General features: G+C 49.8%; 3 protein-coding genes and 1 long non-coding RNA gene across 4 annotated transcripts; 1 reads left to right on the top strand and 3 right to left on the bottom strand.

The window, feature by feature from the left end:
* Positions 1-200: 200 nt before the first annotated feature.
* Positions 201-3,484, bottom strand: HOXC11 (homeobox C11). Its single transcript, XM_055584646.1, has 2 exons — positions 2,803-3,484; positions 201-1,529 (listed from the first exon to the last, which is right to left on the bottom strand). The coding sequence occupies exons 1-2, from the start codon at positions 3,482-3,484 to the stop codon at positions 1,297-1,299; spliced, it is 915 nt and encodes a 304-aa protein (XP_055440621.1). The 3' UTR covers positions 201-1,296.
* Positions 3,485-14,573: 11,089 nt separating this feature from the next.
* On the top strand, positions 14,574-23,883 carry LOC129641748 (uncharacterized). The gene is made up of 3 exons (XR_008709412.1): positions 14,574-14,856; positions 22,898-23,035; positions 23,328-23,883. It is a non-coding gene; the product is annotated as an uncharacterized LOC129641748 (long non-coding RNA).
* HOXC12 (homeobox C12) lies at positions 20,139-21,723 on the bottom strand. Its single transcript, XM_055566383.1, has 2 exons — positions 21,117-21,723; positions 20,139-20,377 (listed from the first exon to the last, which is right to left on the bottom strand). Exons 1-2 carry the CDS (start codon positions 21,721-21,723, stop codon positions 20,139-20,141), a joined length of 846 nt encoding a protein of 281 aa, XP_055422358.1.
* A 6,286-nt stretch (positions 23,884-30,169) lies between the features above and the next one.
* On the bottom strand, positions 30,170-37,646 carry HOXC13 (homeobox C13). Its single transcript, XM_055566382.1, has 2 exons — positions 36,911-37,646; positions 30,170-31,497 (listed from the first exon to the last, which is right to left on the bottom strand). The coding sequence occupies exons 1-2, from the start codon at positions 37,644-37,646 to the stop codon at positions 31,241-31,243; spliced, it is 993 nt and encodes a 330-aa protein (XP_055422357.1). The 3' UTR covers positions 30,170-31,240.
* Between the last annotated feature and the right edge of the window lie 23,302 nt (positions 37,647-60,948).

Here is a 60,948-nt window from a genome sequence, read left to right as displayed (position 1 = left end):
AAAGCATTGCTGGGCATTTGGACGAGGCTTGAGCAGTGAGAAAGGACAGCTTTGAGACTCACTGTGGAAAGTTCTCAGCCTGAGAGCTGGAGGAAGCTACTGCCACACTCCTGCCCCTGCCCGTGGAAAGGAGGGAGCAGGCCCGCTAGCTCTGGCCTACTTCACCTTCACACGCTCTGCCCGCCTGCCTCCTCCTCCGCCTGGAGAGCACTGAGGGTTTTAAGAGGAGAGGGGCTAATAAAAGGATCAAATAAAATCATAATATTGAACAGAATGAAATATCTTTATTTGCCACCAAAAAAAAAAAAAGTCACAGCAATCCCTCTGGGACAGGGAGTGAGCCGGATGGGGATTGCACATGTACACACACTCACGCACATGGAGATGGGTGATTCCAATCTCATTCCAGGCCAGTCCTCCCCACACCCCCTCAGGGTAGAAAGAAATGCTTGTGAAATTTATTTACAAAAAATTCAGGCCCCAGCATAAGGGAGGCGCCCAATCCCATCTCCCTATTGCCTCTTCCACCCTAATCTTTTTTATTTTTTTCCTTAACAACAACAAAAAAGGAGGTAACAAATGCATAGACTATAGCTATAAATTCATGGAGTGGGGCACGGCTAGGAAAAAGATTAGGAAACCTCAAAGCACCAGTTAAGAAATTTCGAAAGAGGGTTCTACACCTTCAAGGGGAGAACAGCTAGGCTCGGGTGGGGCCTGGGCGTAGACGGAGGTAGGACACGAGTTTGCACACCTAACACCAGGTCAAAGGAAGAGAAATTTCACAGCAAGGCGGGGTCACATTTAGCTGCCCCCTACCAATGGAGCTAGGTGGGGTAGGGATGGGGAGCCGGGGAAGTCTCCCCTCGCAGACCCGGTGTCCTAGCAGATCTTGTCACTTGGGCAAGGGAAGGCTTTTAGTTCAAGGATTGTTCAGTTCAGACGCCCACTACTCTCGCCCCTCCCCCACCCAATTCGAGCAGCAAGACATGGTCGCGAGGTGTGTTTTCTTTTAAATAAAGAATCTTGGCCTCGGCGCCAACGGTGTCCACTCGCCGTGGGTCAGACACTTTCCTTCATCCCCCATTCCAGGCCCTGTCCCTGTCCCACATGGAGTCAGACCAAGGTGAAGGAGGTTGTCCAGAAAGACGTGCGGGAAACGGCAGTGGGGGCCAGCCCTGGCCACAGTCCAGTTTTCCACCCGCGGAAAGTAGGCGAGTTAGAAAATAAAAAATAAAAATAAAATAAAATAATTTCCCCCTTTCCCCCCTCCCCTCAAAAGGGCCCAGTCTGCGGTTACAGCAGAGGATTTCCCGAGAAATACTGCAGCCGGTCTCTGCTTAGTTTTTTTTCTTTCATCCTTCTGTTCTGAAACCAAATTTTCACTTGTCGGTCCGTCAGGTTCAGCATCCGAGACAGCTGCAGCCGCTTCTCTTTGTTGATATACACGTTGAAGAAAAACTCTCGCTCCAGTTCCCGGATCTGGAATTTCGAATAAGGGCAGCGCTTCTTGCGGGTGCGGGGGGCGTCTGGAGGGGAGGGGAGGGGGCAAGTGCGAGGAGAGGGGGAGAGAGACACGTGAGACCCTGGCGACCCCAGCCCCCCGGAGCGCTCGGCGGGCCCCTCTGCCGGCCCCACCGCCGGGCAGCCCTCCCACCAGGCCGGCCGGCTCTCCTCCCGCAGGCGCGGCGCTGGGCCGAGCCGCGACCCCCAGCCTGGGCGGCAAGCGCGTCCCACGTCCCGGGCCACCGCGGGGGCCCGTGCCCCCTCCCCTGCGGCGAGGGCCGTGGCTGTGGCGGGGTCTTCGGGAGATGCGCGCCAGCCGCGGCCAAGTGCGTCCCCAAGGCCCCCCGCCCGCTCAGCCGCGCTCCTCTGCTCTCCGGGTGGCTCTGAAAAACCACCCCTATTCCCCACCCCCAGAAAAGTGGGGGGACCGCGGAGAACAGGCGCAAAGAAGTGCGATCCGGCGAGAGTCACTGGGATGCGGGGAGGAAGCAAGAGAGCAGGCACCAGAGACACCCGAGAGCCGCTTCCGGGGGCCCTGGCGCCCCGGGACGCCCGGCGGGCCGCTCCTTCCCCGAGGCCGGGCCAGGCCGGCGCAGAGGCCGTGGGCCGCAGGGAAACGCCAAGCCCCAGGCCTGGAGCAGAGGGGAGCCCTGAGACCGCCTCGCCCCCACCCCCTGTCGCCGCTGACCCTCGGGTCGCTCCGAGCCCTGCTCAGGGACCCGCCAACACAGAGTTTGAACATTTCAAAAAATAGTTTTTTCAAAGAAGCAGAGCGGCCCTGGCTGGACTCCCCGGGCTCCGGCTCTGCTCCAATGCCTCTCTCCTCCACCACTCCCCCTCTCGGAGTTTCTCCCTGTCTTTCCCTTGCCCTCCCCTTTCTCCCCCTCCACCCCTCCCCTCCCTCCCACCCCCAACCCCGGCCGCCGGGCTCCCCATCCTTCCTTAAATGCTCCTCTAAGTTCACGATCAAAGTTAATATTGCCCGCGATGGTGGCGCTTTTAAAAATTTCACAGACCGAAGGAGATAACGGAGAGGGGGGTTCACCCGGCTTTTCCAAAGAGCCCTTTTCCCTCCCTCCCCACCCCTTCTCCATCGTAAAAAGTCGAGTCGTTGGGAGAGAGGGCTTTGTAGGTTATAATAAAATCCTTTGAATGCTTATAAAACTCCACATAAAATTGGACTGACCCAAAACAAGAGGCCGTCCCCGCTCCCCTCGCCTCCCCCCTACCCTCGCTCGCCCTCCCTCCCTAGCTCCCTCCCTCCTGCCCGCCTGTTTCCCGGCCGCTGCTACCTACTGGGGGCGGCTCCCTTGGCCGGCTCCTTGGCCGCCGAGTGGGCTGAACCGGACGAGCTGGGATTCGTGTTCTCCTCTTCGGCCTCGGCCTCGGCCCCCGCCTCAGCCCGGGACGCCAGTCCCGAGGCCGGGGGCGCCTCAGGCTCCCCTTTGGCCTCACCCTTGCCCGGGCAGGGGGGCTCGGCGGGCGGGTCGCTGCCGCCGCAGTAGGCGTTGTCGAAGAAGCGGTCAAAGGCTTGGGGCAGGACACTGTTCTTGTTGACTGAGGAGTAGAAGCCGGCGGGGGCGGCGTGCGGGGCGCTGGGGTGGTGGTGGCCGCCGTAGGAGCCTTCGTTTTTCATGAGGATCTCGGTGACGGTGGAAGGAGGCAGGCACTCCCGGTGCATGAGCTCGTCGGCCGCCGCATAGCAGGAGGAGTAGCTGTTCCGGGGGTGCCACTTGCCGGAGGGCTCCAGGCCGTAGGAGACCTCTCGGACCGGGGGCACTTGGGCCGGGTAGGGATAGGAGATCTGACGAGAGGGGGCCTGGGGCAGGAAGGAGGAGACCGTGGAGAACTCGGGCACGTAGTAAGTGCAACTGGGCAGATAGAGGTTGGAGGCGCAGCTCCCTCGCTCGCCGAAATCGGCGCCCCTCTCCTTGCGCGACGGCGAGCAGAAGTTGCCCAGGTTGACCGAGTTAAACATCGTTCTCTTCTGCCGGCTCCAGATGGAGGTTTTGGACCAGGTCTAGCGAGGGGGGAAAATTTGGGAAGGCGAGATGACGCGTTATCCGTCTTAGTCTCTCTCCCCGAGCACGTGATCCAAAGTAGATATTGTCATATATCAGTTCGGAGCACTTCGCAGTCGTAGGAGGGGTTCTCTCTTAGGTAAGATGGGGACGTTCAGGCGATTGGTTTGCAAACACCGCAGAAACATTATGAAAATCAATTGCAGATTTGTATTCGTTTTGCTCTTGACACTCCCCTCCTCTCCATTCCACAGAGCGAGCAAAGGAGGAGAGAGAGAGAGGGTTGGGGTGGGGTGGGCAGTGGGATGGGCGGGGGCGGTGGCTAGGAGGGGGTAATTGTATTTTTTTCTAGCTGCTGCTCTTTTTTTTTTTTCCCCAGGATTGGGAGAAGGAGGAGGGTTCTCACATATGGGGGGTCTTGCCTTCTCCCTGTGATCAGCCCAAGACAGAGGTGGGGATGAGGACCTCTTTCTCCGCTGCCTGATTCCTCCAGAGACATGAATCTTTCCCCCCAGCTCTCAGGGACTTTTACCCCACCAACCCGAAGAGAGTCAGTGCCTGTTTACAAGAGTTTGAAGAAGTCGATTCTTTTCCTAGCCCTGGCTGGGTATCCAGGCTCGTTTTCCCCTTTGGAGGGACTCCCTGGAAGGGTATCTGAAGTTTCCCAAAGGTGAGGCGGCCCAGCAACCAGCCAGTGTCCCAACTTTGTCTGGCTTGCTGTGCTGCCAGCGGCTAGGGACTCAGATTGGTCATAAACAGTGGTAAGCAGTGAGCCAGCCGCCCAGCCGGTGCCTGGCGAAGTCTGGGAAAAACCTTCTCTAATGTTGTGTTAAATATTTAGTATGAGAGAGTGGCCCTGGGTGAATATTTCATGCCTGCCTTTATTGTCAATCAATGCGCAGAAAGCTGCATCCACAGTGGCTTTTTAAATTTCAACCCCCAAGAAAAAGGTTGCAATGAGAGTCCTACGTCTTCTCTGTTGGGGACCCTTTGGATTGGGTGCTCAGTGTCAGCTTCTGCGCAGTAAAGAAGCCCAGTGTTGGGTCTAGGTAGGATATGATGGGGGATCTGGGTTTGGGGGTGATATCCTTGAATGATTTGGGTGGACAGTATAGATCTCTGGGACAGACCAGCAGGGCAGTGGAAGGGAATTGAGGACCCTGGCAGGCTGCCCAGGGCCAGGGGCCACTCCCTAGTGGAAACCCCCAGCCCCATTTACCCCCTCCCAAGGGGTTGCAGCCAGACCTTGGTGGGTGCCTCTTTCCTGTTTCTCAGCCCTGCCCTGCCCTCCTCCACATCTGCCAGCCTCCTAGATGGCTGTGACCCAAGGGGTGGACTCAGTGGTTCTGCCCTTCCTTGCCTGCCTCCCTTCCCTCTGGGCACCACAGGACACATCTGGATAGTTGAAAATCGGTTTATTGATGGGTTCTGGACTGGGTACCAGAGCAACCGCCCATGAGCAGAAACCAACCGTGCATCTAAAGAGGAGCCAGCAGAGTATGATCTATTCTGTTCTGTGGGTCCGAGGGTTGGAGGAGGGAGGAGCTGAAGCCCCCAAGGACTTAGTCCATGCACTCTTAGGAAAAGCCAGAAATGGCCCAAACTTTCTTTTAACCCCTAACTCATGGTTAAACTTGGTTTCCACTTAAAAAATATTATTTGTATTTGATTTTTCTTGATGAGTTACAGAGGCCCCCAATACCAGAGAGGGAAGGTACCAAAAAAAAAAAAGATACCTTGACTCCAAATACAACACCTCCAAAGTCATTCTTTCCCAACGCTTCTGCCTCTTCAAATCTACTTTAGTGCAACACCTGGGTTGGGACAGCCTTGACCATGGGTCCTGTTCTTGGGGTGGCTCTGGCATACCCAAGGGTAGGCCTCTGGGCTCCCTTTACCCATTCTTGGCTGGGCACTGCTTCCCGAGCCCTCCTTTAGTTCTGGCCAGATCTTAACTAAGGGCAAAGGGGAGCTAGACTGGAGTTTTGCTAAAGAGTAAGCTGCAAGAAAAAAAAAATCTGTTGCTTTTCCTCTTTCCTCTACCCCTTTTTATAGGGTGAACTGGGGCCAGCGTTTTTAATTATAATGATGGGGAACTATGGGCTATGGCTTTTATGGGGTTCGTGCTCTCCTCATTAAACTCGAATTTATTGGAGGCAAAATGCTCCCCAAACAGTGATAGGAACTGGCAAGAAGGAGGTGAGAGGTACCCCTATCCCTTGCAGAGGTGTGGATGACGGCTCAGAGTCAGCCCGGGCTTTCCCCACTTCCCCCCAGGGCTGTGCTTCCTCCCCCAACCTGGCCTCCAGGGCGCTGTGGGGCCCAAGCCCCCAAGGCACCGCAGGGGCCGACAGTGGGGAGGGGGTGCACTTCCTGTGAGGAGACAGCTGTGGGCCTGAGCACTTGAATTTGACCACCAAAGTTTATTCCAGGGCCACCATAAAAGTGAGCCAGGCGGCTGCAAGGAGCTGCTGGCGGCTCGATTTCCTTGAAACAAAAAGAAAGGCAAGAAAGAATGTCAAAGGAGTCGATGTTCAGGAAACTGTGAGGTCTTCCAACAGAGGCTTCTGAATATTAATATTCGTCTCCCTAAAAGTAAGGCACAAAGTTCAAAAAAATGTTTTTTCTAGTTTTGGTCTGACTTTTAATTTTTCAACAGCTTAGAAAAAGTCCCAACAACAGGAGGTTGCTACTGGGGTCAAGGGGAGAAGGCCGTGGTGCCTGAAGTCAGGAAGATATTGGTGAGCAAAAGTGCCCAAGGCATGGGCGAGCGGCCTCCCTGCCCAGTCCTAAGTCCAGGCCACCCTGAAGCATAGGCTAGCCACCTGCCCTGGCCTGCATCCCTGGGCATCAGTGCTTTCCCTGAAGTGAGACCCCAGATCACTTCCCAAGAGCCTTGGGCAGCCTCACTCCTCAGAGTGGAGGTGGCTGGCTTTCCCCTCATCTCATGGGTGCCTGTAGCCTCTCCTACTGGAGACCCAGATTTCACCTGAAATCCTCCTCAGCGGGGCCATCCTGCCAGCCCCACTGAGGCTCTGGTTGGCCTCAGTCAGCACTGTCTGCCTGCATGGCGGCTAGCAGACGGCTGCGGTCTGGGTAGCTGCCTCGGTACTCTGGCCAGGGCTGCGACAGATACTAGCACCCTTCCCTTCCACACGCAGACACCAGAAGCGGCTTCAGAAGGGCAGTATCTTCGGATCCCAGCGCAGCACCCCCCACCCAGTACTGGGCCCCCTTGCAGCTTGTCCACCTCCTGCTGAGGCTCAGGAGAGTGTGGATTGTGGTCGGGAAAGGGGCCCACTCCCACAGATCAAGAACTGGGAGGAAACCTCAGGTTGGAGCAAGGGGGCCCTTAGAGCTCTCAAGTCTGTAAGATCAGTCTCTGTAGAGTCAATAAAAAGATAAGCAATCAGCACAGGGACTCCCTCCGCGGGTCTGAGGCTGCCGGGCAGGCAACGGTTGCATCCTTTTGGGCACAGCTCTCTCCGTTAGAGCAATGCCACTGATTTTAATAATCCTTTTAGTGTGCTTGGGGATTTTCAGGCCAGCAGTTTATCCTGCATCCCTGGACACCTCACACCTCCAGCCAGGGAACTAGAAAGGAAAGGGACTGCCAGTTCCCAATCCTCATCTCTCCTCAACCCAAGCCCAAGGTCCTAACTCAGGTCACCTAAGAGGACATGCTGCTCCGAGGTTCCTGTGGCCTCTGGAGAGGATGAGGGGAGGAAAAAGGGCAGCCCCTCAGCCCCCGCAGCCCCACCCTCTTTCCTCCGCGGAGGGATTGTCCTGGGAGGCTAGCAACGCGACCCCATTTCTCCCCATAAAAGTCCCATTTTACGAGCCAGTTTCACTGGCCCCCTCACCAAATGCTCTAAAATGAAGGAAATGTCTTAAAAGCAGTCTGGAAACGGAGTCACAACCACTGGACCTTGGTCTCCAAATTCAGCTGCAGCAGCACACACACACAAAATGCCTTTTCTAAGCAGGATTGCCCTGCCCGGCCACCCGCCACCAGGATCTCCGACCTCGCGGCGGAGCGGAGGCCGGGTTGGCAGAAGCCGCCATTCCCTCGCTTTAGCGCCTACTTAGGCTCGGACCCAGTCCGCGCAGATCAAAGTGAGCTCGCGGCATTTTTATGAGATCAACTTCAGTGGCTCTTTACTTGTAATCAGACGCCTGGGTAGAAAATGCAAAAGGGGACAGCCCATCAATCCAAAAAGGAAAGGGAGAGAGAGAGAGAAGGCGTGGGGTGAAAAAATTCAGGTGACACGTAGCAAGAAGATTTGGGTCACCCACAAAAAAGACCCTTTGCCTGCAGCAAGAATGGTTTGAGGGTCTGTCCCAGCCTCCAGGCCCTGCCATTTCTGCCTGATTTCAGGAGCCAGGAAGCCTGACTTGCCTGTGTTCTGAAGCCTGATCCAAAAGCTTCCACACTGTGGACCTGCCATGGGGGCCGAGTGCGGCCGCTTGCATTCCCTTGACCGGGCCTGGAAGTCGCCTTCTGCTCTAGATTCAAAGTATGTCCCATTTTGCTGCTCCCCTTTCAGCGGTCTCCGTGGTTCTTCTGTCACTACAGCCAGAAGTTGAGTTACAGGAAGATTCGCCAGAGATTTATCGCCTGGCCCCAAACTTGGAGAGCCTTGTTGTCATAAACAGCCATCTATTGTCTAGACTTTTATCTCCGGGTATGGATCATGCATTATTGAAGCTCAGGAGACTCAGGGCTGACTATGTGGGGTGTGTGTGCAGCCCCCCTGCCCAGTAGGGGCTCCTGGTGGGTAGGTTTAGCAGGGGACGCAAATGTGCATGTGCCTTGGGAGCTGGGCAGGTTCACCTGAGTGTCCCAGGGGGGGAGCTGGAAATAGGGAAGGACTGCCTGTGCCTGGGAACATTCTGGTACATGTACTTGTGTGTTGGGTGAGAATTTGTCACGGTATGCTTTGTTTCTGGGGCATTTTAAGTGTTCCTGTCTGGGATTTTGCGGGTTTTATTAACCTGCATCCGCTTGGCCTGTTTATGTCTCTTCGAAGCAGATCATCTGGTGTTTTTCAATTTGGGGCCCATTGTGTGTGTGTGTGTGTGTGTGTGTGTTTAGCTTCTCCGAGAAAAAGGGTTTGGGTGATACCTTTCCAGTTCTTTTCCCTCAGATTCCTGCACCCACCCGAAATCACACCTCAACCTCTGCCTTCACCACAGCATCTGGCCCTGCTCCACTCACTGCCAGTCCCTTGTCTCCCCAGTGGCTACCAATTTTCTGTGGCAGGCACAAAATACATTTTTGCAGGATAAGGTCTGGCTATCTCTGTCTTTCCCACATTAGGGAAAAGTCCCAGCTCCTAATAAACTCCCTCCCTTCCTAGGGCTCCCTTTCCCCAGGCTGAGAGAAACCTCAGAAAGGGCTTCCCCAGTCCATTCGGTCCTTTAAAAGTACTCTCCACAGAACTCTAGAGAGTGCCAGAGAGGGCCTGCCGCTCCTTCCCTGGGGCTTCCTGGCTTCAAATGTCCTTACCCTGGCCACCCCCTCAGCCCCCAGAGCCCAGGCAGTAGGAGGTTTGCCCAGATTAAATGTCCATAGGAGAGACACTTATCACCTTAGAGCTGAGGGTCAGAGGCTGTTTTTGAAAGCCAGGCTCCTTTAACACCAGCAGAAATAATCAAATCCTCCCCCTTTGTTTTTCATTATCAGAACACAGGGTGGGAGGGCTGCCGGAGGCGGAGGCCTGGGAGCTCCCTGACCACCCTCACTGCTCCTGGCTGCTCCCACCTGGACCCCAGGCCCCACTTCAGGTTCCAGAGAGCCCTTAGGTGCCCTCAACCAGGTAGGTCAAGTGGGAGGGGGCTGATCCCAGGCGCTGATTTTTCAGTTAAGAAGGGTGTAGGTGACAACCAGAAGGGATTTGTGGGGCATCAGGTTTAACCAGAAGGCCGCCATCAGGGCGTCCCTCCCTTGGCTATTAGAATTCCCATGTAATAAGCAATGATTAGGCCTAAAAAGGGCAAGGTGGACGCAGAGCAGGCAAAAACAGAAGTCCTAGATAGAGGTGAGTCCTTCACAGAAACCTCCACGCCATATTCTCTCTCTGTCCCCCGCCACCCTCTCCTAGTGCTATTCTGGTACCCTGGAGGGACCGGGCCAAGGATTCCACTTCAGGCTCCTCTCTCTGGCCGCCTTTCTCCCCTGAGCCCGCCCGCTGCCCGCTGCCCGCTGCCTGGGCCGCCGCGGCGGCTCCGGAACTCGCTTTCCCTCCGGCCCGCCGGCTGCGGCGCCACCTCACTCCGTCTGTCTCTGCCTGACTCCTTCCATCCCTGCCTTCACACCCCGCCGCCCCCACCTCTCAGACCAACAGACATCGAATGCCCTTGTCTCTCCGTACCCAAGGCCTAGGCTCAGCCTGCTCAGCGCTCGCGGATCGCCGCCGCGCCACCAGGTCCTTGCGCTTCGCTCCCCGTCCCTCGCTGCAGCCTCCTTCTTTGCTAGTTGCTGGGTTCAACCGCTTCTCTCTCTCACTTTCCCGTTTCTCCCCAACCCCTTTCCGCCTCTGGATGTGAGAAATAAATAAATCCAAGTCCCCTGCTTCATCAGCCCTCCCCACTCTTGCTGCCTCACTTCCCCACCTCCTTACCGAGTGTACCGCCTTGTTTTCGAAGGAAATCTGAATAGTCAGACATCTAAGCTGTAAATGAACTTTTTTTCTTTGTGACGGCTAATTTTCTCTCCAGTTCTTACGTCCCATTCCGCTTCGCGGTAGAATGAAAGGGATTTAGAAATCTGCAGTATTTGGAAGAGGGAGTGGAGAGACGGAGCCCAGAGTTACAGACGGTGGCGAGAGATACGGAAGACGGAGAGATACCGAGAGAAAAAGAGGCACTGGGGTGGGGAGAGGGAGGGAGGGAGGGACGGAGGGAGGGGGAGGGGGCCCCAGCTGGCGGGAGCGGAGCCAGAGAGAAAAGGAGAGAAAAGTTTCCCGGAGTCATCATTAGTTGACTTCTGTCCACTGCTTCCCCCAGCCGGCCGAGCTCACCCCCAATAAAGGAAGGAGGGGGGTCTTTATTTTTTTTTAAGGCCCCTAAGACTCCAGTGTTTACAAGACCAGAAATGCCACGGCCACGTCCTGGCAGAAAGAAAGGCTGAAATGGAGGACCGACGCCTTCCTTATAAGGTACGATGCTAACTTGACCTTCACTTTGTCATGGCGCCCCCCGCCCACCCAGACCTCTGCAGGCAGCCAGGCAGCGCCCAGGCGACCCTGGCCGCTGCCTCCCTGCTTCCTTTCTTTCTCTGTCAAATGTCTCTCCTTTTCTCCCCCCCCCCCCACTTCCTCCTTCCCCCTCCTCTCCCTTTCTTCTCCTTTTCCTGCCCTTTCTTTTTTACTTTCTTCCTTCTTTTTTCCCCCTGCTGTTCTTCTTTCTCCCTGCCCCACCCCCCTTTCCTTTGACTCATTCTCTTGATTCTTGCCTCTGGTTTCATGGCTTCCCTTGATTCTCTTTCCTGGCCTCTCTGATGCAATCTCATTCTCTCTTCTTTCCTGATCTTTTGAATCTCAGAAACAGGAAATAATATTTTCAATACTCTCCCATCCCCACCCCAACTGACCTACATGGCCCTCGCCTGGCTTCTGCCCCCATCCAGGTATCCCTGAGGAAGAGGGACCAGGAAAGAAGGCGAGTTTGGGATCAAAGGGGCTTCATTCTGGGCCCAGTGCCCACTTGAAGATGGCAATGAACTTGGAAGACTGTCTTCCTTTCACTGGCCTCACCTGCCAGGTCTGTGACCCTAGGGGTCTTGAACTGAGGGTGAAGCTCTTGTTTGGGGGGGGTGTTATAGGGACAGCAGAGACCACTGCTCTTGAGACTTAGGGAAATGTTTAAGGAGTAAATTGCTGTTTACCTTTCTCTGAGCTTTCAGCCTGTAAAATCCTAGATATTTCACTTAAGGCATTTGGGGAGGGAATTTAGAGAAATAGGGATTTGGATATTCTCACACACACAAAAATAGAAAAGAGATAGATTATTCAGGCCTTTCTGCTTTGCTTCTTGTTGCCTCCCAGGCTCCAACAAAGCCTCCAACATTAACTCTAATCATATCTTGTGTGGCTATAAAATAAATGATATTATGGACACCCCTATAATTATCTATTATTCGCTTACTTGTGATAATTACAATACTGGATGAGGCAGGTTTATGCAGACAAAGTAAAGCCAAGGAAATATGCTGAAAAATGAAAGGGAGACTCTGTCCATTCTTGAGTATGTTTCAGAATCTGTAAGCTTGCCAAGGACCTCCGTGGTTTAGGAGTAGCCGTCTTGTAGGGGTTGGGTCATATTGGGAGACCCTACCACCTCCTTTTCCCCTTACACCCCCCTCTCCTCCTCCTCTGCACAGACACCAGAGAGGATCAGACCATCAAAAGGAAATGCTTTCTCTCTCCCCCTACAATTATCCGGATAATTGCATGAATCCTTCCTTGAATACTGCTGGGTAGTCAGGTTGAGATTTCAGCAGGAAGTGCAAGGGACGGAATTCCAAATGGGGGAAGCTGAGAGAGCCTGCGTTCTTACATTCCTAGACTTTATAGTTCTGTCTAGTGTTACATTGTTTCTTCAGGCAAAGATCTTTGTTTGCCTTCAGTCATATTTCTCCCTTCCCCCTCCCTTTCTCTCTCTCTCTCTCCACCCCCCCTCTTTTGGTCCCTTTAAAGTATATTCAGATCGCTCTCTGATCTTAATAGATGACTATAAAACTAACATTAATTCCCCCCTGCCTACTAATATCAGTATCTCTCTGTTCAGTATCCACATTGGTGAGAAGAAAGAGAATTAAGTGCTGCAACCCAAACCAGCAATTACATCCTTTTGGGGGGAGGGGAATGTTTTGTTGCTGTTTTTGTTTGTTTGTTTGTTTTGTTTTGTTTTCCTTTGGGCTTATCTAGGGGTGTTTACTCTGCTGAGAGATAAGCAGGGGTATCTGTATTATTATTTTTACAAGCTCATTGGGGCCTGAGCCAGTATCAACTTGGTAGAAAAAGCAAGCTTGAAGCCAGAGAGCGATCCTAAAGAGGGAAGAGAGCGCCAGACGGAGATGAAAAAGGACTACGCAGAGAAATTCGGGGAAAGGAGAAAGCGGCAGGTTCCTGAACAAACGTGGTGGAGGGCAAGACAGGCACTCATGGACAGAGGTTTATGTATCTTTATTTTTTTCTAATTTTTAAAAACTTGAGGCTTGATTTTAAAAAGGGAAAACTCAAGAAGGGGGGAGGGGAGAGGGACTTATTCGAGTCACAGCGTTTCAACTCTAGAAGGGAAAAGCACTGGATACACCGGATCTTCGGTGATCTCGGTCTCGGATCACCTCCTCGATCCTCGGTCCTACATCGCTCTGGCTCCTACATCGCTCTGGCTCCGACCTGCTGCTGCCCCACAGACCCTTGGGCTGGGCCCTCGAAGTGCCCCTCACGGCCACCAGGGCTTCCTTGCTCTTCTTATCATCTCCATCTTTATGACGAGGCTTGTTAACAAGACCTGCGAGCTGGCCACGTACATCTATCTCCGCGGCTCAGGCAGGCTCAGCCAAGCAGTGGAGGGTGTGGGGAGTGGTGAGGCACTAATCAATTGATTCCTTTGGACAGTAAAATATGGCCGCATGTACAGGAACCCATTGACTCAAAAACAGTATCTGCTGGGTGTGAGTGTATTGTCTGTCAAAGAATTTTTCCATAGGCATGTGTCAGATAGTCCCGGATTTTTAGCTACTAAAGAAGGACCCAAGTGGACCTAATTTTTAGGGGATCAAATCAGAATTTGCTCAGCCCCCTAAAATGCTTTAAGTTATCACTGCCTCTGGAAAAGCATTGGGAGTAGGTTTTGTTGAGAAAAACTTGGCTTATGGGATAAAATTTCCCAGTTGCTTGGATAGACCTAGCCAAGATTGAGGTTGGAAACTGGAGTCCAGGAGCTGGGCAGGCCAGAGTCCTCTTCCTGGTTGGCCGGGCAGAGTGGGGCTGCTATGGAATTAGAGAGGACCATAGAAGACAAGGTCTGGTCTTTACTTCATACTGCTTCCTAGACTTGAATTTTGAAAGTAAATTTTAAAAAAGTTAAACAATTCTCACCCTTCAAGGAGCCCTTGTATGCCCAGCACACACTCAGAACCTGCTTGTTACACACTTCTCCTGGCTGCTGCACTTCCCTAACTGGCAACCCAGAGTAACTGGATATTTAAAGTAGGTCCAGAAGAACAAATGCTAAGATAGAAGGGGTAAAGTAATTAGACAATGCTAATTCCATGCAGGCATGACTGTGCAGTTAGACCCTGCTGCAAACAGGACTTAGGGCTCAAAATATAGACCCTGACCTCAAACAAGAGAGGCAACAGTTAGAGACAGGAGACCACCGATATAAATAATCCATATAGATATAGAGGGGGGGGGTTTGAAAAGACAGAAATAATAGAAAGTATGAAAGGATAGAAAAGAGCTTCTGCTGATGGGGAATGTCATTGCTAATGCTCGGGCTTCCTCCTGATACTGTTTTTAATGTGGCAGAGAAATGTGTACTATAAATACAATACTATGTGAACCCAAAGTATGTACTTCATTGTATTTGGTACACATACAACATGTATGCAAATGTAATTCACAGAATATATTTTTCATGTACTGAGTTGGTATGCATTTTGTGTATATATAATAACATGATATATTTTCCATGAAGCTTTAAAATGTGGATATATTAATAATAAGACATAATACTATTAATATCTAATATTATAATTATTATCTGGATGCATTGTCCATGTACTGATTTTATATGGCTTTTAGAGTGTATATACTCATGTATCTAAATAGGTGCAGGACTGTACTGTCCCTGTGCAAGTGTACTGTTTATACATGTAAATGAATTTTTATATATGATGGATATACATGCTATATGTAATCTTTTTTCAGGAGGTTGCTTTCCCATACAATAAATGAGTGCCTACGTTTGTATATTTTCTAGAGAAATATATTTTCCATTGCCAGAATGTACATGTAATATAGATCTCTGTGCATTTTAGACTGTTTCAATATGTTGGTTATATGGGCAGTATGTCCAGGCGTACATTTTGTGGAACATCTTTTCCCTGCTCCGAATGTGGACTATCTTTCACAGGGAGCTTTTCTAGCAAGAACTGCCAGTGAGTTCCATCCGCACAGACCGGTCCTTGAAGTTCTCCACTCCAGATCATGAAAATTGATAAACCAAAGGCTTGTCTCGGAGTATCCACGAAGCGACTCACGCTCAGAGAGGAGAAGTCACCCCCAGGCAACAGGCTGGGTCGCACTGCCTACAGGTTCTCTGTGTTTGATCTCTTCCAAGCCTCGGGTGCCAGGCTCCTGCGGGGAGGCACAGGCTTTATTTAGGAGCCTGAGGCAGATCCGCCGGCGGTGAGGAGCCCGGCAGGAGGGCCGGCCGCCTCTGTGCGGACGCCGCGTGCCCAGCAGAGGGAGGACATTTGGGAGAAAGGCCTGGTTCCCGCAGCCTGGCAGCTTCTGGGACTCAGGCTGCTCTTTGGGTCACCCACAAACCCACGGAGCGTGTCCCCGGGCTGGGGCTCGGGGCTGATCAGCTGGGTGGGTCCGGGTCTTGGCGGTCTCCGCGGGTCCGGCCAGCAGGGGTCATCCCGTCATTCGCGGGGGCCGGCGGCCCTCGGGCGGCGACTGGCGCTGTTGGTTGGGCTGGCAGCTACATGGGGCGGCGGGGCCGGGGCTGGGAGGCGCGCCGTATTTCCTCTCCTTGGGATCTCGGGCGCCCAGGATCCAAGGTCGGGTCAGGCGCTCGGGGAACTGGACCGAGGTCCCGGAGCCCTGTCCGCCGGGCCGGGGCACGGAGCGCTCCGGACGCGGGGCGGGGAGCGAGCGGCCAGGCACCCTTGTCGGCCACCAGCGGCCGGCGGGTCTTTGTCTCGGGGATTGGAGCGGCGATCGCTAGCTCGGCGCCGGGCTGCGGTGGTACGGGGTGTTCGGTGGCGGCGGGCCCGGGACGCACACTTCCCCGCGGAAAATCGGCAGCTCCTTCTTGACGGAGGCAGACACCGTAGGGCGGCCGGTCGGGCCAAACACTCGGCGTATACGCGGCGGTGGGGTCCTCGGCCTGCAGCCCACCTCGCGCTTAATTACGCTGGAACCTTCGGCGCCTCCGTGTCCCCGCCGCGCAGAGAGGGCTGGGGGCTCCGGTATGCGTTTCCCACACGGGTCGGGGGCCTACAATCCTCTCCTACTTTCCGGGTAATGGCGGGGAGGATGGGCGGAAGCTCTGGCTGGTCCGGAACCCAAGGTCCCGGGGGTTTGTTTTGTTCGAAGATGGGGCCGGCGGTCCCGGCTTGGCTCTGGGTCTGTGCCATCGATCGCGCTGGGTTTCCGGCTGCATTAGCATCCGCAGAACCAGGGCTGCCGGGCCCATCTTCCGTCAGTTCAATAGTGGCTTAAAATACTCTAGCTGCGTCTACGCAGCGCAGGGTGTAGAACTGGGTGATAATCAGGGCCAAATACACAACTTATTTGAATGGTATAAGCTTACACATACACAACAGTGAAATTATTTTTACCTGAGTTATCCAGATAACTCTCCCCTTTTCCTGTCCCTCAAGACCCAATTACAGACACAGGATGCTTTGTCTTAAATCAGTGGAGTAAATTGTAGTTTGAGGGCTTAAACCAGACAAACAATTGCAAAATAGATGCAGTCTTTGCCCAGATACAAAGCTCAACTGCACCCTGGGTTATTTAGGTTGTGGCTCCAACCATGACCTTCTGTTTGTCCAGGAGAGCCAAGGACTTGTTATTTAGCCATTGGGAAGAGGTTATAGTGTTTTTTTCTTCCCTGACAGCTTCCCCAGTTATTGAGTCTCGGGGCCTGCATAGACAACACCCAACAAGGAACCTTTTCTCTCAGATCTGCACTGTCTCTGGGAATAAATCAAGGGAATAAGTTGAAGGTCAGTTATTCCTGACCTTCCTTCTTTCCTATTTAGCCAGAAATGCTTTCTCTGTTAATTTCCTGTATAGATGAGGGTAGTCTCTTTGGGATTTAGGACCCTCTCCCCCAGCCTTTATTTAGACCTAAGGGCAGCAATCCAGTCCCTCCCCCCACCCACCTCAAGGCTTCCAGAAGCTATCCAGCCCCCACCCTCCCCTGAACTCTGTGAGCCCTTTATATGAGTACCCCCAAAGTTTGGGATCTCCTTCCTGCCTGAACCCCTCAGATGCACACTCAGCAGGGGATTGGGGCAAAGGGAGGATGGGATTTGGTCTGAATTTGATACTTTTTCTAGTTGCAGGAGTAAGAAAAGGAGGAGAGAAAGAGAAAGAAAGATTTCAGGGCAGGAGGCCTGGCTCAGGAGGCTGAACTCTATGGGGGCTCCTGCCATTCTGGAGCAGGCCCAGGAGGGTGGAGGGGTAATGTGAAGACTCGTGACTGGAGCCTGGCTGTAAGAAAGGGAAACGGGGACCAGAGGCTCATGGGTGGTGGAGGCAGAGGGAGGGTGTCCCATCATCCGTAAGGAAGGAATGAGATGGAGGTGCAGAGGATCATGGGCCCAGCTGGGACTAGACTCTGGCCCAGACCCGAGCCCCTCTCTAGCATGACCTGAAGGGGACCACGGCTGACAGGGATGGAGCCTATATCACCGGCTTCAAGCAGTCTTTAGTACCCTGTCCGGTCATCTGACAGTGCACCAGATGTGCTCTCACAGTGAATCCACAGAGCTAGAAGTGTGGACCCACCAGCCCCTGCCCTATACCCCACGGCACTCTCGCCATCCCATCTCCTACCCTGGCTTCACTTCTTGGAGTTCCTGCAGCTCAGACTTTGTTTCTGTGGTTCCACAGGTAGTGTCAGCCTCCCCCAGGCTGTCCACATGATTTGTACAACCCTGTGACTCCTCAGATATCCCTCTCCTCCCCACTCATCTACCATCCCTCAATTTTCTTTCTGCTAGTAATTGCTTGGGACTGGAGATGGCAGCTCATCAACAGATCTTGGTTGATCGTATATTTTTGTTGCCCATGCAAGCGGCTCTTCATTATTGTAGGTTTATTATTTTTATTATTCATCTGAGCTGGAGAAAATAAAGTGGGTGAACAGCTAGGAGGTTGGGGATCCCATTCTTTCTGGGCAGAGGAGACCATGTGTAGGGAGCCAGTTTAAATTTTTTTCTCTCAAAAAATCACATCATCATACCATCATGTTTTAATTATTATTAATATGATGAAGCAACTCTGTACAAGGACAATATAAAGGGAAAACGTGCTAGAGACAGACATCCGCATAGGAGGGCACACTACAGAGAGCTGGGGAAGGAGGGAGAAAGGGCATATACCCACAAGGGTCACTCTAGGTATCAGCAACAGACACAGACGAGGACACAGAGTAACAGACGCTCACAAAAGTCAAGTTTAAAGCAACAGGAAGAGAATATTGCATATCTTTGTTCCCCCACCCCTGTTGGAGCGTTCTGGTATCTCTTCTCTATTAAGCTGTAAGAGTCAGGCTGGAGTGGTGGAGCTCAAACCCAGCACCCCAGAGCCCAAGAGGTCACAGGAGGGGCTCAATGAAGGGGTAGATGGGTGACCTGGCAAAAAGGGGAGTGCCTCACACCCAGGTCCAGCCCACAGGGGAGTGCGAAGACAGCTGGAAGCCTAGTGATTTTTTGCAAATTTGTACATAGGTTACTGTTGGTGGGGAAATGTGTCAGGTGCCCAGTGGGGGATGGGGTATGTGATTGTACAGGCTACTCTGCAGGGCTGAATTTGGGGTTATGAGTCTGCCCGCTTGCAAATACAGTCAGGAGAATGGTGGAGGCCCAGTGGTGTACTGGGCAGCTGTGCCTGTTTGTCCATGCCTCTGTACAATCTTGTGCAGGGCCTTGAAGCTGGTGGGAGAGTGGGGGGCCCTGTGGATTGGCTTTCCAGGATGTGGAAGGAGAGACTCTCCCCAGGTGGGAAGAACTCCAAGCAAGCAGCCCAGTTTCACACCATTCAGGCTGGGTTTAACTCCCATCATTTCCCCCCATCCCACCCCGCTTCTCATTCTCTGCCTCCTGGCAAGGCTGGGTCAGCAGATGGGAGGTTGAGGGACTCTCACCAAGAGGAATAAAAATGAGTGCAAGAAGGCAGGCCAGCTCCCTCACTGCTTCTCTTTCCGAAGCCAGCCTGGCATCTACCCAGATGGGGGTGGGCCGCGGTGGAAGGGGGCTATGAATAAAAGGCTCTCGGCGGGTGAAGCCACTCTCTGGCCTACAGTGGGTTTTGGGGATGTGCCCTTCCCTCTCCTCTGGTCCTCCTAACCCACGGCTTCTCGGCCTGGGGGCGGAGGCACCGGATCTTCAGACAAAAGGCGGACGTTGGGGAGAGGGTGGAGTGAGGGGTGGGTAAGAGAGAAAGGAGTTGGGTGGGGGGCTGCAGCGCCCACCTCCTTCATTGTCACCAGCCTGGGAAACCCGGGCTGAGCGGGGGGCCTCTGCGGCCGGTAGCCCCTTTTAGGGGCGGATTCTCCTCCCGCCTCGTAAATTATCCTGGTCCAGCCTCCGGCCGTGACCATGAACGCCAGCGGGAAGAGAGGATCTGCTGTGGCTGCCAGAAACTCTCTCGGCCAATCAGTGCTGTGCTTCGCAGCTCCTTCTTTTACAGCCTCCCGGGTTTCCCAAAGAGCCAGGTGGGGGTCCCTGGGGTGGCTACTGAACCTGAGACTGCGTCTGCTCAGCTCTCAGTTCCCCTCTTGCAGCTTCCGGTCCGCAGCCGCCTGGACGGCAGAGAGAGTGGATGGCAGCACACCTGTCAGCGAATGGGTGCAGGGGCCCCGGTGCAGGGGGCTGAGGACCAGGAGCACGGTTGGTGCGTTCGGGTAGCCTGCTCTAAAGGGGACCTAAGGCTGATGATCGCCCCGTCCAACAGCCGGCTCGGCAAAATGCTCATGCCTTCTCATGCCTTTGCCTGCTCCGCATCCAGGCCTGGAGGACCCAAGCCCTAGCGGACTTGGGCACTGCTGACCATTCTGTTCTCTCAAACCATACTTCCTCCTACGTTTCCCCACTTCCTCCTGCCCTCTCAGAGCCACCCTGACCCCATCCCCAATCTCTGCTGATACTCCACTCTCGCTCCCTCCTCTTGGCCAGTCCTAACCCAACAACTGCAAGCTCTGAGAGCACTGGTCCCACTGTCCCCACCCTGGCCTACTCCTGCAGGCAGACTGACCAAAGACTATGGAAGGAAAATGATGGGAGGGGATGTCTTAGTCACCTTGCCTCCAGATCCTCAGCCGGAGGCCCAAAGCCCCAGTCCCCGGGGTCAAACTAGCCCCTCCCCAGGGCCTCAGCCTTCCCTTCCCCTACCCCCTACCTGCAGCTGTGGGCTTCTTCTCTCCCTGGCTGGGTTCTTCCCTTGTCTCTGGGACTTGGCAGGGTCTGCTGGGGGTGTGTGGGAGGGAACCATGAACAAAAGAGACAAGAGGATGTCCAGGGAGGACCTGCAAGAGACGCCTGACGTTCTAAGCGGGGACTGTGTCCCAGGCAGCACCCCCTGTTGCTGTCCGCCAGAGACAGGCTCAGTCTGGGGCTGGCACCCATGTCTTGGCCCCCTAAAAGAAGGAGAGAGCTTGCTCCCTCAACAGAAGTCTTTTCTTTTTCATTCTGCGGTTCTGAAACCAGATCTTGACCTGCTGGTCACTAAGATTCAAGCGGTCTGAGAGTTCCCTCCGGCGCTGCCGTGTGATGAACTCGTTCACCAGAAACTCGCCCTCCAGCTCCGCCAGCTGCAACTTTGAATAGGGCTTGCGCTTCTTCCGTGAGCGGCTGTGGATCGGGTACCAGGGTGCTCCTGGGTGGAGACGAACCAGCAGGGTTGACCAGAAGACCAAGAGATGACAAGCCCCGTACCCTTGGTCCTTCCCAAGCCCCTTTCACCTTGGCCTAACAACCCACACCAGGCTCTTCCTCTCCTATTTTGCAAAGATTCCCATCCCCATCAAGTCCTCAGCCTTCATCAATCTCTTCTTCCCCTTTCACTCTTTTCTCCTGGCCTCCCCAACCCTACTTCTCAGTGCCGCATCCCAGAACCTTCTAGATTCTTATCCTCTCACTTCTCCTCAAACCTCTTTTTCTCCAGGATATCTTGGCCCCTTCCTCTCACATCCTCCAGAATGGAGTCCCTGATCAGTTAGAACAGACATGAGCTAGTGACAAGAGTAAACCATATCCACTTGCCTTTCTTAAAAAAAAAAAAAGTAGGGAATGAGGCCCTGTGGAAAGGTGGAGAGAGAGACCCTGGGCAGGCAGGGATCATGCTCTGGGTCCCCAGCCCCCAGGCTTGGAAAAGTCTGTCAGAATCCCCTGTCTCCGGAGCTCCCTGCCCCCTCGGCTGCAAGCCAAGCAAAAAGGGAATCTCTCTAGTTCTTTTATGGGGATATTTACATGTTTATAGGCCTCCCCCTCAACTCTTTTTTTTTTTTAAGAAGCGCTTCCTCACCACACAGTCTGTCACCCTAGGCGGCCCTAGCTCAGTCCTACACTGCCCGCCCGAGTGAGACGTCCCGTCCGGAGTGGGCCGAGGTCCTTACCGCTGGCCGCGAGCCCGCCGCCGGGGTTTAAAGGCGATACCAAGCTTCCGGGGTCGCCCGCGCCGGTGCCCTTGTTGCCTTCGTTGAGCAGGGACGAACTGGAGTCGGATTCCAGCGACTGGCACGAGGGCGGGTCGTGCGGGGGTCCCGCGCCGCCGTCGCCACCGCCGCCGCCTGCCGCGTAGTCGTACTTGAAACCGAGCGCTGGCGGCCCCGACGGCTCCAGCGGCAGCAGCGCTGCCCCGGGCCCGACTCCTGGGCCGGGATCGCGCCCGCGCTCCTCACGCTTCAGGCCCCCGCCGCCCTCGGCGCACGGCTCGCGGTAGTAACCCTTGCTGTCCTCCACGCGCGCCAGCTCGCACGTGCGGCCAAAAGGAGGGTTGAGAGACACCGGGCTGCCGAGGTAGGGCTGCGGGTAGCCATTGCACGGCTCCGCCGACGGCCAGGGCAGCGAGCACACGTTGTCGCGGCGCGGGTAGGACAGCGAAGGCAGCCCGGGCAGCTGCGCCCCGGACGCGCGGAAGTTGGGAAAGTAGAAGGTGTCTCCCGTGTGGATGTTCACCAGCGGCCCCACAAACCCGGGATTCAGGAGATTATGCTCGCCCATTTCCGCGGGGCCCGACCGGCAGCTTCTACTTTATTGCTATCTGACATTAAACATAGTTAAACCTGCACCGGCCACCCATTGGCCGTCCGGCTCACGTGGGCGCCGCCGCCAGGGGGATGGGTGGGGACAGAGAATCCCCCCACCCTGCACCAACTCCAACTTCCCCCTTCCCCAGTAGAGGGGGGTGAGAGTGAACGAATCGCGGGGTCAGATTTATTCGCTGGCTTCTGGTTTTTAAAAAAATCATATAAAACCTAACGCAGAGATCGAGGTAATCGCCTGACACGGGGCAAGAGGAAAAGAGCCACACCAAAAATACCCTCACATACACGCTTCTGCACCCTGAACAAGACCCCCCCCCCCCACCATGTATTATCTTCTGGCCAGCAGCTGGCCAGAGCACAGCCCGTCCCTCTTTAATTAGCTCCTTTATTAACTAAAACCGTTGGAATTTACAATATATCCCCAATAAATTACTATTAGATATTGTGTCATATAAAGTTTACTGGCTGTTTAAGGAGACGGATGAGCCCTTTGGCTCGGGGTTTATTTACAGTAGAGGCGAAGTGGGGGTAAAGACAGGTTTTCCTGCAGCTGTCTCTTGCAGCCCTGTCGCTGCCAGCTTCTTTTCCCTGGCTCTTTCTCCTCAGGAATTTGGGGAGACACGTGGGGTCCCCTCCCCCAGGAGGCGCTCAGGGAGGATTACTAATGCCAGGTCTTCCCCACTCTCCACCTGGGAGCCACCCAGCCTCACATCTTCATTCACTGTTAAGAGGAAGAATAACAGAAGAGAGATGGAGGAAGAGGAATAAGGACGCTCCCAGCTCAATGAGGACTTCCCCATCTGCTCTTGAAAACCCGGGGGGCTGAACTACTCTGCCCCATAACTTCTGTGGGTCAGAGGGGCTTCTGGGGGGGGGGGGCTGTCCTCTTGGAGTCTTTGCAGCAAGAGACTCTGGGCTCCCAGCAGGGCTTGGCTGGCCGGAGAGGCCCCTGATTCCCACTGTGGAGGAAACACTCACACCCAGAACGAGCCCAGCCTACTGCTGGGACCACAGATAACAGTGCCCAGTCCAGTAGGTGTGCTGGGAGTGAGGGAAGGAACACCAGAGAATTATCTTCTTGGGATTTAAAATTATATGTATGGTGCTAACCCCAACAGCTCTTTTTGCAGAAGGCTGAGAACCTAATGCAGACCATTGGCAAAATTAATGGACATCTGGAAGCTACGATCTAACTTCAACCAAGTCCAAAAACACACGGTCAAGCAGATTAAAATGAAAAGGGAAACAAACCTTCCCTTCGAAACAAGGTGTATTCTATTGGGGTCTAGTAGACAGAATACTCGGATTTCTATGCTATTATTTTGGGTTCTTTTGAGCCAAAGCTCAAAGCACTGCTTTAAGTAATACCAGGTGGGATCAATAGTCCAGCAAAAGTCTAAATATGAGAATACACCAGATTTAGAGAAAACTAGAGAGATGACAGAATATGGGAGAAAGAAACCCACGTGGGTGAAAATTAAATATCTGAGAAGGAGCAGAAGCCACAAAAGCAGACCTAAGCAGAAGATTCTCATCTCCCTCTTTTTCTCTCTTCTGCAGGACACGGCAGAGAGAATGCAGATTCTTTGAATTCCAGAGCTTCTCCAGCAATTTCATATCCCAAACCATAGCTGCTCACTCCGACAGAAATGTGTCCGCGCGGGCGTCTCCCTGCCGGGCACAGCTCGCAGCTCTTAGCTCGGTACCCTCCGCTCTCACCCCGCTTCCTTTTCCCCGCCCTGGCCAGCTGGGCGGCCTGGCCAGGTCCCTTCTGCCCCCAGGAGCCCACCCCACGCTGGGCCCACTTGCCGGAACCGAGGTCAAGCGGTGGGATGTCAGCCCCGCGCAGTCACCTCCAGTCAGAACCGCGACAGTCGGGGAAGCGAGGAGCGAGCAGAATTGAACTGGCCTTTTTGTGCCTAGTTGATTAAGGGGCTGTGCGACTGCACAGAGGAGCATCCCTCAGCTGCGAATTCCACATCACAGCATCTCCAATATCTTTTTTATGCCCTCTTTTTCAAGATGCATTAATAAGCGTTACTGAATATTTAATTAAATTTATTTGGGGGTTATTTTGGGTCATAAAGATAAACAGGGTGTGACTTTAATATTGTTGCTGTTTCAATCAGAATATTGCCCCGGCGGCGAGGTCTCCAGGCCTCCAGGCCTCCAGACCTCGCGCTCAGCCGCTATTGTTGGTGTAGGGGACGCCGATCTGAGCTTTGCGGGATAATCACTAGTCCTTGATGGGGTGGAGGCTTCTCCCCATTCTCTTTTCCCTTCCCAGATGACTCCAGTCTCTTAGAAGGGGGGTGGGGGTGCAAGGAGAAAGGTCTTAGGCTCTCCCCACCCCTCCCTAGCTGGAAAATCTCAAGCCCGGAGCTCTGCTCTCTGTCCTCCGGGCCAGGCAGCTGAGCACGCAGAGCGGCGGCCACAGGGCGGCAGATGAAACGCCGCGGAAATGAGGATGGAATGAGGACTTCCTTCTTCCAGACATGCAGTTTCTCCCAGTCCGATTTGGTCCCATCAAAAAAAAAAAAAAAGGCCACCATTTCCCCCAGGTTTCGGACCCTGGACTTGCACACACACAAACCCCCTTCCTTCCGTGCAGCCGACTCTGTTTCCCCTAGGCAAGAGCTGCCGAGGACCATCAGCAAAATTCACATCCCCGGTACCCTACTCCTCGAGGATTACTAGGGTTATTACAGGGTTGTTAGGACCCCGGCAAAGACCCAGGCAATCTAGGCGCCCAGCCTCCTCGTGGAAGCCTCGAATCTGTACGCCTTTACGGCTCCCCGCCGCACACGCAGCTCAGACGCCCATTCCTTAACCCCGCTCGGATTAAAAGACTGCAGAGACAGCTTCCAGCCTGGGTCCCCGGGGCCGGCGGGAGGCTCGGGTCGAAGCTAAATCCAGCCTCGGGGAAAGCTGCTCGCCAGGAGCCGACCTGGACTTGGTGAGAATAATTCGTAGGACAGCCCGAGGCGCTGGACAGCCGCTTCCAGCCGGGTTTAATCCGCCGGCACTTGCCAGCCTACAAGAAAAGCTATAATGGCAAGAGCCAGGCTCCGGACGCGCGGAGCGATCTGTGCGCCCACTCTAACACACATTCATAAAATCACAGGAAGAGGTGGGCTGCCTGTTAGCCGCTGGACCACAGGTTCCTGCTGCAGCTGGCCTGGCTCAACCATCCCCCCGCCTTCATTAACTCAGGGGTTAATTAAAACTGAAGACCAGAATGTGGTCCAAGCACTTCCTTGAAGACCCCCGGCAGCCCTCGTGCTTCTTCGTATTCACCAGCGGGATGCCCCGCGGCCTCTCCCCACCTGGCTCTATCTAAGCCTCGGCATCTTCGCCGGTTCTGCGCGGTTCCTCGAGTCCCCGCCACCGCCGAGCAGGGCGAAAGGAGTTATTACAAAATCTCTGCCAGATCTGGTGGCAGAGGCAGAGCGGCTGCGGGTGGCTTAGGCCACCGCGGAGTGACTGTGAGCTGCCTGCCATGGTCCGGCTCCCCTGCCAACCCGAGGTCGGAATTATTCCGTGCGGTGCTGCCTTCTCCCCAGTCAGTCGAGAGGCCAAGGCGGCCCAGTTCAAGGTCACTGCCTAGTTTGCACAAAGCGGTTCTGCTGCGTATGCAAATAAGGCAGGGCCTTGGGTCCCGAAGGGAGGTGAGCAGGAGCTGGGCTGGCCCAGAGAGGGGAAATGAGAAGCGGCGGGTGGGGAAGGTCTGCACCCCAGCCCGACCTCTTAGCTCTCTCTAGGTCGTCCTTTTGGGGCATCTTGGGTTCAGACAAGATTGATGGGTGGTGGTAGTGGGCTCAGACTCCTCTTTCTTCTGCTTCGCCAGCTTAGCCAGGGGTCAGAGCCCCCTGTCTCCCAGGCCCCCTTATGCGACTCAAAAAGATTGGAAGGTCCCTCCCCCTGTGCTGTCTTCCAGGGCTCTGCACTCTGGAGGAGCAGGGTGTGAGAGGAAACTTGGATGAGGGGGCCCAGTCAGGTTTTCAGGCTCACACAAACGGCCCGGGGTCAGCAGCGCCCTTACTTCCTCCGAGTCTTCTGTAGCTCCCTTGAGCCCCATCCCACCACAAGATCCCAGCCCGATTGCCACTCAGGAAATGGGGAAGGGATGGGGAGGGGTCCCAGGCGGGAACATCTGGGAGACCATCTCTCCACTCCTCACCTGAACCTTCTTCCCTCATTTTCACTGTCTTTTCAGCGCGCGAATAGTTAACTAGTTTCGCGGCTCTGACATTTTCTCCCTCCGCCAGCAGAGGATCTCCTCCACCTAGTGAATTACTGAGTGTCAGGAAAGGTGTGGGGACCAAGTTAAAAAAAAAAAAAAGCACCCTCTCCTCAACACCACACCTACAAGCCGCCGGCAACGTAAGCGGAGCCCAGGGCCAGGGTCTCCGTGGACCTCGAAGCTCAGCATGGGGTGAGGACTACCTAGAGTGCCCTCTGTCACACAACCAGCCGCTCCCTCTGACCATGGCCTCTGGCCAGTCCTGCTCAGGGGAAGGGCTGAGATCTGCTTGGGCTCTGCTCTGCCCAGCTACCCAACTGCTTCCCAAACCAAGCCTCCAGTTCCGGGCGGGGGAGGAGATGGTCCTGGGCACAGGCGGATTGCGTGCGTGCAACCGGCCTGAGAGGCCAGGGCGGGTAGGAGGATGCGCTGCTAACCCCGAGGCTGGCTGGGCTGGAAGAACGGGAACGGGGGCCCACTTACCTTTGGAGACTGAAGAGGTTCAGAAGGGTGCGGGGCAGGGGATCTCAGCCTCCAGGAACCCTCTGGATCCCCCCCTCCCCAAGGCGGCCCGCAAGCCCCGCCGAGGTATCTGAGGAGGGCGGGGCGGAGGAGGCGGAGGCTTCGGCCAGCGGTAGGCGCGCGGGAGCCGAGTTGCAGAGCATCTCTGGAGAGGCCGCCTTTTATGGGCGTTATTAGCGCTCCTGTCTAGACTGCAGACGACACCTCTGTGTGTAAACAGAGGCGGCGGCCTCTGGCGGGAAGGGGGATGGCGCGTCGAGGGGGCGAGTGGCCCTCTCCTTCTCTGGCCACGGGAAGATCAAGGCCTTTTCCACCCTCCCCCCTTTCCCAGTGCTTCCTGCGATGTCAAGGTCAGAAAGACCTAGTCATGGTCAAGGCTAAAAGAGGAAGAGCCTGGTTGGTTGTGAAAAGGCTATGGCCCCCTCCTCCTCCTCCCAGAAGCTCCTGGCTCCCCAGGGCCCCTCCATCTTCCACCAGCGCAGGTCTGGATACACATCTGCCTGATCCAGGGCTTGGAGTTTTTTGAGGACCGGGCTTCCGACACCGTCCAAGTCAGACTCAAGTAGATCTTGGTGTGTGGGGTCTCTTCAGAACAGAACAGAGGGGGCTGCTACAGGACCCCCAGCTTCAATCCTTGGAGAGATGGAGAGTGTCCCAGGGGCTGCCCCCACCTACACCCACACAGCCCTGCTGACAAGCCGCCTGTGGAAAAGCGTCTGGTCTGGAGACAGCCATGGAGGAGTCTCCCAAGAACTACTGGCCTTGCATCCTCAGGTGGGTTCCTGGCTGTGAGACTGACTACTGGCCAAAAGGCCACTTGTGCTGGCCCTAGATCTGAAGACTAAGATATGGGTGGAGAAGGGGTTTTCTCCCCCAAATCAGGAAAAGCTCTGAGTCCTCCCTGGCAGCCTGGGAGAGTGATGTCCAGAACGAGAGTCCTGTGAAGCTCTGGCTCTCCCAGGTCCCCCAGCCCTGGCCACAGAGTCATAGGGAACAGGCGATGCCACTGGGTTATAAGAAAGATAGCAGGAACCTCAGTCCCAGAGAAGAGGACACTGCAATGCTCACAGTCCTTCGGACCTTTTCTATCCCCTTACACCTTCATACTTATTGCATCCTCACTCTCACACAGACTCTAGGAGACTGGGCTTGGAAAGAAAAGCTTTTATAAATTTGAATGAAGAAAACACACACTCTACACCTTGAGATGAGTGCTGGCCGACAGCATTGTTACACATGCACACATACAGGCAGTAAAAGCTGGGGAAATTCTGCACTAATCAGAGGCTCCATACACACACACACACACACACACACACACACAAAGATGCACACAGGCACACACACAGGCATGTGCACACACACACACACACACACACACACAAAGATGCACACAGGCACACACACAGGCATGTGCACACACACACACACATACACACACACACACACACACACACACACACACTCCCTTTCATAGGAATGTCTCACAGAGTTCCGCAGTGAGGATGCCAACTCTTGGAGGAAGGACAGGTAAGGAACCAACACAATCAGGGAATGAATCATACTGTTTTTTCCAACTCTGGGGAATGTGTGTCTCCCCAGAATACACACTCACACAATACCTGTCTCACACAGGAGTTTCCATTCTCAGACCTGCTTACTTTTATGGGACAGGCATCCCCAAAACTGCTCCAGGCATAGTTAATCCAGTGAATGGGTGGCATCTTAAACACCCTGGCACACTGGGGCTTACTGGGACTCAGAAGTAGCACAGTGCCTTGCCCAGGTCACTGGTGTCCCAGCCTACACCAGCTTTCCCTCTCTTTTCCATCGCCCCCTTCTGGGGCCTTACGGCGGGTCCCTCCGTGTGGGAAGGCTCGCTCATGTGACTTCATGTGGGTTTGTGTGCAGAAGTGGAAGGAAGCCTCGGAGAACTTTAGAATTCTCTTTCCCTACTGAGCCTCCAAGCTTCCACTGTGTCTACAGCTGTGTCATGGGACTACCCAGTGTACCTTAAAGAGATCAAGAGGGGTGTGGGTCCATTAAGGAAGTCCTGAGGTCTCTTGTCTACTCACTTTCTTTTTCTGATGAAACACACACATTTAGTGTTCAATTCTTTACATCTCAGGGAAGTCTGAGGGGTTTTGGAGAGAGGTTAAGAGTGGTGAGTGGGGAGAGAAAGGGGAGATGGAATTAAGAATGAACCTTATTCCTGGGAGATTCATCTATTTGCAACTCCTAAATCTGTACTGCTCAGCCTGGGATTCTTTGGTTAGTTAATCCAGGGTTGAGATGGAGAGAACAGGATCGGCAGCCACATCAGTAGCAGAGGCTCCACAGAGGGTGAATTCTTCAGTCTGTCTTAGTCTCTCAGATTCAGTGTGTGTGCTGTGTGTGCATGTGTGTGTATCACACCCCCCACCAAACATTTATTTAAATAAACTTGAAGACCTTCAGCCATCAGGCAAAGAGAAATTGGAGCACTCTGAATTCCAATCCAATGCCTCCAGTCTTTCTGTATCTCAGGAGAGGAATAATATATAAATAAAAGTTGTTGCAGTAAAGATTTAATCAGAGATAACATTGTTTTAGGCTATATTGCTTTTTAAAAATCTCTTAATCTGACAACTTAATGCTCTCATTAACTCAGCCGGATAGGAAGATGGGCACAGATGGACACAACAGTGAAAACAAATTAGTGGCAGAGTCTACACAGCTACTGATTGCCTGGAAAACTGAGGTTCCCAAGAAAGCTAAGCTGGAGAATAGAAGCAGAATAGAGAATAGAAACTTGGGGACCACAGCATCCTTGGGTCCTGACCTCTTGCACAGGTCGGTGGGGAAGAAAAGACAGCAGCTTGGGAATGCTGAGCTTGCATGCCGCCCCCCACCAGGATTGGCTAAGGGGACCACTTCCTAGTTCCAGCTCTGAACTGTTGGCAAGGATTTGGGACCCTCTGGGGCACAATGGCCTCCAGAACCTAAGATTAGAGCCCAATTGCTGCCACCACCACCGGAGCATCCAGCTCCCAGATGGGATGGCCATTTTCTCAGCCCCGGGATCCAGATCTGAGCCCTACTAACTGAAGTGAACTCACTTACTTGCTGCCAGGCCTTTTTAGTCACTGATCACATCCTTCTCTCTGGAACCTTCTCACTTGTTTGGGGCATCAGGATAGTAAAGAGTTTTCTTCTGTCTAGACACTATCAACAATTTGAATGACTAACTTAAAAAACTCAAGTAAAGCGAAATATGAGTTTGGGATGTACCTAGCCCAGTGTGATGTCAGTACTCTTGCCCTGGCCAACCCTGGCTGTGTCAAGGCAACAGAGCCTCCCCCATAGAGCCAGTGGATAGGAGTTTCAGAAATAATCCAAGCAATAAAATTAAGGCAAAAAAAAAAAAAAGATTTTATTTTAAAAACAGGTTTGTGGGTTCTTTTTTCTTTTTGCATTCAGTACATTGTCATTTAGACACCACAATACTATATACAGATACACAACTTTTTTTTTAAAAAAAAAAAACCTATTTCTGATGAACATTTCAAAAGAACACTGTTTTGTAATGCGCCAGTGGGAAAGGAGAAGGCGAGCCCCAACACCTCCCCAGCACCGAGCTGGCCTTTGAGGAGGGAAATGTCAGTCGGGTCTAATTAAGCTGGCTACTTGCGATTATTTTGGCCTCCTGAAGAAAACAGCTCTCCTCTGGACAATGAGTAAAAGTGAAAGTGTGAGGCCTTCTTAGCTATTGCCTTGATGGAGAAGTGACTGGAGAGAGAATCTGCTGGGGCACCCACTCTCCATCCCCTTGGAAGAGAAGTCTGTCCTTTCCTTACGAGAAAAGTTCTGCTCCTGTGCCTGCCCTAATCTCAGCCTCACCAGAGAGAGACAGAGAGATAGAGAAGACATATTTAGCAGCGTGGCGGGAGTTTCTGTCTTCCCTGGATTTTCAGATGGGACCCAGAAGCAGAACCGAGGAGGCTGTGGGGGCACCGGTGGCTCCAGAGAAACTCACTTCCTTGCCTGAAGTAGGAGAGGGGATAGGTGGTCCTCGGTCAATTCCAGCTTTTGTTGAAACAAATAAGAAAAAAGAAAACCTAAGTGCTGTCTGTATTCCAATCACGATGCCAGATCCCTAATACTTAATATTAATGAGACTTTTAAAATATGCACAGAAAATCTTAACTGGGATATCTTGCCTAACTAAGGAGTGCCAAGTGGTTGGGAGCAGGAAGAAGGACTGAAAGGAAAGTAGGAGCTCAGCAGGTCCTGCACCCCGGTGGCACCCTCAGTGGGGATGCCTGTCTACCTGCCGGGGCAAAGGATGAGGCAAGAATGGGATCATTCAGGGTTCTCCAACTTTGCTTTGGCTGGAATGATCTTCGGTGCCACTCTGCTTTCTGGCAATGGAAAAGGGGTGAAGGCCAGAGGAAGTGGAGGCCAGCTGCCTTTCTCCCACAGTCCACTCAGACCCACCTCCAAAGCTGTTGAGGCCAGGTAGGTCCCATCGGCATAGGGGTGGGGGTTGAGAATGGGGTGGGGAGTAGAGGGCAGCAGAGCCAACCATCTAATATTTTCTGCCTCCCTGCATTCCTCTTTCTGGTTAACGTTAAATATTGGTCTGCACCCAGGAGAAGGGTCCTTCTGGTGAGTTCGGATATGGTACAAATTGGCGACATAAATAGACAGGGCAGGGGCCGGTGGGCAGTCAGGTAGAGTGAAGGTGAGGCGTTTTTGATTTGCTGACCACCTTCTTCTCTTTGACCCGACGGTTCTGGAACCAGATGGTGACCTGGCGCTCCGAGAGGTTTGTGGTAGCCGAGATGCGCCGGCGCTTCTCTTTGGTGATGAACTTGCTGGCTGCGTACTCCTTCTCTAGCTCCTTCAGCTGCACCTTGGTGTAGGGCACACGTTTCTTGCGCCCGCGCCTGTAGCTGTTGACCTCGGGCTGTAGGGGGACCACGTCTGGGGGGAGAAAGAAGGCAGGCAGCAGGAAGTGAGTCACGCGGCTGGACCCTGCAAACAGCTGTAGAGGCGCAAGGCATAGGGACTCACAGGGGGTGGGCAGATTGTCCCCAAATCCTTTGCACCTCTGCTATTACCAAGGCCACGGCTGAAGTGACGACACTGGGGTAATGCCTCTGGCTCAAACTTCAAAGGAGGGGGTGCCAAAAGCTCAGAAATCAAGATAAATAACGTTTTATATATTATAGCTATATGATTATCAAAAATTTCATGATAAACAAAATATCGAAATTTTAAATGAATGCAGGACCAGTACTACTGATTTTTCTTTTTGCTTCAGCCTCCAATCTGGTTCTGCACAGCATTCCTTATTAGAATCCTTGTCCCCGTAGAGGAGTCCCTCCAAATTCCATCCTGGTCTGCTAGCCTGCAGGATTGCAAGTATTCAGGAAAATTCCTCTTTCCTAGCAGTTAGATCACTTGGGAATCGGTCAGTTATACTCTGCCCAATTATTAGAGGAAGGTGTCCTTTTGTACGCTTGAGGGAGACTGTCTCAGTCAGCACAGATCATCAAGTGGGGCCTCTTGCCTTTGGTCACTGGCTCTGCGCTGGGAATCTGAGGCCAGCACCAACAGCTAGAGAGAAAAGTGTCCAGGTGAAGCCAGACTGCCTGGGAGCCAATCTCTCAAGGAGTCCAATATTGTAAGCCACTTAGTAACATCCCAGGTGAGAATGTAAGAAATCAGGTCCCTAGAAGTAGAGAGTCCACACCCCAGGGTGTGCCGGCCAGAGGAGACACACCAAGAGAGCCCCTCTTGGGTTAAGACCAGCAGTTCACATAAATTTTCTACAAAAAGAAATCAGTGCCCTTCCCCTGCCTTCCCTCAAATGTCCATTCACCAAGACAGAGCAATTCTGATCTGGTTCCCCATCCTCATCTTTCCACCAAGGCTGAAGGAAACTCTCCAACCCGTGCAGGAACCCTAATCCTAAACTCTAAATACCTTGCCATACCACTGCTAGTTCAATTTCTTTCTGCTCTATGAGAATGTCACAGGAACTAAAGGCTAATGTGCGTTATGGCCCCTCTTCCACTCCAACCTCACCCCTGTCAACAGAAAGGTCCTTGCAACACTTTCAAGGAAAGTAAGGAACTAGGGAGATGATCTGAATAACTCACCCCTCAACTTTAAAAACTGTAATTGGCAGACTTCTTCCTGCAGGATCTAATGAGTAGGTCTGAATAAGGTTTTCTCTTCATTCTTACTGCCCCTTGGAAGTGTAGACACAGTCCAGAATAAGGGCACAAAGCTCTTTCTGAAATGCCTGTTCTCACCTCTCCTTCATGAATCACCTTCCTTATTCCCTTTCTCATTGGGTCTGCTCTCTTTCAGAGATCTTTGTCTACACAGGACAGGAAAGAAGAGGTCACCGTCACAGGCAGGGGGGAAATAAAGTACATGGATAGAATATGGGAGAGAGGGGATTCCAATGGCCTGGTCTGGCTGTCTCCAGGATGACAATTTCTATGGGAAATTGTTGGACTTGTCACTTTTTTCTGCCTATGTAGGAACAGGCTAAATTTTTTAAAAATCTGAAAAACAAAACAACTTCACTTTAGCAAAGCAGATCCTTTACGTTAAAAAGGATTTTTTTTTTTTTGCACAAGATAATTAAAAAAAAAAAATCTCTCAGTTCTCAAATATGTTTTGCTCTTACAAATGTAACTATGATTTGAGAAATCGATGAATCTGGAACAAGAGTAAAACACAGAAGGTAAGTAGTGATAATATGAGATTATTTTTTAATCCTTGGAACATCTTTTTAAGGCTTATTTTATTAAACCCATTTTATAAGATAAGGAACCTGAGCCTCAGAATAGGTAAAAAAACCTCAAGTGGCAGAGCCGGGTTTTAAAACCAGATTTTTGGGCTCAACATAATGACACAGTAAGTTCTAAAATGGAAACAGACCACCTGGTACAATTTAGCTTTAAAATACCTCCTTTTCCCTGGAGAACAAATGGTATAGAAGTGGGTTTGTGTTCCTGACTTAACCAGATAATTGTCCCTGATTTGTCAAACATCACTTTCTGAGAAAACTCACAGTTATCTACCTGATTTGTGCTCTCCTAAACCCCAACTATAAATTTCCCACAAGGTTTAATCAACAAACCCTAAAAGAATCAGTTTTTGAAAAGCATATAACTGGTCTAAATTGGCTATTTTTCTCTACAGTATGCCAAGGGTTGATCTGGCCAAGCTTTCCCTGGATCAGACCAAACTGCCAGTTATTTTGGGCAGCTCGGGAAATACCTTCCGCCTTGCCTTCTCAAAGAAGCCCCCTTTCATTGTCTTCTGTCTTGTTCGGAAAGGAAGTGGGATCTATAGATATGGAGACATCTGGAAATTTAGGCCCTGAGTTGTGTCTATGCTACCTAAAGTAGAGGACTTGGTGATTAATTTTATAATCAACCTTTCCATAGTAGTCTCCCTTCAGAGCATACACAGGCATGCAGGCGCGCGCACACACACATGTACACATACCCTACTTCATACCTGGGAACTCAACAGACACTTTTGAGAAGCTAATAAAAAATCAGATCGATGCTTAGCCATAGCTGTCTCTTGGGGTCCTGTGTACACGTTTCTACCACCCACTAGATCTTGCCCACTCTCTCCCACAACAGGGCTCTGGGCTCCAAAGAGGACCTAGTTCTGCTAGAAATCCTAGCCACTCTTCTCAACCAAAATCCAATGGCTTATCAACAGAGACTTTCAGTATGACCCAAAGAGCCCATTATTTCTTTCTATTATTCTCTCCCCCCATCCTATTTGTCTCTGTCTCCCCACCACACCCACCTCCTCTCTTGGAATCTCTGTCAAAATTAAAAATTGTCTACCTTCACTATAGGAAGGAAAAAAAAGAGCAATAAAGCAAGGGTCTATATAATTGGGTAAAGGAAGAAGCCGCAACTCATCTTGGCCCTAATTATCTGGATCTTTCTGAACAATTGCCTTCGTCTCCCACACCAGCCTAGACTGCCACAGATGAGGTTTCTCAGAGCCAGAGGCACTGAAGAGAGACAGTAGTGTTTATGCTGAGATGCTGCCGAACAAACCACAATTGCATAGACAGAGTTATCTGGCAATCTCACTACTTCTAAAAGGGCTCTGTGTGGGTAGAAAGATGGAGGGTGTCTGAAGGTAATTTCTTATTCATCTGCCTTTTGCGTGTACCTCTGCACTGAGATACACCAGCCGGTTTCTATTTCCACACTGGGAGTGTGTGAGCACATAGCTGTTGAGACATATTTGGTTTTATATCCGTTTTCATGCCATAATTTTCAAGTGTGTTAAACCTCAGTTGGGTTGTATGATTTTTTTATGTTAAAGATATTTTTCCCTAGGAGGCTGTGATCAAAAAGTGCTTACTTTTAGCAGGTTTTTGTTTTTTTTTCTTTTCTGGGACTCTTTAAGGTGTTTTATTTTGCTCAGATTTATTTCTGAGCTCCTCTCCAGTCTCTCACTCACTCCGCATACAGACACAGCAACGCCAGAGCAGCTCCTTCTCATCCCCTCTTCACACTAAACCAACCGCCCATTGCTCTGCCCATAGTGGGGCTGGTGGGCATCAGCCCCTCTGCCCTTCAGCCCCTTAGCATGGTCTGTTGGCTACCAGCTACCCATGCTCCAGGAATTCCTGCTAAATCCCCACCTCTCAAGCATCTTCCCATCTGGGTGAGATGGGAAATTAAAGGGTCATATCTCCACAACACATTATTGCACACCTACATGTGAGGTGCTTATCTTCTAGAAAGTCTTATTATGTATTTCATATTAGGTAGTTAATAACATAAACCATATATAAAAATATAGTCAATGCAGAGTAGGTAATGCATGATACTGTACACTAAAATTCCATCATCCTTAAATCTTCTGGCAGTCAGAAACTGAGTGTCTAGTGTGGGTCCCACCCTGGTCAGTTGTATTATACTAAGTCATCTTAGAATATTTACAAGAATATTATCTGCTATACTTTGTAACATCATCCAGTATTTTTTTTAACTGTTCGCTCTTTCCCCAATCCCGGATGCAGAGGAATTTCAGGCCCACCCTAAGGAGGTCTTCAGGTCTTCCCAATGAAAATGCCCCTGGGTCCCCACAGAGAGCCATGAAGGGGCCCTCTGGGTAGTAGGAGGAAACATATATGGCTGTTCTGGGCCCCCAGGACCTCTGCAAGCATCAGAACAGAGCCAGTCAACCCTCTCCCACTGAGCTCTGCTTACATATAATTAGAGCAGACTCAAGATCTGGATTCGCTGAATCCTGATTTCTCAGCATTGCGCTGAATCCAAAGCTCCTGATGTGATTTTGAGAACCCTGGAACTGGTCTTTTCCTCTGGGGAGTCGGGGGTGGGTGTTGCGGGATTCTCTCCTGTTCAGAGATAGTCTCAATTGGAGAGGGAACAGAACACCAGTGAATTCCAATCCCCCACCGAATACATAACCAGACAATACCGAGGGGTTCCCAGCATGGGCCTGGACCTCAGATTCCTCCAAAAGAAGCCTTCCCCCGAAACCTCATCCTCATTCCCCTCTTTCTGTGTCTAAGGCATGGGTAACTCTCTCCCCGATGTTTGGCAGAATTGGTGGTGCGAATACACACACAGGATATGAGCCCTACAGACAGGCAAAGAATTTTATATCCCAGGAGAGGGATGCAAACACCCTTTTTTTCCCACACGCTCTCCAGAGATTTCAGTTCCCTTGCTCCTTCAACAATCAGGAAATTCGTGGTCAAATTCTTAAAACAAATCAAGAAAAAAAAAAAAAAAGAAAACTTTTACAAATTAAAAATCTACATTTCTGTAGACCCTGGCAAATTAGACCCGTATTTTAAAAACAGCAACAGCGACAAAACACCTGTCTAGTGCCTAAATGTGCTTGGAAATTCAGGCCAAGAAAATGCTTGGGGTTCTTATTTTCTCCTCCAATTGATTCGGTGGCTTGAGCGTTTTTGTTCTAATGGTTTTAGATTCCAAGGCACCCAAGGCCCACCCCACCCCCCATTTCAGGCCGGAAGCGCGTTTAGGGGGCCAAGAGTCGCCCGTGAGACTGGAGCCCGGCGGAGGGGGAGGAGGCGAGCTCCCGACTGGAGCGGAGCCGGCGGCCCGGCGCTTGGGCGCCTGTGATTGCTTCACTCTCGGCCGGGCAGCTCCGGGGAACGTGTCGGAGCAGATTTCTTCCCCGGCGCATTCCTCAGCGCAGCTCGCCCGGCCGGCTCCATCTGCAGCCCAGCAAAGCCGGCGCGCCAGGGCCAGACGGCGGGGGTGGCTGGGGCGCGGAGCCCCGGGGCAGACGGGGCTGGGAGGGGTCCCTGGCGGCGGCCGCGCTTGGGACCCTTCCTTACCTGGAAAGGGAGACTTCCAGAGGTGGGCGGACTGCGACTGTTCCTTTGAGCAGTACACCTGACTATCCCAGCCGTTGGAGAGAGCCCAGTGCTGGTAGCCTTCGACGGGGATGAGCGCGTCGTGACGCGGCTCTGGGTGTCCGCTGATCCCAGGCACCACCGACACGTCCAGGTAGCCGGGCATCGCCTGGTAGGAGCTGGCGAAGCTGGGATAGAAGGCGAACTCCTTGGCCCTGGAGGACAGGTCGTCACCGGGAAGGGCGCCCGACGGCTCGGGGTACTTATCGCCCGGGTGATAAGCGCAAGGCTTTTGCTGCAGGTTCACGTTGTGCGACAGGCGGCAGCCGTAGTAGCTGCCACCGAACGGGTAGCCATAGCCCAGGGTGGCGCTGGATGAGGTGGGGGGCGCCGGCGGCGGGGCGCACTGGCGCGCCGCCTCCGGGGCCGGGATGTCCGTGTAGACGGCGCCCTGAGGGGCGCCCAGGGGAGCCGGCGGGCGGCCCAGCACGGGGTGCGGAAGCAGGTCTCGGCAGTGGCTGGCGGGGCAGCTGTTGCCCAGCCCGTCCATGCTCGGAGCTTTGCCGGGACTCGCTCCGCTGCAGCCGACCCCCGCTCCGCCCGCGCCGCCGCCTCCCCCGCCGCTGCCGCCGCCGCTGCCGCTCTCCGCCGCGCTGTCCTCATAGACGTACATAAGGCTCTCCGGCCAGCGCGGATGCAGGAGCAGCGAAGTCGTCATGACATGATCTGCTCGAGCTTTTTAAAAACTCCACTTGCCAGAGGCTGCGAGCTAGGGAGACACCTCGCTCCCTTTTCCCCTCCCCCACCCCTCCTCCCTTCCCTCCCCACCCTTCCCCTCCTCCTCCTGGTGTTTCCACCGCCCTCCCCACCTTCTCTCTACGCATGCGGGTACACTTCATTAAGAAATCACCGTCTCCCGCCTGCCTCCGCTAGGCCACCCTCCCGCGCTCACGTGACGCCGGCGGTGCACGTGACCTCCTGGCTGGGTCTCCTGGGGTTCCCGCCCCTGGAGGCGGGGCGGGGCGAAAGGGGAGATGTCTCTGCTGATTGGCTCTCGGGGGGGGGGCAAAGAGGAGGGAGCTGGGCGATTTAAAGGGACAGGGTACCGCCCCCTGGCAGGCCCGGGGGAGGGAGAGTGAGGAGGGTGAGGCTGAATTTGGCCGACGCAAAGGGGTCTGGAGAGAACAGACAGTTCCTGGGCGCTTCCTCGTAGGCTGAGGAGGCGTACGGGGAAGACTGATTCCAACCCGCAAAGGTTTCTGACTGGATGGGGGCTTGGAGCTAGGGGTGGAGGAGACACCGTATTTTTTTTTCCTTAATAAATAAAAAATCTAGAAAGCACGTGGAAGCGCACCGGCAAGGAGTAGGGAGCCCCGGGTCTGGCCTTGCCTAACTACCCGGGAACTCCGGCTGGAACCCGACGCCGACGCCGAGCAGCAAGACTTTGATGTCGGGACTGGGTTTCCATTTCCGACTTTCATACAGTTTCTCCAAAGCTCCAGTTGTCTGACAGGGACCCTCTCTAGTCTGGTTGCCTGCAGGTCTTCCTCCAGCGGAGCAGAAAACTGGGAGAATGTCATAACTCCCAGACACAAACATCATGACACCGAGGGCAGGATGCTCTCAATGAAAAATTGAGATAGAATAAAGGAGAGAAATGGAGGCATTTCAATACACAGTAGAGTTTAAAAGCCTCGGAGTGAGATTTTTCAAAGGAAAGGGGGAGGAGGAGCAGGGATTCGGTCTAGGAAAGCTGAAAAGCCCTGGATGCGAACCAGAGCACGCGCTCTCGGATCCATATACAAAAGGAAAGTGTCATGAGGTAGAGTAGGCAGCGCTGCCCCTTTGGAGGAACGTTTCCCAGGCCGCTACTCTGGGAGACCCCAGGAGGCCCGACCCCAGCCCCGCGGATGCATCGCCGCCCTCGGCCATAAGCTGAGGAGCCAGGCAGAGTCTGGATCAACGCAATTCCCAGCCGGATAACCCGAACTTGAGCTCCCAGAGCATTCTTGGGGTCACTCCCTTTTAATGTGAAGTGTTTCAATGCTTTGAAATTACCTAATCTTTCAAGAAAAAATCAACACCAATTTATTAATTTTCTAAAAAAATTAAAAAGCCACCTTTTTCTCTCCTCCCAATTTCCCGACTTGTCGGACTTTTGTGTTCAGTTTGGATACCCCTTTCCAGAGAGCATTTCGGTGGGATTGAGCCATGTTCCCTTTCAGCACAGGGCCTCCCTGAGGAGAAGCGGTAATAAACAGAGAAAAAAAAGAGGGGAGAGGGGCTGTGGCATCTCCATCTTCCCTGTCGCTGCTAAACATTTTCAATGCTGGGTGCTCCTGTCCAGACAGCACACAGGCCGTGCTGAGGCAATAGCATCCGGCTAAGCCTAACCCACTGGATCCCTCCAACTCGAGGAGAGCAAGTGGCCAGATCTGTACTGAGATATGGCCCATGGGCCAGCCGCCTCCCTTCTTCCTGTAGGGGCAAGGTGGTGTTTGTTGATGGAGAGCACCCTGGCGTGGATGAGTTAGGATAAGAGCTGTAATCCTTATCTGTGTGATCTTCATTCGGACAGGCCACCTCAGAATTCCAGAAAGAAGGCTTCGGGCTGGGCTAGCTACAGTAGGAAGAAAAATATATCAGGAATCTTGGAAACGCCAGCAGGCTAGCTTGAGTGCGTGTTGAGGGCAATGATGGTGGAGGGAAGAGAGCCCGGTGGAGGGGAAGGTGGGTCTTGCTGGGAGCCAATTCTTGGCTAAGAAACTGGCTTCTCTTTCTCAGGGCCCCCAAGGTCAAGATAAAAGGAGGAAAGCAAACACGGCCTAGCTAGTCTAGACTGGGTCCTGTGACCTTGGACCCCGAGTCTGCCTGCTGTCTGGCTGATGGGGGTGGGTGGGTGGAGAAGTCTGCCGTTTTCCAAGAGGCAGGTGTTGGGGTGGTGAGAGGCCCTGGCTTCCCCTCCTCTGAAGTGCGGGGTCCGCGTCCCCGCAAAGAACCCCCGGGCGATGTGGACCATGCTATGGTGGGCAGCCGGGAGAAACAAAGGGCCTGAAATGGCAATCCCATTCCTGGGACTCACTCCAGGGTCCAGGGAATGGTCTAGCCCGCCGCGTCTTACCCCCTCCAGAACCCAAAGACAGACGAGTCCCTCCAGCCTTTGGGAATAAGGGGCAGAATAGCGAAAGGCTCTGGGTACGGGCAGCCCAGCAATAAATAAAATTAATAGTATGTTCTTTTCCAGGTTTATATTAACTATTCCTATTGCAATGAGATATAGATTTAATTAACCCAGAAAATTTACAGTTTACAATTCCATTTATTAGCGGTGCTGTGCGGCCAAAATTTAGCGACTGGTGGAAAGAGAGGGAAAAGTCCCCTTCCTTCAAGGAAGACCGGTCGAGATGTAGGCCCCCAAGAGACTAAAGAGAGTGGGAAGGCTGCAGCGAAAGTTCAGGACTCAGGGCGTTGAAAGCACTGGAGAAGCGTCCGCAGGCTCTGAATGATCCCTCACTCTTTTTCCCTCGGTTCCCCAAGACCTTCCGCACCTGAAACTGCCGACTCCAAGAGTGGGACGCCCCGGCAGTGGGGACCGAGGCCTCGAGGAGAGAGCCTGAGGCAGGAGGCTCAAAGTAAAGCCTTGTTGGTTAACTAACTTTAAGCCTGGGGTCGCTTCTCCCTCCTCACCCGGAAAAAAAAAATGTGGATCTCACTGAGAAACAAATAAAAGCAAATTAAACACTCCAGGAGAATATGCACTACTGGAAGCATAATTACATCTCAGAGGCGATGAGGCGATCCCGCCCTAGAAAGCCAGGCGCTGAAATCCTCAGGCCGGGCGCTCGCTCACCCCCCACCACGCAGCCACACCTCACTCCGCCCGGGGCTTCGTGGACGGATGATGGAGCTGGACTGCGGTTGACAGGAAGTCAAGAGGAATGAATAGGAATATGACCCTTCGGTCTCTAACTGTGATGTTGGTGTGTGGAGGAAAGGACGGAGCATTTCATCATACCAAAGGAAAATGGAAAACAGATCCTCTAGCCCCGTACAGAAGCCCCGGGCTGCGCTCTCCGCTCTTTTCTTCAAAGGGACATTTGTGATGGCGAGGCCACGGGAGCCGCTCTGCCCTCAGCGTCCTCTATGGACTGGGTTCACTGCTAAGTTCAACTCTGAAATTCTTGTTTTCAGAGGCTCCAATATATAAAAGAGATATTCGATGTGCCTTCTTACTGGAAGCGTGTGTGTGTGTGTGTGTGTGTGCGCGCGCGGTGTAGGTGCGTGCACATGCCTGGCCTTGTGGTTCTGGGGTTGTGGGCAGGCTCCATGCACTGTTTCAGCACATGTTCTTGTGGATAAAGCCCAAATGTATGCATGAAGATATCTGGCTCGAATCCTCTCTGTGCAAATAAAGATCTCTGCTGGTCTGTTTCTTTCTCTGGATACACAGTTTATATGCTTATCCTGCTCTCTACTTAGACACCTCCAGGAGAATACCAGGAAAATGAGGAAGCAGATGTCTGTGTCTTTCTCAAGGTGAGGGGTGAAATTCCTGGCCTGCTGTGTTAGAGACCAAGTCGGAGGGGTAAGTTAGCAGCATTTGGAGCAGGAGCTCTCAAGCTTGCCGCACACACTGCAGGCTGGGTGTAGCTAGAATACCAGGTTAGGGAGAAGGGAATGAGAGAAATGAAGTTTGTGTGCCCCATATTCAATGCCCAGATCGCTTTCTCTGGAAATCAAGCATCAGTTGATTTCCCTTAATTTCCCTGCCCCCATGCCCCCTTTCCTCTGTTTCCTCTATATTCTCCGGAAAAAAGAAAGGAAAGGGGGAAGAAAAAAAAAAGAGCTTGAAGCTCTGAAGCTCCTGCCCACCCCCCCTTTTTTATGGGAGAAATTCCAGTTTTAAAAAAAGAGGAGGGAGTGGGTTGAGGCTGCAAGAGAACAAAGAGCCTTACCACCATGGGGTCTGGATTCTTGCCCAGACTTGGGGCTTTGGTGGGCGGGCATAGAGTTTGGGGGGCCCTTTCAGGTCCAGGATACAAGCTGCAGGCAGGAGGGAAGAGGAGGTTTGTGGAGGACAGAGGACATGGGACTTGAGCTAACTAGGAAAAAAAGGGATTTGGGGGAGGGGTGGGAGTTGGGGGAGCAGGGGCTATGGGAGAGCCTTCCACACATTCAGCGGTTAATTCCCAGTGGGTCACAAAGGGTGATACTGGTGGGGAAGGAAAGAAAAGTGACTGATCCTGTGACTCCCTGGCCCTGCCCATTTCCCTCCTTGACTCCTTTCCCCTCATCTCCCTGGCTCTAGCATGAAGATGCAGATGCCACTCCCAGGCTCCTGGATTCCTTTGGAACCTTCTCCACTTTCTCTCTCCATCCTCACAGCCTGGACTCAGAGGAGATCCACCCAGACCTTTCCTCCAGTCTGAAGCTCACCTCCTGGACAGCAGCCGCCATCCTGGCATCTTCCACCTTTATTGTTCTCCCTCCTTGGGCCGCTCGATTGAGGGAAAATAGGACCAGGATGGGTCGAAGCATTGCTTTGCTCCTAATTTGCTTTCTGCTCTCAAACCCAAACTTGCTTTCCTCCAGGCCCTATTCACTTCCCTCTCTTAGACATTAGGGAAACCTACCCTCTTTGTCAATTTAGGGTTGCATTGCTGAGAGTTTGGGAAGTCACGTTAAACATTCCTCTCTGGTTCTGCAGGGATCCACAGGAAGGTGGGGGATTAGGCTGCCATCTCCAATCTTTTCCTGGATTCTCCTCCAGCCTGCCCTCAATCACAGACCCTGCTTGTTGTGCTCTGTGGTTGAGTGGGTGGGTGGGGGGGGATCAGGTAGCCACTTCCCTGGGGAAGTCTCAGGAAGCCTCCTCCAGTGGGCTCCAGGATTCCTACCTCAGCCCTCTTTCTTCCACTGCTTCGCATCCTGGCCCTCTCAGCCCTGCCAGGCTCCTCACAGAAACCCTTTCCAACCCTCCTCAGCCTCTCCTTCCCCAGCCCCACCCCTTTTCTATCTTCATTCTTCCTATTCCCTTTTTCTTTTTCAGCAGCATCTCTGCCAGTCACTTACCCTCCCACCACCCCACATGGACAGAAGTTCTGGGAATAAACAGAGTTAAGAAAATTAACAAAGTATCTCTCCCTCTTCTTAACTGCCCAGAGTCCCTACCCTACTCCATCTCTGCAGTGGAAGAGAGCCCCCTGTCCCCCTCCTCTTCCCCCAAACACCTCCTCCTTTTTGGAAACCTTTTAGAAACAGACAAATAAAATCTCTCCTGGTTTTAGGGCCTGAGAGGGAAGTCCAAGTTCATTTTCAAGTTAGACAAGGGAGCTGAGGGGGGTTGGGGAAGAGGTGGAGGAGTGTTTGCTAGGGGCTGTATTTGAATTCCTTGCAGAGATCTAACAACAGGCTCTTTTGGTCAGAAAACCAACAAACGAACGCTTGAAAAGGTATTTATCGCTTTTGATAATTTCTTCCATCTTTTAAAGTTTAAATTTGGGGCTTCTAGAAAGGAGACAGACCATCTCTTCTCTTCTCTTCCCTTCTTTCCCTTCCCCCTCGCCTTTCTGTGTGTTTCTTTAAGATTTCAGATTACTTTAAAAGAAGATAATGGAAAATAACATTTTTCTGAGAAAGGATTGTAGACCTCAATACAGCATTCTTCTGGATCAAAATGGACTGTTTTTCCTGTCCCAAATAAGGAATAAATATAAAAGGCATAGCTGAAGGGCTGAACATTTCTTCTCTAACTAGGTGAAAGTCTGCCCTCAATTCCATCATGAAGCTGATACCTGGAATTTAGTGGCTCCTAAGAGTTAGACAGAGATGGTAAGAGGTTGTATGTATATTTCATTATGAGGAAGGGGGGAATTATACTCTAAATGGATTACAGCCTAGTTCTCCCCATGACCAGATACCCTCAGAAGTAACATCAGAAGATGCATTCTAATCATTCTAATTTGAAAATAATTGAGCTGGACACCAGAAATTAAAGAACTTTCAGAAGATCCCTCACCAAAAGAAAGAAAATGTAGTTTTCCTATCTCCAAAAAAGAGGGAAATGAAAACCCAAGACTCAACTAAAGGGGGAAGAACACTTCTTTGCTAAAATAGCTGTTCTTGCTTGAGAAATATGGAGCAAAAAGGCAGGAAGAAGATTCAGTAGGTACTTGGGACAAGATTTCTGCTGGTGGCAATTAATTCCACTTTCCTAAAAAGATATAATTTGGTGAACTATTAGTGACTGGAAGGAAACTGTCCCTATGATATCTGTAAGTAGAGAACTACTAGATTTTCTCTTCCTCACTGTCTCCTCCTTCTAACTCCAGTTTCTCCTTCTCTAGAATGTATTTAGAAGAATTTTCTCTCTTAGTTATGGTCTTGTACATGCACACAGTAAAGTCGATGACATCGAAAGAACTAGAAAGGAGGATTTGGACATCCATTTTCTCTCTTCTGAAAGATTACCACACTCACTTGCATAGTCAGAGGAAATTTAACTTAGATAAGAAAAAGTATATTTCAAGGTATAGAGAACACCTCAGACTTCTTGCACATGGTGGTCTTCAGCATTTCTGGGGAGCATGACTGTAGGGTCCTGATTTTTGAATACTGTTGGATAGTACACAGGCTGGGGAACATGCACGGCGATGGCTATGCATTGTGCTAGCATGGAGACAGGTTGATCATGACAGAGGTGCTGGTGGGGGTAGGCTGAGGATGGTGAAAGAAAGGGAAACACAGGATCTGAGCTTGGGGAGACCCTGAGAGGATCCTCTGACTCCAGCTCTCTACAGTGGTGGTCTTCTCTCCTTCAGCTGAACCACTGTAAGCAAATGGATGGGAGAAAAGATCATCCTTATGTCCACAGAGATGCTATTTCTAAGGGGTTAAGGAAAGCTTGTGCAATTCCTCTCCTACTCTGAGGACTTAGGACAACCTTTTTTCTGCTAGAATCTGCATTTGTGATTTCAAGCACTAGTAATTTTTTCAGTGCTTGGTTTTTTAATGAACTTCTCTCCAAAGAAGTCCTATAGATGTATTTCTCTCATCTATTATAGACCTATCATCACTAAACAAATAAATATGTAATATATGCTTTGTTAGATGTTAAGGGAACTTTAGATAAATATTAACATAAGATATATACCCTCAGATACCCATCTCCATCTAATTAGTTACTCTTTGTAAAAAAAATTAATAATGTTTCCCTTGAATATGAAACACAATCACATTTAAATTTTTTTTTAATCGAAAGCCAAGCTTTTAATTGTCTTTATGCCAGTGCTGAGATGTGTGTGGGGAGTCTGGTGGACCTGTGGTTTGGTGGGTAAAAACATATTGAGACAGACACATGGGTTTGATAATCCACCTTCACCAGTGTATTCTCTGATGCAGTTAGCTATTGAGCAGAGATGGTATTCAGGCATGTATGTAGGCAGAAATGCTTGTTAACAATTTTGCTAAAAGCCTTCTATTTAAGAGAGAATAAAGACACCATGTCTGATGATATCCAGGATGAACTTTGCAGTATATAATTCTCAGACCCATTTCACCCCAGCCATCACTTAGCGGAATTACGTGCCTGCCAGAAACCAAATTGCCATCTAGCCAAATTTGGCACAGTCCCGGCGTTGGCACTGTTCTTTCAGAGTATTTTTTCCCTCTGCACCGATTTTTAGGGGATTCGGGTCACTTCTGGAGCCTGGAAGGCTAGTCCCCTCAGTAAGAGCAATCACTGCCGCCTGGCTCCGCCGGGAACGCGGCACCAGCATCTAATTCCTTTCTCTTTTCTTTGTGGATTGCTCCCAAGACTTGAGAGCTCTTCCGTTAATTTTAACAGGCTGATTTTGTTTGTGTTTTTTACATGATAATTATTTAGTATTTGATTTCACTAACTCCGACTAAACTGAAGCTTGGCGAAAGCCGCTTCACCCGGGAGCATCAATGACCGAGCCGTGAGGAGAGTTGGACGAGCGCACGCGCCGGCAAGCTCCCGCTCCACTCCCCGTGGCGCCAGCGAAGAACCAGGGGACAGTCACAATCACAACTCACACCCGTAATCCTGACTGATGCACTTGGGTGCACTTCGTGGGCACTGATGGCCGAGCACACCGGTGAGTACATTTCTCTGTGGGGTAGAGCGGACTCTAATGAGATCCCAGAGAGCTCTGGGCGTGTGGAGAGGCGCGGGTCCGCGCGGGTGCCTGGAATTCTAGGGCGTGCTGCTGCGATCTGATGGTTCTGGAAGTTGGTCCCTGCGCCTCCGGGGGTTCCTGTGCTTATTTGAAGGGACGCATCCTAACTGCGGATTTTTTGTTGATAACCACCACTGCCATGTCCAAGAATCAGCCAGCTTTCCTTTGCCTTTTTCTGTCTGCCTGCCTGCTCCTGTGGAAAGGGTACCTCCTAAATAGAGAAAGAAACCCCTCCCCTTATTCTCTATGCCCTGTGTCCAGTCTTGGGATAGGAAAGTGGTCTTCTAAAAAAAACCATACACTTACAAAGATTTCTCCCAACCAGTTGAGAGAATCCCTGGTTTGTTTGTTTTTTTTTTTTTAAAAAGGGGGGTTAAGTGGGTGGATGGATGGGTGGGTGGAAAGGCTGGAGGCCAGAGGCAGAGAAGCCCTGAGAACAGACTTCTGCAAAGCTTCCTAAATGTTAATTGGCCTTAGGGGAGAGGAAGAAAGCAAATTATTCAGATGTTAGGGATCTTGGTATTAATTCTGGGTGGCTATGTATTTGTCGCCATTTGCTTATTTACATATTTGTCACCATCTGCTTATATAATATGTATGAAGTGGCACAGTCATGCATGCGTTCATGTAGAAACTCATGAATACAATATCCCCTCCAACTGGATATGTTTCAGTTGTACTTCTAAACCTAGTGCATATATACTATAGGCCTACAAATATCTGATACTAAGTTTTTTCTTTAGAATACTTTGTCCTTCAAATGGCAGAGGCAGGCTCATAAGCAGTGGCAAACTTCTCTTTTCAAACACTGCCAGTAAGAAGAGCGGGCTCACTACCTTTTAAAGTTTAGCCTCCTCATTCTTGGGCGGAAAAAAAGTTTCCCAAATGTATTTGTCCTAGGAAGAAGAAAGAACAGTTCCATCCCTTCTTCCCTCAAAATGACTGCTCCATTAGTCCCTGGATTCTGGCTGTCTGGGTGCAAACAGAAGAGACTTCCCTCCCTTCTGCATGCTGGCCTCTCAAGGCTCACTCCTTAGGCTCTGAGCCGGGCAGGAATCTATGGCTCTGAGCCGGGCAGGAATCTCTCAGATGTTTTGCCCAGTTTGGAATATGGATCTGAATCTACCAGTTCAAGTGGGTTGATGCCCCAAATTCACTCTGCGATTGCATTCAGCGTAAGGGTTTTGTGGAGGGGGCTAGCCCTACCCAGCTGTGATCAACCTGGAAAAAACCCTGGAGGTCCAAGAAATATGTTTTCCATTGACATAAGGAGAAAACCCATGTTTTCTCTCCCTCTTGCTCACTTTCTCTTTCATATATATATATCATATATGCATTCTGACAAATGTGTCTAGTTCTATGCCTTTCATCGCAGCAGAAGCCATATCCTTAGAGGAACTGGTGCCCTGGAAAGGCAGATTCTGTCCTTTTAAGCCAGGAAAAATGCACAAAGGACCCGTTCCACCATTGTGGAGCACACTGCACTGGTCTCTATTAGATTTTCCTTTTTTTTCCTCTCTTTTTCCTCTCCATCCAGGAGAGTCTCCACAAGCAATCAGAATTCTCCTCCTCCTAAATTACACAAATAATCAATCCAAAGGTGAGAGGAAGAGTTGTGAGAATGTTTTCAGGATTTCATCGTGATGATGCTTTCTAGTACCGCCCTCCTCCCGCACCGTCCACGGACAACCTTGCCTCTATGACCCGCCCCACACGGTGAACCTGGAGAATGTGGGCCATGCTATTTGAACAGGAAACATACCTGTGAAATTTCAAAATCTGCCTTGATGACAAGGTAGCTTCAGTTTCGAGAATCTAAAACTGTGCGGGAGAGTCCCCCATCTCAAAGCCTAAAAGGCACCTTTTCCTGCCCTCGGGGGACGGAGCGAGCTCAGGGGGTACAGACTAATGGGGGAGGGTCTTCAGTGGAAAAGCCGGCGGGGTCATAATCTCGCTCCAGACCTTTATTTAAACTTCAGCCGAATTATTTAAATTTTTTTCTCTCCCAGGGCCTTTCAAATTGCTCGCGAATCTTGTCTTCCTATCTAATTCCCCAGCAGCTTCCTCATCTTCCCTGGAGAACTGATGAAATCAGGCGGAGAGAATGGCCGCAGTTGAGCAGGAGAATCCTTCCCCTTTCCGCCCTGCGGCCTCGTGTGCTGACCCGCGCCTTCCGGGCGGTGACTTCGAGGGGTGCGGGCTGTGACTCCCCCACGGGGATCTGGGATCCAGCGGTCCCGATGCCTGCTTCCATGGAACCTCCTGAGTCTTTGGGCAGCTGGGGTCGCGCGCCCCTCTCGAAGGAGCCGCAAACGGTTTGCACCATTTCAGACAGACGTCCCACGCTCCCAGCCTGGGGCCTGGAGACCCTTTTCTTCTCAGCCTGAACCAAACGAAATCTGCCCGAGTCACAACCTCAGTTCCCAGACCAGGTGGCATCTACCCATTCACATCTTTGTTTTTTTTTGAGGGGAACAGATTTAAAGAAAAGAAAAAAAAAAAAAATCCTCGAATGGGGAGAAACGTGTTTTCAAACATTCCTAGCGGACCTTGTGTGTATGGGCGCTTCACTAGGGCCCGGCATCCGCCCAGCGCCTCCCGCCCTTCCCAGAAGCCGAGGTCGAAGCACCTCCACTGCAGGGGACCGAATCACTTAACCGCATTCGCCTTTCCAGGACTGATCGCTCCTCAAAACCGTTTTCCAGAAGTTCGCCTCCTTGTCCAGGCAGTGTGCAAGCTTCGGCCGCTGCGGGCGGGTACTCATCTCCCGCCTCCGAGGGGTGCAGCGCCGGGAACCCCAGATCCTCCACGCCTTCGGACCCCGGACGCCTCCAAAGACCTCACTTCGCAGCTTTGGAACTCCCAGAACCGACGTTCTACTCCATCACGGCGTTGCGGGGACCCGGAGTAAATTCAACCCACAAGGCAATGGCACCCCACTCCAGTACTCTTGCCTGGAAAATCCCATGGACGGAGGAGCCTGGAAGGCTGCAGTCCATGGGGTTGCTGAGGGTCGGACACGACTGAGCGACTTCACTTTCACTTTTCACTTTCATGCATTGGAGGAGGAAATGGCAACCCACTCCAGTGTTCTTGCCTAGAGAATCCCAGGGACGGCGGGGCCTGGTGGGCTGCCGTCTATGGGGTCGCACAGAGTCGGACACGACTGAAGCGACTTAGCAGTAGTAGCAGCAACGAATTCTTTCCTCCCTAAGTCTGTTTCATTTTACTTAGAAAGCCTCCGCTGCTCTTTGCTTTGGGATTTGACAGACCCGTCTCCCTCAGTGTGTTTTTCCTGCGTGACTTCCAGATTATTTCAAGAAACCCAGAGGGGAAGGGTGCTTAACATAAAACTCCAGTGAAACTAGGGGAACAGGAAAACGTTCTCTTCACACATACATGAATAAGGTAATGAGTGTCTCTGCAGAATGGAACATCTAGTGAAGAACGGAGATGCCCTTTTATTTTTAATAGCAAGCCAGAGGCCTGAAATTTAGATAACAAGTTGCTGGAAACTTTGCCTTAGGTGATAAATCCAGTAAAGAAGCTGTTTGCTCCCATGAGGAGTGAGACGCCAAGAGAGGCAAGTTTTTTTTTGTTTGTTTGTTTTTAATTGTAAATATTCAAACTCCTCTTGAGATGACCTCATCTCTGCCAGATGTGTCTTCTGATCCTATCAGTATGAAGCATTAAAAAACAAACAAACAAAAAAACAACTTAAATCCAGTTTTGGAATTACCCTAGTGTAAAATATGATTTTGTTTAGGGTTGAAAGACCAGGCAGTTCTTCTGCTTTCACTGGATTTTTATGGCCTCTGTGTCCAGGGTTAAGTTTTATTGGATTCTTTTCAATAACAAAAAGTTTTTTAGGGTTGTGTTCCCTTCCACACTTCCCAAGACCTAGGGGTTTTAGGCACATCTTCATTACACAAGAGGCCAGAAGTTCCATGGGAGAAGAACCCGGTCTCTTGTGAGTGGAAGGTCTGGGCAGGCAAGCTGCAGGACCCTGTCCATCTTCATGGCCACCTGATTGCAGTACCCTCTGTTCTTTCACAGGAGTCCTCTCTTTTCCTCCCCATCTTTTCTCTACCCCATTCACCAACACATGCCATCTGGGAAAAAAGATCTCTTTGGAGAGTGATGCTCTTTCTTTTGAAGAAAGAAGTATTCTTACAAAGGTGCTGTAGAACCACTGGTTCTTCTTGAGGATTTTCCAGGTTGGTCTCTATAGCAATTATTTCCCCCAAATCTGGTAGCTCTTCACAGCTGGACTACATTCCCCAGCTTCCTTTGCATTTTGATGTGGCCACATGACTAAGTTTTTGTTAATGGAATGCCATTTTCTAGCCAAAGCTTTTAATAAGTGGATGTGCCCCCATCCCCTCCCCAAATGCTTTCTGTCTCCTTTTTCTGTTTAATGCTAATATTGAGGCCCTAGGGAACAGTGGAGATTCTCAGGGGAAGAACTGCCCACTGGCAGGTATCATTTGCCTAGGACTTTAACCAAGGGAGAAATAACCTATTGTGTTTGATCCACTGTACATTTTGGATTTTATTATTGACTAACATGCTCTTTAAAAACAAAATCGTCCCTTATAAATGTCAATGGATGTTAGGTCACCTTTATTGGGATTAAAACTCCAAGAGGCTCCAAGATTCTTCTGCCTCTTCTTAGGTGACAGTCTGATAACAACTTCAAGTCATATATACAATTTCAAATCTGTAATTAGAATATCCAGTCTGGTGTATCTTCAAGGCCCTGAGTTTGATTTAATGTGATATCTTCTCCTCTCCCTAATTCAGGATTGCTTCAGTCTAGATGCCTGTAGAGGGAAGGAGGGGGTAGTTTTGACTTATTACTTAGCATTGAGTTTTTCCCTCCCCCTATCCTCAGCTGCTATTTCAGATCAACTAGTGGTTTGAGAGGTGGAGACAGTGGGGGATTGGTTTGAACAATGTCCAGTGACTTTGAGTTTAGATAAACTAACCAGATCAGGGCTGCTGTAGCGGTACATAGCACCAAATAAAGCAGAACTTTGGCCATTAGTTACTTAATTGGATATATAGACAAGAGCGTGGAGGTCTAGACAATTTATGATTTTTAAGTAGATTTTCTGAATTATTAGTTTGATGTGTTTCCAAATTTGAGTAAAGAATCACCATTCATTCACTAGGTTGTGTAGAAATGGCCCCCACTGGTCTCCTGCAAAAATGGCGGGTATGTAAGCATTTCTCCAAAGGTAACGAGAATACATTGTTTTGAATTAGTTCACCCAGACTTCTCCCATCCTCTTGCCTAGATTGTAGACTAGGCTCACTCTCAGAGAATGAATTCCTGGTTTTGGGCCCTTTCCAATATTAGGAACTGAGCCCTTTCCTCTCTGCAGTTCTGTTTCGCATTTTACTTCTTTTATGGAAATCACAGCAGTTGTCTGATAGTTAAAAGGCCTGCCAGACTCTGGCATTTTTGAGATACTGGCATCCCTCTTTATAGCCAGTGCCAAGCCATTCAGGCCAGCCTTGGGGTCACCAGGTGGGGAGAAAGCCTGTCCAGCAACAGCATGCCAAGTGCAGAAGTGTTAATGATACAGTTTACTTTATCTGTGGATCCTGCTTGGCTACAAGTTTTTAGGGCTGTCTACATGCTGATAAAGGAAAACGTCAGCCCTTCATTGGGTTATTTCAAAATATCTAGATATATTGTAGTGAGTGGATGGATTAACCAGATGACATTTTCTTCCTGCTTAGGAACAGTTGCTTGGCATAACAGAGACCTTTTAAGTGTGCATTTTATTAAGTGGCATTTTCTGAGCCTGCTCTAGGGGAAGAGCTATAGAGTGGGATGTAGGTAGACAAAAGGCATTGAAATCTTGCCTACCATTTCTTACCACCTAAGAAACCTGCTTACAATTGTCAGCATGGAGGGATTTCAGATGTCTACAGAGAGCAACTAAAACAGTCTGGAAAGTAGCCTGATCTTTGGAAAGAATGGCAGATTGGGTTAAAGATTGAATAATCCATCATGGATGACCACTTGGCCCATTTTCTCTGGATCATGTCCAATCTTCTAATTCACATTTTCAAGTGTACAGTAAGCTATATTCACTATCCTCCACTTTCTGAGAACAGCCAGAGTGGAAAGGGACTTTCAGTCAAAAGAAGAGGCAGGTCTCTTTAATGAAACATGTTTTACATACAGTGAGGGCTGTTAGACAATGGAATGGGAATTGAAGAGTATGTAGCCAGTTTCCTTGTGTATCACTTTGAATACTAGATCTTTTCTAATTTACCTGAGCAGAAATCGATGAGTACTAGACCAGAGACAGGAGCATGTCCAAGATGATCTCTCAAGACCCCCTTTTTCCCCTCTTTTTTTGCTGTTGGCTTCTATACTTTTCTGACAACGGTAGTACCTGTAAAATGTGTAGGATTCAGTAGCAGGGTCAGGGGCTGCTGTCACTTGGCAGACTTCAACAACATGACCCTGGCAAAGACTTTAGAATGAAAACATCAGGAAAGTGAACCCTTAGTGCCCCATCACCAGAGGACTGGCTGGGAGCTGTCAGGTTGAAATACTAGTCTATTTGGGAAGGGAAAGAACAGGAGGAAGGCCTCTGGCACTCCTCTCCTCCTCAAAAATACCTCTCAAGCAATGGATGCCAAAGGCATCAAATTAATTGAGAAAAGAGATAGGAGAGGTATTAAGGCTGAGCTTCTACCCTAGCCAGTCTGTCAATCAATACCCCTAGGGAGAGCAAGGCACTGCCCACACGGGGGGCGGGGACACCACAAGAGGCGAGGCTGGGTTCCTGCACAGCGGGAGACTTATCCAATCTGTGCGTGGAGGTGGAACATGGGCTCAGGACCTAGCAAAAAAAGATGAGAAGACTGAGAGACAGAAGAGGTGACAGAGACGTCCATGCACAGGGAGGAGGAGGAGCGGGAGCTGAAGAGAGGCTGGAGGAATCTGCCAGAGAGGAATCCTCAAGGAGGGGAGGTCGCTCAGAGCTGAGATGGGGCTGAGGGCAGATGTGGGGAACGGCTTGTGCCCCAGGTTGGGCAATGGCTTGTGCAATTTAGAGACTGGAGACCGTGTTGATGTGCAGAGTGCAGGAGTCTGGTTGAACAGAAATTCTGCAACAGGAAGTTATGGGAGAAGAGGCTAGGAAGCTGTTGAATTATAAAGCTGGCAGGAAAAGATGGGCCAAACTTGAATTTCTGGGTAAAGGTGTTTGTGGCCTTAATGCTGACAAGGGAGGAAGATTTTGCCCTGGCTACCTTTCAGAAAGAAGTAAAGTCCAAGCAAAGGAGGGCAATGCAGTCATCTTTGGTCAGCAACAGAGGATAAACAGAAAAAGCAAGCTGCTTCCCCAGTTCCAGCCTGAAGTAGCAATAATATCTTCTAGCTACTGCAGGAGCATCCAGGGAAGAGCTAAGGAATGTGTGGCAGCATATGCCTGTCTGTATGTCTCCATGAGAGTGTTTAAGGCTACAGGTACATGTCTTTATATGTTCTGATTGTGTTTCTTCTGGAACCCTTTAGAAAAAGTATGCAGAAACTGCACCAACAAATATAGTAGTGCAATGGATTAGTAGGCACACTGCTGAGAGAGCTTGAGAAGCATATATCCCGTGGAAGAAAGTGTAGCACTGACCCCTTCACACACACACATGCTGAATAACACTCATATATATATATATTTATATGTGTTTCTGATATATATATATCTGTATTAGAAAAGCACATATATGGAGATACACCATTTCAGATCCACAGAGACACAAGTGCTATTAACTGCTACCCATTTCACATACTATAGAAAAAATTAAGAGAACAGTAGAGTTTAAATGGTGTTTAAATCATCTTATCTATTTTTTTTTGTCTGTAAGAAAGAATATCAGCTAACCAACTACTTCAAGCAACATAGTGCTTAATTTTTTTTGAACGAACTACAAAAAATTAGTCTAATATCTCACTGCCACTAGCATGTGTGCTATAGAGGAAAGTGCACTGAATCCTGTAGGAATAAAAATATATGAATTATTAGTCCATACCTATCACCTAATAGCAGACTGTCCTTTGGTAAGCTACTTTCTCTCTGACTCTGTTTCTTCATCCATTAAGTGTGAAAGTTGTTTATAAAATCTAAGCTTCCTCTTAGATATAGTCAGAATACACATATATCACGTATGTAGTGTTATCCAAGTGGCCAGAAAGTTTGGTGAAAAAGAAGATCAGAAGATGACCATGCTGCTGCTGCTGCTGCTAAGTCGCTTCAGTCATGTCCGACTCTGTGCGACCCCATAGACGGCAGCCCACCAGGCTCCACCGTCCCTGGGATTCTCCAGGCAAGAACACTGGAGTGGGTTGCCATTTCCTTCTCCAATGCATGAAAGTGAAAAGTCAAAGTGAAGTCACTCAGTCGTGTCCGACTCTTAGCAACCCCATGGACTGCAACCCACCAGGCTCCTCCGTCCATGGGATTTTGCAGGCAAGCGTACTGCAGTGGGGTGCCATTGCCTTCTCCGAACATGACCATAGTTGTCCACAAAATGCCCAAATAATTTTTTAGTTCTGTTTTCTAATGACAAAATTTAATTTTTTTTGATATTGTGAGGACTTCTGATATTGTAAGGGGTTAATGACTGAAATTTTCATTTTTGAACAGCTGCATTGGTGTCACATAATGAACAAGAGAATGAATAGGTCTATAGTCACTTGTTCTGCCCAAATGTTGGAGATTGACTGCAGTTACACAATGGAATGCTTTAGTTAAGTCAACGAAAAAAATCAGTTGGCCATTTGGCACTATGTAGTCAAAACATTTTTTTTTTTTTTTAACATTTTAAACAGATTGAGTGTCTGTGTTATGGATGTGTGCACATTTCCTCCAGAATTGGTGTTCAGGCCCTCTTCTCTCTGGATCCCTCTCTACCTTTATCCTGATTAATACCGAACACAAAGACTTTGCTCTGGTCTCCCAGAGCAGCCACATTCTGAAAACCTATTAGCATACTTTAAAGATCCACACAGTTATGCATGTCAAACATACAGACCAGCAAATAATAGCACACTCTTTTTTTGAAGGCTCCTATTAGAGCCCTGGCACTTGCCATAATATTCCATTGCAAATAAATAAATAAATAAAGCCTGCAGCTGGTAAACTTCATCCTGAATGTCAGCAGGGGGCTGATCCCATAACACAACAGTCTGAGATAACCTGTATCACAAGCTAAGCCTGTGTGATTACTTAGCATTTATATGGCACTTTATCTGTGTTCTGTATGTCAGCATCATTAATGGGGGATAACTCACCAGGAGTAATAGCTAAGAAAGAAATTCATGACCAAAAAGGAAGAAAGAAGGGAAAGCTTAAAGGATCTGAGTGATTCAATAGGGGCTTGCAGTTGCAGTTACTGGGTATTGGGGAGAGGGCAGAGATGCTATTTTAAAGAGGACAAGGAAAGCTCTTTTGTCTCTCCCAGGTGAATAAGAATGACTGAAGGTGCACAAGGAGAAAATGAGTTCAGACAAGGGAGAAAACCCTTCCAGGGAGACTCACTAAGCCTGAGCTCGACTAAAAGATTTATAGTTTGTCTTCTATAGCACCTTAGATCCCAGGGAAATTATCATCTAGCAAAGACTGTGAATAATGTTTGGAGGGTGGTTCTGCCTGGAGGCAGGGGGATGGACAAGATGCCCTTTTAAGGTGGCTTTCAAGCCCAGAAGTCTATTTTTGAATAATTTTATTTATTTTAATTCATTTGGCTGCATCAGGTCATAGTTGCAGACTCTCTGTTGTGTCATGCAGGATCTTTCGCTGTGGTTTGCAGGCCCTCTATTCGCAGGACACTGGCCTAGTTGCCCGAGGCAGATGGGATCTTAGTTCCCCCAACAGGGGTCAAACCTGTGTCCTTGATTGCGAGGCAGATTCTTAACCACTGGACCACCAGGGAAGTCTCCAGAAGTCTAGTTTTAAAAATAGAACACTCAAAAATTCATCAATGTTCCACTGTGGTTTGTTTTTTGTTCTAAAAAATTTTTTTAATTGTAGTTGATTTACAGTGTTGTGTTAGTTTCTGGTGTACAGCAAAGTTATGCAGTTTTATATATATATTCTTTTTCGTGTTCTTTCCTTTATGGTTTATCACAGGATATTGAATATAATTCCTCGTGCTGTATAGTAGGACTTTGCTGTTTATTTATTTTATATATAGTGGTTTGTATCTGCTAATCTTAAACTCCTGCTTTATCTTCCCTCACCCGCTTTCTCCTTTGGCGACCATAAATTTGTTTTCTATGTCTGTGAGTCTGCTTCTGTTTCAAAACAAATTCATTTGTGTCATATTTCAGATTCCATAGATAAGTGATATCATAGGGCATTTCTGTTTCTCTTTCTGACTTAGTTCACTTTGGATGATAATCTCTAGGTCCATTCATGTTGCTGCAAATAGCATTTTTTCAATCTTTTTTATGGTCGAATAGTATTCTGTTGTGTATACATCTTCTTTATCTGTTCACTTGTTGGTAGACAGTTAGGTTAGTTCCATGTCTTTGCTCTTGTAAATAGTACTGCTATGAACACTGAGGTGAATGTATCTTTTTGAATTAGCTTTTTCTCCGGATATATGCCCAGGAGTGGGATTGCTGGATCATATGGCAACTCCATTTTTAGTTTTTTAAGGAACCTCTATACTGTTTTCCATATTGGCTGCACCAATTTACATTCCCATCAACAGTGCAGGAGAGTTCCCTTTGCTCCACACTCTCTCCAGCATGTATTTTTAAAAATTTATTTATTTTATTTATTTTTGGCTGTGCAGGGTCTTTGTTGCTGCGTGTGGGCTTTCTCTAGTTGTAGCGAGCAGAGGCTGCTCTCTAGTTGCAATGTGAGGGTTCCTCATTGTGGTGGCTACTCTTGGTGTGAGCACAAGCTCTGGATGGTTCAGGCTTCAGGAGTTGGGGCTATCAGGTTCTAGAGCATGGGCTTAATAGCTGTGGCGCTCGGGCTTAGTTGTCCCACTGCATGTGGAATCTTCCTGGACCAGGGATCAAACTCATGTCCCCAGCATTGGCAGGTGGATTCTTAACCACTGGACCACAAGGGAAGTCCTAGGATTTATTATTTGTAGACTTCTTAATGACAACCATTCTGACCAATGTGAGGTGGTACCTTACTATAGTTTTGATTTGTGTTTCTCTAACAATGAACAATGTTGAGCATCTTTTCATATGCCTAACTGGCCATTTGTATGTCTTCTTTGGAGAAATGTCTATTTAGGTTCTTTTGCCTATTTTTTGATTGCGTTGTTTGGTGTTTTTTTTTTTTTTTTCTGGTATGGACTTGTATTAACTGTTGGCCTATTTTGAAAATTAAGCTCTTTTGGTTTCATCATTTGCAAATATTTTCCCCAAGTCCGTAGGTTGTCTTTTCATTTTGTTGATAGTTTCCTTTGCTGTGCAAAAGCTTATAAGTTTGATTAGCTTTTGTTTATTTTTGTTTTTATTTCCATCATTTTGGGAGAATAGCTCAAGAAAACATTGCTATGATTTATGTCAGAGAATGTTTTGCCTATGTTCTCTTCTAGAAATTTTATTGAGCATGTGGGCTTAGTAGCTGTGGTGCAAGGGCTTATGTGCTCCGAGGCATGTGGAATCTTCCCCAACTAGGGATAAAACCCGTGTCCCTTGCTTTGGCAGGCAGATTCTTATCCACTGAGTCAACAAGGAAGTTCAAGACCTCAGGTTTAAACTTGCTTCTACCATTTGTTATCTGTGTAAGCTTTGGGAAATGATTTAATCTCCTTGAGACTTAATTTTCTCATTTGTTAAATGGAAATTTTGTAGAACATATTAATGAAATGGGCTTTTCTTTCCAGAATTATAGCAAGTAAAAATGCTTTACTATAAACCACTTAGAAATACTGGATAAAATATAAATTAAAAAAATACATATAGCTGAACTTGTTAGAAAAAAAATTCTCCTAAGGGACCAAAAATAAGAAGAGAACTGAAAACTTGAACCATAAATGTGAGAACTGAGCCTGAAGCTTCTTCTACAGTGTATTTAGGAGTGATTGCTGATCCTGGCAATCAAAGGATTGTTTTTTTTTGTTTGTTTTGTTCTTAAAGTTTAACACCAATCAGAATGTTAATTTTAAAATATTATAAATACAGGAATATAAATAAATATTATAAATACAGGAACAAATATAAACTTTAGATTTATTTAGGTTTACTTATTTCTTCCAATTTGATATGTTTAATTAGATTAAGTAATTTGTATTCCATTTCTCTAGTCAATACCCACTATTGTTATTTTATTTTTTCTAGAATTTTAATGGTCCTATTAGAATAGGAATCAAAATTTGGCCCAAATAAAAAGGAAGAGTAGAAAAAATATCTGCTCCCAGAAAAAAATTATAAAACAACTATACTCCAACTAATATATCTGCTCCTGAGTAAAGGGAAAGAACAAAGAAGTTTATCTTGGTCTGGGTTCTGGTCTGGAAAACAATTGCAACATATCAAAACACATTCTCCTATGATATATATATGTGTGTGTGTGTGTGTGTGTGTATATATATATATATATTTTTTTTTTTTGGCCTCTCTTCATGCCAGTTTGGGAATTCAAATTTTTATTAGTGGTGCATGGTATAGGAATTCTTTAGTTAAGAAGTATAACAGCAACATTGAACAAATTCTGGATCCCATGCGGGGCACTCTTAGGAAATGCTCTTGAGATCACAGAGGATGCCATTACGTGCAAATGTATGGCATTTAAAAAGCATTCAGAATATATGGACTCCAAATGTGAAGAAGTTTTAGAAGTGCCTTAATTCATTTATTTCCCTTATATATATATTTTCTTTTCTTGCTGCACCGTGCAGCTTGTGGAATCTTAGTTCTCCAACCACGGATGGAACCCAGGCCCTTGGGAGTGAAAGTGTGGAGTCCTAACCACTGGACCGTCAGGGGATTTCCTATTTTTTTCTAATGAATACATGAGTAATAAACTATAAAACCTATGTCTGAAATCTGAACTAGTTCTTTAAATAGATAGCAAAAATTTCTGTGTCAATAAAGTATTTGTCTTAGTTTAATTGCAGTAATGGCTTTCTTAATTCAGTAAAATAATGATGCTTCTTACTTTTGATATCATCTTAGATTATGTGATGTATAAGAGTCACTGTATGAGTCAAGATTCAGGACTGGAAAAAAAAAATCTCCCTAGGGATTTTAAACAGGAAGAAATCAGGGAACTAAGTCCTTGCAAATTACTGAATGGGCTAGGTTAGGAAGCAACAGTTAGAATTGGACATGGAACAACAGACTGGTTCCAAATAGGAAAAGGAGTACGTCAAGGCTGTATATTGCCCTGCTTATTTAACTTATATGCAGAGTACATCATGAGAAATGCTGGGCTGGAGGAAGCACAAGCTGGAATCAATATCACTAGGAGAAATATCAATAACCTCAGATATGCAGATGACACCACTGTTATGGCAGAAAGTGAAGAAGAACTAAAGAGCCTCTTGATGAAAGTGAAAGAGGAGAGTGAAAAAGTTGGCTTAAAGCTCAACATTCAGAAAACTAAGATCATGGCATCTGGTCCCATCACTTCATGGCAAATAAGTGAGGAACAGTGGAAACAGTGGCTGACTTTATTTTTCTGGGCTCCAAAATCACTGCAGATGTTAACTGCAGCCATGAAATTAAAAGACACTTACTCCTTGGAAGGAAAGTTATGACCAACCTAGACAGCATATTAAAAAGCAGACACATTACTTTGCCCACAAAGGTCCGTCTAGTCAAGGCTATGGTTTTTCCAGTGGTCATGTATGGATGTGAGAGTTGGACTGAGAAGAAAGCTGAACGCCAAAGAATTGATGCTTTTGAACTGTGGTGTTGGAGAAGACTCTTGAGAGTCCCTTTGACTGTAAGGAGATCCAACCAGTCCATTCTAAAGGAGATCAGTCCTGGGTGTTCATTGGAAGGACTGATGTTGAAGCTGAAACTCCAATGCTCTGGACACCTGATGCAAAGAGCTGACTCATTTGAAAAGACCCTGATGCTGGGAAAGATTGAGGGCAGGAGGAGCAGGGGACGACAGAGGATGAGATGGCTGGATGGCATCACCAACTCGACAGACATGGGTTTGGGTGGACTCCGGAAGTTGGTGATGGACAGGGAGGCCTGGCGTGCTGCAGTTCATGCGGTCGCAAAGAGTCGGACACGACTGAGCGACTGAACTGACTGAACTGAGGGGAGCGGAAGCCTCAGTCAATTCATTGTCTTTATCACACCTCCTTTCACAAAGATAAATTCATCACTGAAAGTAGAGAAAGGTGGTCCCTCTGCTCTGCCTTCCAAATCTTTCATGCATATATCTTCTGGATGGAATCTAATTTGTATGCAGAACCTGGGAAATGCAGGTAGATACTTATTTGCTTTCTAGATTCTCTTTTATGAAAAGATAAGGGAATGAGAAGGGATTTTCAGCTCCAGCAGACCATATCTATGAGGGTGGCCAAGTATAAAAACCAAATAGATAGAAGTGTATCATTTCACTAATTGCAAGTTAAATTATTAGCTATAACTTAAAGCCACAATAAGATACTATTAGATATCCACCTGATTGGCTCAAATAAAAAATTCTTCTTATAATACCAAGTATTGGTGAGGTTGCTGAGCAATGGGGTGCTTATATATTGCTGATAGTAGTATAATTTAGTATATCTTGAAGAACAGTTTGGCATTATCTGATAAGTTTGAAGGTATGCATATCTTCAGATCAGATCAGATCAGATCAGATC

Source organism: Bubalus kerabau, chromosome 1, assembly GCF_029407905.1.
Source record: "Bubalus kerabau isolate K-KA32 ecotype Philippines breed swamp buffalo chromosome 1, PCC_UOA_SB_1v2, whole genome shotgun sequence".
Classification (NCBI taxonomy): Eukaryota; Metazoa; Chordata; class Mammalia; order Artiodactyla; family Bovidae; genus Bubalus; species Bubalus kerabau.
This window is presented reverse-complemented; position numbering and strand designations above follow the sequence as displayed.

What these genes read in the sequence shown, in the direction of transcription:
- HOXC11 (XM_055584646.1), bottom strand. Translation starts at nt 3,484, where the DNA reads ATGTTTAACTCGGTCAACCTGGGCAACTTCTGCTCGCCGTCGCGCAAG. An exon ending in GGCCAAGGGAGCCGCCCCCA is followed by an intron (nt 1,530 to 2,802) that starts GTAGGTAGCAGC and finishes CCTCCCCTCCAG; the next exon opens with ACGCCCCCCGCACCCGCAAG.
- HOXC12 (XM_055566383.1), bottom strand. Translation starts at nt 21,723, where the DNA reads ATGGGCGAGCATAATCTCCTGAATCCCGGGTTTGTGGGGCCGCTGGTG. An exon ending in CGGCGGGCTCGCGGCCAGCG is followed by an intron (nt 20,378 to 21,116) that starts GTAAGGACCTCG and finishes GTCTCCACCCAG; the next exon opens with GAGCACCCTGGTACCCGATC.
- HOXC13 (XM_055566382.1), bottom strand. Translation starts at nt 37,646, where the DNA reads ATGACGACTTCGCTGCTCCTGCATCCGCGCTGGCCGGAGAGCCTTATG. An exon ending in CTGGAAGTCTCCCTTTCCAG is followed by an intron (nt 31,498 to 36,910) that starts GTAAGGAAGGGT and finishes TTCTCCCCCCAG; the next exon opens with ACGTGGTCCCCCTACAGCCC.